This window comes from Homalodisca vitripennis, chromosome 2 (genome assembly GCF_021130785.1).
Source record: "Homalodisca vitripennis isolate AUS2020 chromosome 2, UT_GWSS_2.1, whole genome shotgun sequence".
In the NCBI taxonomy this organism is placed as follows: domain Eukaryota; kingdom Metazoa; phylum Arthropoda; class Insecta; order Hemiptera; family Cicadellidae; genus Homalodisca; species Homalodisca vitripennis.
Window position 1 is genome coordinate 118,439,150 of NC_060208.1, and position 72,089 is coordinate 118,511,238.

General features: G+C 34.6%; 3 protein-coding genes across 3 annotated transcripts; 2 read left to right on the plus strand and 1 right to left on the minus strand.

Annotated features, from left to right (window-relative positions):
* Positions 1-1,393: 1,393 nt before the first annotated feature.
* LOC124354649 (ADP-ribosylation factor 6-like) lies at positions 1,394-29,079 on the minus strand. The gene is made up of 4 exons (XM_046805272.1): positions 28,964-29,079; positions 6,673-6,778; positions 2,803-2,906; positions 1,394-1,636 (listed from the first exon to the last, which is right to left on the minus strand). The coding sequence occupies exons 2-4, from the start codon at positions 6,752-6,754 to the stop codon at positions 1,409-1,411; spliced, it is 414 nt and encodes a 137-aa protein (XP_046661228.1). The 5' UTR covers positions 6,755-6,778; positions 28,964-29,079; the 3' UTR covers positions 1,394-1,408.
* A 10,257-nt stretch (positions 29,080-39,336) lies between these two features.
* On the plus strand, positions 39,337-59,963 carry LOC124355782. The gene is made up of 11 exons (XM_046806936.1): positions 39,337-39,679; positions 40,210-40,411; positions 42,119-42,264; positions 44,800-44,835; positions 46,537-46,692; positions 48,299-48,518; positions 51,343-51,641; positions 53,076-53,330; positions 56,048-56,294; positions 56,552-56,806; positions 59,715-59,963. The coding sequence occupies exons 1-11, from the start codon at positions 39,420-39,422 to the stop codon at positions 59,919-59,921; spliced, it is 2,283 nt and encodes a 760-aa protein (XP_046662892.1). The 5' UTR covers positions 39,337-39,419; the 3' UTR covers positions 59,922-59,963.
* Positions 46,431-51,736, plus strand: LOC124354650. Its single transcript, XM_046805273.1, has 3 exons — positions 46,431-46,692; positions 48,299-48,518; positions 51,343-51,736. Exons 1-3 carry the CDS (start codon positions 46,538-46,540, stop codon positions 51,643-51,645), a joined length of 678 nt encoding a protein of 225 aa, XP_046661229.1. The 5' UTR covers positions 46,431-46,537; the 3' UTR covers positions 51,646-51,736.
* Positions 59,964-72,089: the final 12,126 nt, after the last annotated feature.

A 72,089-nucleotide genomic window follows, 5' to 3' on the forward strand; every position in this document is an offset into this window, starting at 1 on the left:
CAAGCGACAGTTGGTGTTGGGGAGTTACACTATATTTGACACAAAATCCAAAATCTTTTGTTGTTACAATTTATTTTAGACTTCTTTTGTAAATATTTCCAAAACAAAATGTTATGAACGATTTAACTTAATGTCATTGTATTCTTTACAATTTTATGTGTAAGTATACATATGGCTGACTATATTTACACTTTAGGGCTCCACAGGCAAACTGTTCGATATCACTATCTCAGTCTGACATCTGTTGCAGCATGAATATCTAACAAAAAAGTCATTCAGACTCGTATTTGATTGATGTAATGCCTCTGTCGATCTAGTGAAACGGTTTTAAGTAACCAGTCACAAGTTACTTTCCTCTATGGTTTAATTGCATTAGTGCGATGCGTAGTTGAAAACCTACTTAGTGTTTATTTTCAGCTGATCAATGAATTGGAGCGTCTGCTGCTCTTTGCTTAAACATTTGTTTTGAAGTCGTTAGTTTATGAATATATACAGATTTATTATGATTATAAAGTTGTCAACAAATAAACATGCAAAGTGAGTTTTACTTTTCAACTGAAATGGTGTCAATGAGCCGAGGCGGCGGTGATGTAAATGTTTTCATGATGAAGACATTGAGGATGCACATTTGGATTTTGATAGTGACAACGATGGTATTGATCCTGATTTTTTTCACGACTTAGATTACAATGAGACTAAACAACCAGCACCAGGTAGGGTTAAGTCTAACCCTAGACCCACGCAAACCCGGACTCTTTCCAAACCTGTGTTTTGACGAGTATCATAATACAAAAAAACTAAAAGAGTATGCCTAAGCCTAAACATAACTGTGGGATGATGTGTATATTTTGTACATAGGTCCAACAGTAAATTTTCTTTTTGTCCATTTTTAATTTTATATTCAGTTCAATATGCTATTGTTATAGTAACAACTTTTTTGTTTTTAGTTAATGTTCAGTTTTGAAGTGAAAAAAAAACCCAAGTAATTCATGTAGACCTAACTATGTTTAAAGTAGCCTACTGTGTTCAAAATATCACACCAACTAATCCACTTCTACAGTTTACCAATGTAATTAGTATTACATATTTTCATAAGCTAAATGTGGATATGTTACTAAATCAAATACGTTATGTATATATATAAAATATAAATGAATACACTTTCGGTCAGAAGTGCGTTTTGATCAAATATTTTAGTTTTTATTTGAAAATTCTATTATGAAAAACCTATAAATATTTGAAAACTTTGCAATATAAAATAAAGGATGAAAAAATGTTCTTATTGTGTGAAACTCACAAGTCTAGTCAGTACAAAAAGCTGTCTCTCTCTCTAAAAAATCCAAAAATTTCAACGTGAAAGAGTATTCCCATTCTTCCCTCGTGGGTCGTTGTTATTGGATATAATTCCCTAAAGAAAGAAGGTGCTAACCGTCTTACCGTCTGGCAGGTCCTGTTTGTTGGCAAATATCAGGATAATTGCATCCCTCATCTCTCTGTCGTTGATGATGCGATGCAGCTCTTGCCTGGCCTCGTCTATTCTGTCTCTGTCCGCACAATCCACCACAAATATTAGTCCCTGTGTGCCAGTATAGTAATGGCGCCACAGTGGCCTTATTTTATCCTGCCCTCCAACATCCTGTAACAATGTTCAGTCATCAAGCATTCTGTGGATACTCCCATGAGAAATTCTAATTTCACAATGTAATTAATTTCTTATTTTGTGGTGTGGAATGTAGAGGGGCACTCACACTGAATGCCATATTCATGTTTGTGCACAATTTAAAAATTGCATGCCGCTTGGTACAAAGCGGTTTTTTTACTGAATCTTCTCAATTTGGTTTTTCAGCAAATCAAAGGTCTTAGATTGAGATTTTTCATGCAAAAAAACAAGATCTTATATTTGGACATTGCTCTCTATACATAAAATTTCATAATACAATTAATAACCACAGTGCCTTAATACTAACAACAAGATAGTTTTGAAGGGAGAGCATAGAGACTGGCAAACTCAGTTTTTTTCCACTATTTAGAGTTAGCTGTGGGAGAAAACATTTATCTTTTGATAAATCCCTGCTTAAAAATAAAAAGTCATTGTGGAACTTGTTGACTTTGTCTCATACGTCTTCAAGTACTTTGTTAAAAAAAAATTACAAACCAAACAAATTAATTGTACAGTTTATCAATGTAAGTATTACTGACATAGTTTAACATTTTAGTGTTTCATTGGAACAAGTATACTGTATACATATACAATACAACTATTTACTGTGGACTATTAACTATATTACTTGTATTTTAGTTCTCAAGGCCATGAACTTATTTATGTATGTACTCGGAATATGGATATTATGGGCATTTCCTTAATATTTGGACCCAAGAAAAATTAAAAATACAGTAGTTAAAATACTAAACTAAAATAATTGTGAATTTTAATAACAATAGAATAATGTTCTACCATAAAAAGCACATTACAATATATTGGTACATAGAGGCACATTCATAAGAAATATTGAAAATAATGTCATCTATTGTAGAATAATGTCATCATCTAGTGAGTCAACCTGGAGAAAAAAAAACACCAAAATGTTAACTTTATTGTTTCTTTTAGCTAACTTCTTGCTAATATTACTATATCATACGTGTTGTTCATTGTACTTAATTTATTGTCCTCTTTGTTTCTCCTGAATGAATTTTCAAACAGGTTTTTTCAACGAAATGTATCCAATTAAGTGCTAATGTTGATATGTAATGCAATCAAACAATTCCCTAGATGTTATTGTATTGTAATTACATTTCACTTACCCACACATTGAATTTAACATTTTTGTAAGTGACAGTCTCTACGTTGAACCCTACAGTGGGAATTGTAGTAACTGATTGACCTAGTTTCAATTTGTAAAGTATTGCTGTTAATCTGTCAAGGAAAAGGCAATGTAACATACATCTTAGAGCTAATCATTTAAATATCAGTATTATATTACGTACTTCTCACCAAATAAGAAGCCAACCAATGGGAAGACAAATCAAAAACTTTTCCTACTAATTTTTAGTAATATGTGTAGTTATTATATTTATTATGTTGTTAAATTCTTTAATTATTTAAAGAATCTCAATAACCTAATGAGCACTCTGCAGACCTGATGACAACTTAAATTAGAATATGAGTTTGAATTTACCTTTACTACTATTTTTCTATTTGTAAAATTATGGCATTCAGAATATTGTTAAAAAGAAACACTTTTCAACATAATATAAAAGTATTTAATAAAAGTAAGTTGAATTGAAAAAGTTATATTTATATTAAAAAATAAACAAAATGTAAAGTAAGTTTAATTAAGTATTTATATATATATTTATTTGGTAGTTCATAATGGTTTTTACAAGAGAACATTTGTGAAAAGTACTAGCTTGAAAATAAAAAGACACTTTTGCATTTTTTCACTTTTTTGTTTTTGTTTCACAAAAAAAATGAACCACGTATTGTTTACATTTATATTTATAGATTACGTTAAATAAAATATTATTATTAACTTTAAAACCTGTTACTGCGTACAGGTTTAACAATGTATATTTGTTTAAGTAATTCATTAGCCTTCAAGTTGCAGCAGCAAGTGGAACACTCATTAAAGCTTTCATTTATTACAAATGTTTGAATTATATTCACAATCACTATGTAACATCTTATAAAATTCAGAATAACGTAAGTTTTTGTACATATTTCATCATTACATGCAATTGACTAAATCTAAATCTATCTAAATATTTAAAAAAGGAAATTTGGATAACATTTAGTGGAAATTCAGCAAAATTAAACAACATATGATCAAATATGGACCAGATAAATAACATGAGTCTCCCTCAATGGGTTGATGACAGTGCATTTTTTACTCATAACAATTTTATTTTAAATTTTACCGTCATATAACACCATATTACAGAAAAATATTACCTTGTGGTAGATCAGATTTCAATAAGTGGAATACAACTAGTACATAATATTAAAATATAAAACAAGTATATAATACAATTTGTAATGGCTATAATGTATCAAGTATTAAAATTTTGAAACATTAGTACCTAGAGTAAATAATGAGTATAATTATTAATCAGGAAATGATCAACATTATATATTATAAAAATAGTACGTTTCATCTACCATGTAAATAAGAATGCATTGTCTCTACTAAAATAATTATGTATGTTGGAAAAGGAATTGAAATTAACTGTTTTTCTTAATCGTAATTAGTGTCTGACTGGTAAATAAAAATTGTATTGATTGAAGATTGTGAAGTTTCAAAACTATGAAACTGGACATGCTTGATGCATCAAATTTTGTACAATTATTTTTCATAATTCCTTCTTTTTTTTTTAGAGAAAAACAGCTCTTTAACCCTAGAAGTGTGGAACCAGCATATTTTATGTCGGTTGTAATTTATGTGTGTTGTGCGGAACCAGCATATTGTATGTCGGTTCAGTTTTTCATTAAAAAATAATTATTTATCTTTAAACAATCACCATGTTTTTGGTATCATTGAAATTGTGAGATTTCCACTCTACAATTTTCACATTAACGTTTTTTTTTTTTCTAACATCAAATATTACGGTCGTGGTGAAATGTTTTCTGAAGAAGTCATTCATTTGAGTTGAATTTCGCGGGTGGCCGGATCATACGTCATTTTCAACCAATCACAGCAAGTTACTTATTGCCTGCAAACAGTGCTGCCATATGTCAATAGACGCGGAATGAAATATTCTTTCTTTCAGTGCCAACAGAAAGTCATTAGAATGAATAGTTGATTTACTATGAATATTCTAAAAAGGTACAATTCTAAAGTTGTAAACCAGCATATTTTATGCTGGTTAGTATAATAACATTCACACAGTTATTTATTGTCAATAAAGAAAATAAAAAAAACAGTGTAATGTGAAAGAAACGATCTACCGTACAATCTTTCAGCGGTAAATTTAGTTCAGTAGGTTTCCGGCAGTGCGAAACAAAAGAGATGAATCACGGCGTCGCATCAAGACCAACCCAACCCATCCCTGTCGGCCATTGTTGACCATTTTATTTCACCACGAGCTTATTTTTTTACCGATTTTCATAATTTAGGTCTCCTATTTTTTTCAGGTTGAAATACTCTACTGCATAAATGCATATGAAATGACAAAAACATTATAAAAACAATGTTATTTTGAACTATAATATCTATTGTTTTATATATTTTCAAAAATTTTACAATGCAAGGTTTTAGAATATTTGACGCACATTTATTTTTCACTCAATTTCAAAAATTATTGAGTGTATTTCTTTCTAACATAATATAACAAGTAAAAAAATGTTTTCATTTTTTTTTACATTGCAAACCAGATTACTTTTTATGAGTAAATTCTTCAACGTGCGACTGTTAACAAAAAAATGTCATAACTCAGTTCCTTCTCAAAGTATTTGAACATATCTTATATTTTATTTTAGCCAAACAAACATACTTACTAAGGGAATATTCAAAAATTACATAAACATAAAAGTATAAGTGAAAATTTGTAGCTTGTTTCTGAATTTTGTTACAAAATATTTTCATTTTTCAAAAGATTTTTTTTGTTGTAAGCTAATAATAAAATAACAGTTTAATTTTGTTGTTGTTTACTTTTAGTGTTTTCAAATAGCATGTATAATTTACAATATAAAACTGTTTTTTCATATAAATATATAGTCACATTTGGAGGTAATAAAAAATGAAAACTCCAAACCCTTGTACATTTTTTGTACATGTTATTCGCTTTTTGTAAAAAAAAATGGCAAAATTACAATTTTTGTTTAATAGAAATTTTTAATATGTTTTATAATTTGGCATAAAATTCTCTATATTTTATACATTTAACATTTTGACCTTACTGTAATATTTCAATACCTTACAGAGGTCCAAACTTGAAATTTTCATATAAAACTTTTTGCAATTTCTTTTCTCATTATTTTCATGAAAATATATACTAAACCAAAGTATATCAAAACATTTATTTCTATTTCAAAATAGTAAAACTTCTGAGAAAGAAAAACGATATATAACAATATATGTTTTCTTGATACCAAGTATATTTTTACGAATTTTTAAAAAAACCCTTGCAACACGTCAAAAATCGAACTGACGTTTTTATCTTTTGGTAACATGGACACACTTCTAGGGTTAAGTTTACCTAATCATCCTAGAGTGCAATGCCTACTATATAGGGTAGGGTTATATTTATGTAGAATATACTTTTAACAGTGTTTTATATCTACTACCAAATAGGAAAATGTTACGTAACACAACTAAGTTTATTTTATAAAGATTGAACATTTTGTCTGTTTCCAGGTGATACTATTAACTATGTGGACCCAAGATCAAGTATTTGATTGTGCTACGTTAAATTCTGCATTAAGAAATGAGACGCCAGATACAGTTATTACTATAATTAGAGTAGGAGAAGACTACTTTTTCTGGTGTTGAGTCAAAGGAGATTTGTTCTCAGTCATATGTCGATTCATATGTAATAAATCCCAACAATCAAAACCTCAATAATTAAAGTAAAATAAAAAGTCGTATCTGTTCAACATTTATACTCTTATCAACAACCTCAAATATAATTTTACAACCAAGAATGAACGCTATAACTGTACTGTGAGTGAAAGGATACTGGTCTTGCCGGCAGCGTCTAATCCTAACATCAATATCCTCATCTCCTTGTTGCCGAAGATCTTGGAGAGCAGTTTCCCCATCTCGCTCCCAAACCGGAAAGTTATCTGGAACAAATAATATTTTGTTACATATCCATACACTACATTTTCACTTGTAAAAATTAAACAAGGTATGATCAAACCTCATCTGCAAAAGTAGTATAACATGGGTGAAGTACGTCACTTAAGACAAGACTGCAAAAGCTAATCTATATCATGACATGGGAGAGAGAAAAAATACGTAATATGAACTAATATTTCCTACAATCAGCATTCAGAGAGAAAGTTATGCCATTATTTTGACTATCTTTATTTATGCTAAATAAAATTTTGGTAGGAACTAAAATCCACAAATTGCAGTTTTATAACAATTGTTATTTCATAATATGTATATTTTTTTGAGATATGAAGAAGTTAAAAGAAACCTTTTCAAATCAACCCAAGTAGGTAGGCCTGCCCACTGGTCACCAGAAATATAGATAGGAGTTTAGAAATATATATAAATATAGGTTTAAACTCCAACATGTGCCTTTTGGAGTTAAAACCTATCTTGAACCAGCTAGCAAGTTCTTCATAAAGTTCATGATTTATTTTCTATTATTACTGACTTCCTTGTTTTTCATATAGTTTTCATCTCTTGCATTTCATTTTACAAATTATACCTCTTGCAAAAGGTTACGGTGAACAACTGGCTCAAGAAGTCTAAGATAAATATTTTAGCTTCCAAAAATTAAACAGTATTGCAATATATCTGTTTAAATTGCAAATGTTTTATAGAAAAACATGCGCCTGGTATGGTTTAAGCAAAAAATATTTTTTTAGTGTTTGGATAAAAATGAGTATATATAGTATAAATAATTTATATATACATATATATATATATATATATATATATTATTTATATTACATTTATTATATATAAATTATTTGATCTACTCAACAGTAGTACAACATAAAAAATCCCTGGCATACAAAAATAAAAGTTTTGACTTTTTACAGTACAATTCTCAATTTCACTTGGTGGGCTGACATGTTGGGGTTTCTGAAAAAGTCCATGTTTCACAAAAAATACTGAACCTAGCAAGACAGGGTTACCTAGCTAAGCTTTGTTTCCCAATATTATCTTGAGACTGGTGAGATAATATTGGCTTGCATGAGGCTGACAAGGAAGTGATTTCTTACAAAAATTGGCTTACTAGATAATACAAAGTACTAGGAATTTCTACCAGACATATTTTATTTGTGAAGCATAAAGAATGGGAGAAAGTTAGAGTCAGCCACGTAATAACATTTCTTTTCGCTTTATTATCAAAAAGCTATTACTGTAAATCAAACGTAAAATGAAAAGTTTTCAGCCTGTTGAAAAAAGTACAGTATTGGAATTTGAAAGCATTTTCCATAAATAGACGGGCATGAAACAGAATGAAAGTGTGACGATTTTACTCCTTGAAACGTTTTGAGAAAAGCGCTGCGATCGGGAAACTCGGATGAAAAGATGTGGCGAAGTAGGTCGGATGTGGCGCGGAGACGGTAAGAAGAAAGGCGGGAGAAAGTGGTTCGGTTCGGTCACAGTTCGCTAGGCGTCCGCTCGGCTCCGAGGAGCGCGAGCAGTGTCACTGTCACTGGACATGGAAGGTTACGTTACACCACCCTCGCACTTGTCTACAGCCTGTAATAACTCAATATACGTATTATAAGATGTTATACTCTTATAAGGACTATGCCTGATCGTTCGCGCCTACATTCTCTCTAACATGCATTACGTACTAAACGGCGCGGCGGAGGGAGAGGGAGTCTATAGGAACAGCTGTGACTGTATTAAATTACTAACGTGTTTTGAACTTGTATAACGTTTATATAAAATTATTCATCAGACACGTATTGATGCACAAGATATCAATGTCCAATGTTAATGATGCAGTATAAAAAATACCGTTGGTAATATTTAATATCTACCTTTAAATGAGACAGACATTTTCAACAGAAACTTGAAAGCTTTAAGTCGCAACCGATGGTAGGTTTGAAAGGACAACAGGGTTTTGGACATTTTCCATATATATTTTGTAAAATCTATAACACAATGTTTCTGGATTAAAATTGCTTAATAGATTCACTATGAACATAAGTGACCGAAAACTGACAATTTTATTTTTCTAACACAAACTTTGAATAGGTAATCAAAATTTTATTTACTTTTGACGTGACAACGTCTTAAATTAGGTTGCGGCTCGGAGTCACTCATGAAAAAGTGTAACGCCCGGTAACGTTACGATGCCCGTCCAGTGCGTCCGCCGCACGGGATCCGCACGGGATAAAGCAGATAACTGTGGGTCCGCCGCACGGGATAAAGCAGATAACTATGTTTATTCGTGAAAATGTGGAGTGCTTAGATTCGTCATTTACAACAACTACAACAATAAAGGTAAATAATTGTACACTGATATTTCATTATCGTAAACTATGATTGATTGATTAATTGTTAGATTGACACAAAAGTTGAGAAACTGAGTTTATAGGTTACGTCATACTATTGACAAATGTTGATAGTGTTAAGTTAATTATTAGTTTAAATCACTCTGCAATCAATCGTAATTCAGTCGATTGAGAAGAAACAGCGCGTATTGCTAGTCAAACATTTAAAATAACAAATTATAACCTCTAACCTCTAACCTGTCATAACAGTGCGACCAAACAAACGAACTAAACCGACCAATCACCACGCGCGGAGTTAGAATTTAACTGTGTTTAGCAAGAATTTCAAATTCCAATTTTAGTAAATGTTTTATTCAACTTTACCATTTACAATAACAAATTTTAATTAATTTCAAATTATGTACAATGTTTTAGTAAACAAAATATATTTCTATAGTTAAAATTTGTGCAATTCTTATTTTCATTCAATTCCTTGTTCCTATTGTGCAATTTAATAATATTCATATCAATAAATATTCTACCGAGAAAAAGACGTTGTCACGTAAAATCTTCGCCCGTAAAACCGACTTTACAGGCAACCATAATTTTTTTTATTTTGTTCCGTGAAAGTTGTCTTTTGTGAGGATATATTATTTATTGTTGGTTTTCAACACCTGAAATCTACACGTTTCACAAAAGAATAAAATAAAATAATAAAACGATTTTATGACTCTAATACAGTTTAATAAAAACAACTGTAAATTGCAATTTAAACAGTAAATTTTAGGTTTTTCTATCAATGCGACAAGACTGTCTGTAAAAGATGAGATGACGTCAACAAGAAAACTATGAAATAGTTTTATAAAAATAATGTGTTGTTTATAAGTACGGAAATAAACGAGAAAGTAAATAACTTGCTGCGATGCTAGCAGCGAGGACGATACAGGACATGGATAATACAACGCTACACGTTTACCTCGACTGTCTGAAAACTATGAGATGATGTCAACAAGAAAATTAAGAAATATATTTCTATAAACGAGTTAATTTGTTTATAAGTGCATATATAAACGAGAACGTAAACAGCATGCTGGGGTGCTAGCAGCAGCGAGACCGACGTTGGCCAAGGTAACGAACGTAACATTGCCGGACTACCTAGACTGTCGGCGAACGACGAGATGAAGCCACCTATAAAATAATCCCGGACCCTTCCCAAGAAATTGAAACTCTAAATTTTGAATTAGGCTTCGATAGTTTGGAAGCTGTATGAACTGCTTACAAGCTGTGTAGAATGTAAAGTTTCAAGCGAAGGTTTGTGATAATGGTTGAAAAATTAGCTGGATTATAGATCTACATTGAAACTATCTATTCTGGTGAAAGAAATAAGTGTTATTGATTTTATATATATATATAGTCTCTTATAGCAGTTTCAAAAGAAAACTACAATTTTTTCATACAATATTTCGTTGTAATTAACAACTTTTTCAAGTACACTTTTAAAATATACATTTAATATACCTACTTCTTATAGGTATACGTTTTATAACCAACAAAATATCCTATTACTTCTTATACAACTTAACTATTGAAAGAAATTATTATTAAAGATATATTGTATCCATTAAATTGTCTGTATTGTGACATTGCAGTTAAAATGAATATAAAGGCTATTACTAACTATGAGGTAAACATACAAACAGAATAAATAAATATGTAGAGTTTCATACAGGTATTTAGTTTGTTGTGCACGTTACGGACCGCGGGGAAACAAACAAGGAAGTAATTAACAAGCCGGGAGGCTAGCAGCGGGACCGATGTTGGACATGATAACTGTGCGTCTACCTAAACATTACTGTCGGCGAATAGTGAGTTGAGTGTACAAATCCGGGGAAAGGTTAGGTGTTTGTAGTCTAGATAGAGAATAGCTACATTTTGTACTACGATACCACGCTCTAAGTCGGAACGTGACTTTTTTAGGTTATGTTTATTAGAGACAATGTTGGGCGTATTAACGGAAATTTTCTGATCTAACCCAAGGTGATATACAAAGAGAATAAAAACGCAAAACTTTATATAGATATTCTTTTTTTGGAAACGGGAAGGTTATTACGGCGGGAAAACAATCAAGTTAAGTAATCAACACTCTGGGATGCTGACGAGCATTGTCGGCCCGACGAACTCCAAGCGCATAGGGATGCGCCGGGTAAAATAAATATGTAAATTGTAGAGAGCACACTTCGTATATAAAGCAGACAAGTTTAGGGCGGAGAACATTTGATTTTCTTTGAATCACTTGTTCGATTCTAGGTGGCAACGCTATCCGTACCATTTTCCAGTCCGAGTATCTAGCATTGCACCCCATTATACAGTTAGAGTTAAAAGTATGGATACACTCTGTTTAGTTTTTGGTGGATAAAGATGGAGGGATGGAATTCAGAACACCTTTCTAAGAAATAAAAGTGATTTTTTTAGTCACTGTTACAACTTTGCCCATTTCCTCAACATGGGATTGGGGGGCACGCATTTTTTAAATAAAAAGACCAATTAAAAGACACCTCATTTGAAAGGTCTTGATAAAAGAAGAACAGTGGAAACTTAAGCTTTCTATCTCAACCAAATACAAAATGGCAACTCATTGAAATTAATTAAAAATTAATTGAGGCAAAACGTGAACATCTACATTCAGAAGAACTTCAATAGACAACCACTTTCCTTACAAACTCAAACCTATTTTACAGTTATTACCTGCTACAGGGCAGGCCTACCTTATCAAGTTTTGAGGAAGTCTAGTATCATGTTAAGTTTCAGGTTGGAACTAATTAAGTTAAGACGTTTTCGTGATGATTTACGATGAAATGGAGTGTTTATGAGAACAAGAGCGTATTATAATCCTGATGATGTGAGGTTAATGAGACCAGGTGAGATCTTACGATAAAGTAAGGAATTTATTTAATGTCACTTATCCCAATAGAAATTCTGTATCTAAATCAGGAGTTAAAAAAACAATCCAACCGTTTTCCAGGAAACAGGCATCATTAAAGACTGCCCCAAACCTGGTCCAAATCAGCTACAAAAGAAGCATTGTTACTTGACGTTTTACAGTCTGTTGTAGATCCTCATGCCTCAACAAGAAATGTTTCTCAAATATTAGATATATCTCAAACATCAGTTTGTAAAGTTTTACATGACAGTGGTTATAAAGCATACAAAATTAGTTTAGTAAATGAGATAAGTGAGGACAATTTTGATCATTGGATGAGAGAGCAACATACCCAGCACCCTGAAAAATTGAATTTGTTGCTTGGCATTGTGAGGGACCAGTTTGTTGGGCCTTTTTTATTGATGGAAACCTTAATGCTGAGGTATACCAGGAAATGGTACAAAACCAGGTTTAACCAGCTATCTAATTAACAACTAACAACTGTAATGATGTATGGTTCCAGCAGGATGGATTACCTCCACACTATGGCCTGCATGTCCACGAATAATTAAACAATATTTTTCAAATCGCTGGATAGGCAGAACAAAAAGTCTCAAGTGGCCATCAAGATCGCCAGATATATCTCCACTTGACTACTTTGTGTGGGGTCACATTAAAAACAACGTGTATAAAACAAAACCCCAGTGCATTAAAAAAACCTTAGGGACAGAATAGTAGTGGAAATTAAAAAAATCCCGTGTGAATCCATACAGGGTGCCGTTTCAAGTTTCTAAAACACGCTTGGGCATTGTAAACTGTCCTGGAAGAGCAGTTTGAACACCTAATAAGAAAAAAACACAGGTTAGTAAGCTTTAGCAGTTTTTTGCTTAACATAATTGTAATTACTAGTGCTACAGTGCCCATTTTGGGAAAATTATTTGCTTTTGTTACCCGGAGGGTTGTCCTGAGTTTTATTTTTCTATCTTTGTACAATGAAGGTTGAGCAGGATCCCTCCATGCTTTTAACTTAATTAATTTCAATGAGCTGTCATTTTGTACTGTGTTGAGATAGAAAGCTCTTGTTTCCACAGATTTTCTTTTATCAAGACCTTTCAAATGGGTAGCATTTAAAAATTTGAGCTGCTCCCCTAAAATTCCAGTTTGGGGAATTGCGCATAGTTGTACCAATGATTAAAAAGTTCACTTTTATTTCCTAGAAAGGTGTCCCAGAGTTCCATCCCTCCATCTTCATCTATCCAAAACTAAACAGAGTGTATCCATACTTTTAACTCACACTTGTATAAGGAGACAGGGGTGTGCTCATATGCTGGACTAAAACAAGTCGGCTGCGAGCATGTGTTCACTCAGTTAACAACGACACTCCATTTTATTTTTATCACGCAAAAATCTATTTTTATTACACTGAGTTATAATTTTAATACTATGATTTTTATAAAATTAGTCTTAGATGATGAAATTTTTAAGTAAATCAGACACCATATCCATATTAATGTACTTTTCATATTATAGTGAATCTTAATGCTGAAAAATGTAAAATCCCTTTTCTAAGATAAACAAATAATTATTTTTTAAATCTTACTTTGTATTGTTTAGTTATTTATATAATATTTAATCATTAAAAAGCATAGTTATCGCCTTACTAAAAAGTTTACCAGTACATTAAACAAAGCGCTGAAACAGTTGGACCTCAGTAAATAATGTAACAGGATTTAAAATAATGTGTACTATTCTAAATAAAACAGGTTATAACAACCAATATACCAATATATTTTTTCAAAACTATTCCGCTCTGAAAAAAAAACCTTTGTACAAATTTAGTTATTCAATATTGTTGTTTTATATGAATAAGAATTGTTAGTCATTCTGATAACAAGTCTTTAGATTAATATTCTTATCCCAAAACACATCATTGTTAAATTTCTAAATACTATGCATATACCATACATTTACAATTTATATTTTTCTTAAAATAAGTTTAAATTGCATTGAAGTAGTATCATACAAAACAGAATACTTTTATTTTATAATGAATCAAAACTTGTATTGTATTTTTCTTTTAACAAGTTCTATCACTAATCTAATTTACACTCAAAGTACAAAACTTATCATCACAAGGAAATTTAACGTACAATAGATACTTTAATATTTTACTCAAATAGGGACAGGCTTTTACTTTTCTTAATGTTATTATACAACTAATATTTTTAATTCCACTTAGTTTTCTTTTTCGTTCATTCACTCCTTTATATTTTGAGAAGAAATACTTTAGTTTATCTTTAAAACTTTTTAGTTTACAGTACAATCTTTTGCAGTAAAGCTTTTCAACCAAAATTCTTTTATTCATTTTTTAATGTTTGGCAAAATTACTAAACAACCTTTTTCTTTATTTGCTAAAACCCCTCTTTTAACATTAGAAAAAGTAATGAAAACTTGTTTATTTTTCTTTTACACGCTTCAACTGTTCCTAAGCCAAAATACCTTTAACTGAGTAAAATCCTTTAAGAGTTCACATTTATCAAATATTGTTGCAATAACTTTTAATGCAATAGCTGAAAGAATAGTTGTCTAAACCGAACTGAACAAATCCTGATCTTTGATATTTACTTTATATATCCTACGACAAGACTGAATTCATTGCATCGCTTTATTTTCATTTTTCAGGAACCTTTTAAACAATTTCTTTTGTAGACAATATGCAAACTAAACACTAATCCAGAGGTTATAAATTTAAGTAAATATTTATGTGTTCAATTCTAAATAATATATATATATATATATATATATATATTATCACTGAATTGAACGAATTAGGCAGTTAAAAATTTTACTAAATAGCGACCACATGGAACAGTATAGTCCCCTCAGATCTGCTAACTGGCTGAAGTCAACTCCTCGCCAGTGGCTCCGCCCTACATGAGCAAGAACACATCTTTGTCTGCTTACATCATGCATTCCACCTATGTCACTGTGAGTCAGAGGTAGTATTTGAAATTGTGCTCACAGTTCATTTTGATTTCGTTAAGTTTAAGTGAAATATTCAAATCAATTCAAGTGCTAATACTTTAATATTTACATCACACAGTGTTTATTGTTCTTATTCAAAAGTATTAGAAACCAATAGCTTTTACATTTACTTCACCCCTGACAGTACCAACGCTCCTCCTCGAACTGCCATGTCTTATTGCCATTATATCGTTTTTGCTGCCGTTATGGGTTGGCAACTCTAGCGACCTTGGGTGTCTGTCTTCTCCCCCTTTTCTAAAGCTGCCACTCCAGTATGAACACAATGGCGGTACCAGTGTGTTCACTATCAGCTTTTGTTATGAAGTCTGCATCTAGAGTACTATTGTATCTCCACAGGAGTACTTATTGACTAGTTTTATAAATTAAATGAAAGTTTAAATAATTAAATATAAGTTTCCTTATTGCTTTTGGTATATTATTACTATTTTTACATACAATTCAGTGAAATAAATATTAATTACAATAAAAAAAATTATGCCTCTTGTTGAAGAAAAGATGTGTTAAGGGGTTTGAGGTGTAATTAAACATGATAATTTACAAACTTTTTCCAGATACCACTGGTCTAGGAACATGTGACTAAGAGTCAGCTGTATCAACGGCCTTTCTGATCTTGGTCTTCTTGATTAATTTTCTATTAGTATATGAAAATTACGTTTTTGCAATATATAAAAACTTAATACATTTTTAAACAAGTGTATTAAGTTTAAGATTAAGATAGTTAAGGAAGGCACTGCACATCCCTGCGGCCAGTCAACAACTGATCCGGTTTAAGTCACGCAGAGAGACTGAGAATTACCCAGCCACCTATCCTTTATTTGACAAAAACAAAATTCCTGCATAACATATTTTTTAAATGCAACAATTTGCCACGGGTTTGTGTGTGCTCGCATGTTAAACAATCTCATACTCTAAAATATTTGAAATTAGAAGTGTAACTGCATTTACTGCAATACTTTTTAACACAAAATAATCTGCTATTTACAACTTAACAATTAAAAAAAAAACAAAAGTTTTCTAAACTTTATAAATTTGCAGAACATTACAATTGTTGAGCGATTAACATGTGTTTTTATAATAAAAATTCCTATTAAATTTCAATTTATCTAGACGATATTAATAATGGAAAGAAAAGTATATCTTTTAGTTATGAAATAATATTTTAGCACATAGACTTATAACTTTTCAGTATTGGTGATAACAGTGTTATAACATTACTCAATAATTCAAGATTATTAGCCATTAAATAACACTTTGTTACAATAGGCTTCATCAAAGTAATTTACATTACATACAACAAAATTACACTAGATTAAAATAATCCTATATTACAATAATGATACTAAATTAAAATTAAAATGTCTTTGGTCTACGTTAATTCCATAGACAAGTCAAGCATATTACTTTTTATTTACTCATTAATTGAATAAACGGCTTTGAGCTGTAACCAAGCTGAAATAACTAATTTGAACTAGTTTATAGACTAATCCCTTATACAAAATGGTAACTTACTGAATATTATATGCTGAAAAACTGTAGGTATTATATGTCTTATCCAATCTTATAGTGGGTGTTAAAAGATTTTGTCTAAATCTGATGTTATAATCATGCAAAGATTCGTGTGAAGAAAAATCATTAAAGTTTTCTGCAACAAAAACTATATTTTGAAAAATGTATGTATAAGCAATTGTCATAATTTTAAAACTAGAAAAAGTGTATCCACACGATTCTCAAGATGTAAGATCAACTATTACTCTAACTGCCTTTTTTGCCAAAAATGCTTTTTTGTCAGCAGCAGAGTTGCCCCTTAACTGAGTACTATTACAAAGGTGTACATGGTAGCAGAAAAAGGAATCTAGAAAACTTTATACAGATATTTTCAACATGTGCCTTTACAAAAGCTTACTATCTAGAAAAATCCCCACAAGCTTGACAGGTTTAAGAAATGTAACCAGGTCCAAGTTGTTTCTATGTGTAAAAATTATAAATCAGTCTTATCAATTAGCAGAGTACCAGTTTTTAGCTAGTTGAAGCAAATGATCCAAGTTTAATTTGAGTACACAAAGATCAGTATTAGAACAGAGAATGGTTGTGTTGTCTGCATAAAGACAATACCTGCAGACATTGATGTTACCTGCAGACATTGATGTTACACTAAAATTAAAATCATTAATAAAAGTAAAAATTAAAAGGAGCCAAGCTCAGAGCCCTGACGTACAACTGCAACAAATCTTTGACACTCGAATGAAAACATTTTTAACAGTGGCCATTTCCCTTCTATCTAGCAGGTAACTTTTTATTGATGTTAACTCTTTCTTCCTTACATCATAATAATTCAGTTTATTCAAAAGAATACAATGGTTTGAAGAATTCCTTTGGTAGGTCAATAAAGGTGGAACCTATCACTAGCTTATTTTCTAATCCATTGTGGTTGAGTGATTAGGCTTAAACCCAAATTAATTCTATAAATTACGTTGCTTGCAAACTGATAAAATCATATAATTGCTTAAACACACAAGATTCAATTATTTTACTAAGGATCGGTACAATTATAATAGGGTAATAATTATCTGGCAATTCCTTTGACCTTTTTTAAAAATAGGAATAATCTTACCATATATAAGGCAATCTGTATATTCACCTACTGTTAGAATTAAGTTGATAGGGTATGTAAGAGTCTCTAAAATTTCAACTATATTCAGAACAAAAAATTAGACAGGCCATAAATATCCTAACTTTACGAGGAGCTTAGGTCCAACCAAAACTCTTACTGTTGTTGTATCCAACACTTTCCACTTGTAATAATGTTATTGGGCCTAGAAAGTTTAGTTAGCATACTGCTATAAGTCTCCCTATCCGATACGGTATTCATGTAAAGCTGAACGGGTACATTTACAGAATGAAAGCATACAATTATAGGAAAACAATAAATAATTGCCTTTTAATAAACCAAGTAACTGAGAAAACACTTGACAGAGTTACTATATCAACTGAGAGAGCCTTGTAGTATACAAATTAAGAGGTTTGTATGACTCATCCTTACAAAGAGATAAGATAAGATGATAGATTGCAACTAGAGGCTGCAATGAGCTCACATATGACAATAATAAGTGGTGCTACAATAATTCTATTGTTAGTACACAATTTTCTGAGATCAGTGTTTACAAAACTCATATTGCTTTTGACTATTAATAGCTGCTAACATAATAAACAATTTGCTGTATACCAGCAGCTTAGCACTGACCAGCTGAGTCCCCTAGTGGTGGGGAGGAGAATAATTTAAAATACTGTATATACCAAAATAAAATCAATAATGATAATTTTATGTGGATAAAATATTTCAAATTTCAATATAATATTATAATAAAAATATTCATTAACCAGAAATGATTATTTAAAAAATTAAATTTTAGAGAGGCACATACATTTAAAAGCTGATAAATTAAAACTTTTAAATACTTTTTGCCTAAAAAAAAATCAACTTATATTTACATGGGAAAGTTTAAGCTTGAGTAGAGTATAAAATTCATCCTTTACGTTATTTTTGGAGTTGAAATGGTTAAGAGCTGTGAAATAAAGCAATGACCAATCTGGCTATCTTGTGTCATATATTACACTTATACAGTAGACTCACTCATTTCCTTAGTTGTTTTTAAGCCTCATAAATGATTACATTCTGTATTTTAATTATATAATTAAGTGCTCTTACCAATATTAGGTGAATTGTGCTGATTTACTTTAATTTTTTATTTTTGTTTCGTAGTTTAATTTTTTTCTTAAATTTATAATTATATTGTATCAATTTCTATAATCCAAGGTACATGTTAACTCTCCACGGCCTGACTTGTGCTATTGATGATATCAGCGAGCTGCTTAGTAGTGCTAATATCACAGTACGTGAGGTTAAGTTGACATTTATGGAAAACAACTTAGCATCCATAAAAAAGAAATATAATGTTACAATTTACTAATTTTTATGTATTGATTATTTATTTCAATATATGCTTGCAAAACTCCTCAAAAATGTATTGCACTACAAGTGAATGTAATCAGCATTTGGAAATTTGTGTTTGAGGGTGATCAACCACCCGACAGTGAGGGGAGACATGCGGGCCGCACCACCCATTTGCAGTGGAGTCTGGCGCACCGTATTGTGACCTTCAGAAGGATTGAATGGGCTATTAACTTCTTCAGTCCTTACAAAGCTCCTGGGGGTGACGGGGTGAGACCGGTTTGCTTGCAGCGGGGGTTGGATATTCTCCTTCCCCAGCTGTGCAGACTGTTCAGAGCCTCCGTTGCTCTCAGGTACATCCCACTATCCTGGAGAGTGTCCAGAGTGGTGTTCATACCGAAGCAGGGGAGGGCAGGCATGGATCGGCCGAAGTCTTTCAGGCCGATATGCCTGTCCTCCTTCCTTCTCAAAACCATGGAGAAAATGGTTGCCAGGTTTGTTTGGGAGGGAGCTCTTTTGGAGCGACCTCTACATCCTAACCAGCATGCCTACACTCCAGGAAGGTCATGCGACTCGGCCCTGCATCAATTGGTATGCAGGATTGAGAAGACACTGGTGGCAAAAGAGGTAGCCATAGGAGTCTTTTTAGACATTGAAGGAGCCTTTGACAATACAGCCACTCAGGCGATTATCAATGCGGTCTCAAGACGTGGTGTTGATGGTCAGGTGTGTGACTGGATAGGGGCCTTGCTCACGGACAGGGTTGTTGTTACAACCCTCATGGGAGCAAGTGTTAGTGCGAAGACTACGAGGGCCTGTCCGCAAGGTGGCGTCCTCTCTCCTCTTCTGTGGAACCTGGTTGTGGATGACCTGCTAAATTCTTTGAATATCAGCGGTGTCTTTGCACAAGGGTACGCAGATGATATTGTGATTCTTGTGAGTGGCACACAAGTTCAACACAACAATCACGGAACTGACCAATGCTGCTCTGAACATGGTGGGAAATTGGTGTGTGATGAGGTTGGCCTCACTGTCAACACCACCTAGGCTGTTGTGGTTGCCTTTACCAGGAGGCGACAGATGGAGGGCATTGGTCCCTTTCTATTCAAAGGCTCACCCGTTGAGCTTAAGTCTGAGGTCAAGTACCTGGGCGTGATCCTAGATAGAGTTCTAAACTGGGGACCTCATCTAGAAAGGGTCATTGCCAGGGGTAAGTGGTCTCTAATGCAATGGAGACGTGTGATAGGTGGGCCCTGGGGACTGAAGCCGAGGCTCTTGTACTGGCTTTATGTTTCCGTGGTCAGACCTGCACTAATGTACGGAGCTGTCGTATGGTGCCCAAAAACGGAGGCCAAGACGGTGGTAGCTCGTCTGGCGGGTATCCAAAGGATGGCCTGCCTTGCTATCACTGGGGCTTTTTCTAGTGCGCCAGGCGCGGCTCTAGATTGTTGTCTTAACCTCGCCCCCCTGGACATTGTCATTCGGGCTATGGCCAGGAGGAGTGCCTACTGTCTTCAGCAGATGGGACTCTGGTCGGGCTGCAGCGGTGGGCACTGGAGAATTAGCACTCTGATACAGGAGGATGTTCTGCACATGATCTCTGATCAGATGCCACAAATTTTCCTTTGACAAACCCTTTAGGATTATTTTACCCTCAAGGGATGATTGGTCAGAGGGAAAGAAACCTCTTCCACCAGCGGAGCTCGAATGGTTCACAGACGGCTCTAAAACAAAAAGAGGCACAGGCGCTGGAATTCTGGGAGTGAGACCATGTAGGGAGCTGGTGGTCCCTATGGGTCCGTATCCGACAATCTTTCAAGCGGAGGTCGCAGCTATTATGGAATGTGCTCGTGAGAATCTTCGTCTGCGATATAGGAGCAAGACGATTAATATTTTCACGGACAGTCAGGCAGCGCTGATTGCGCTGGATTCTTGCGTGATCAAATCCAAACTGGTTTGAGATTGCTATCAGGCCGTTTTCCTCCCTTGCCAGAATCAACAATATAACCGTTTGTTGGGTTCCTGGTCATGAGGGGATTCTTGGGAATGAAAGAGCTGATGCCCTGACCAACCAGGGCTCAGCGACAATTATGACGGGCCCTCAACCGTTCTGCGGTGTTCCAAGGCGTGAATCCTCTAGGGTTGTCTCGAAATGGATTCACGCGGAGCATGGGAGAAGGTGGAGGTTGCATCCGGGTTTGAGAGCGAGTAGAATGGTATTAGGTAATTCTAAGCAATATATGGGTCAACCTCGATTTTTCTCATATTACAATATAATGTTCCAATAGTCAATTAGAAAAGGAAATGACTAGAATTTCTTGCCGGAAAGCAGTTATAGGGAGCAGGCAACCGCCAGACGGTCATATATTGCTTAGAATTACCTATTAGTGATCAGGGGCATCGACGTGATCTGGGCTTCAAATTTGGAACTACTCGAGTTAATTTTTTTCCTAAGAGAGCAAGCAGCGCGAAGCGCTGTGCAGCGGGCAGGCATCGTGCGTGATCTGGGTATATACTGAATTAATTTCAGTCCGCGTGGCGTTATCTCGGCGTTATCAGTCACTGGCGGCCGGGTCCTAATCAGTTGCTATCGTGATGTTCAGCCGTTCGGATGTTATCCTTTTTTGTGTAATTCGTGTGAGTTTACGCATCATTTATAGTTTGTTCTGAGGATAGTGTAACTTTAAGAAATTTTTTGTACGACCACGGAGTTTTACCACGTAATAAAACATGTCTGAGTTGCGGGGGGTCAAATGACCTTAAATGAAACGGATCACGTGTTTCGATGTTGGAACAGGATAGAAAAGACTGATAGTAACCGGAAGAAAGTGAAAGTCCAGTGCAAAAAGTATGTGTCTCAGTATAAATTAACTTTTTTCAAAAACCATAATCTCACAACGCAACCAGTGTGCCGATTTGTGGCTTATTGGGTGTTATTAAAACCACCACAACATGACCTGCTAAGACATGAACTCGACCTGTCTCATGTTGCTGTAGTAGATTGGAGTAGCTATCTCAGAGAAGTTTGTGTGATTATTCTAGTTGAAAAATCAGAACCTATTGGAAGGGTGGGCAAAACAGTAGAGATTGACGAGGCAAAAATCGGTAAACGTAAATATAATCGCGGCCGTATTATTGAAGGGAATTGGGTTTTCGCTGGTATTGAGCGTTGAAAACAAAATGTTGTTTTTTCGTTCCTGTACGCGGCCAAGAAACGTTGTTACCTATAATACAAAAGTATGTGTTGCCGGGAACAACAGTAATCAGTGATTGTTGGAAAAGCTATAATTGTTTACAATATAACAATTACCAACATCTTACTGTTAACCACAGTTACAATTTCATTGATCCCTATACCGGCGCACACACCCAAACCATAGAACGTTTGTGGCGGGAAGTTAGAGGCAATATCCCAAGGTACGGCAACAGAAAACATCATCTTGTTGGACATTTAGCTGAGTTTATGTTTAAAAGAAAATATTCAGATTATAAAACTAGAGTACACAACATCTTTTGGGCAATTTCACATGTCTACAACGGTGTCACAGCGTACGGTGACCGCTGTGAACAAAAAACCCATTGAGCCAGACTCCAACTCCGACTATTAAGGTTAGTTGTTGGTTTTTGGTTGGTTTTACTTTGCTTTCCGGCATGTAATTATGTGTTTAAAATTGTTTTACATACATTACCTACATTATATTGTAATATGTAATAACAATTTATCAGTAATTTTTAATAAAAAAAAGGATCATGCACGATGCCTGCCCGCTGCGCAGCGCTTTGCGCTGCTTGCTCTTTTAGAAAAAAAATTAACTCGAGTAGTTCCAAATTTGAAGCCCAGATCACGTCAGTGCCCCTGATCACTAATAATAGGTAATTCTAAGCAATATATGATCGTCTGGCGCTTGCCTGTTCCCTATAACTGCTTTCCGGCAAGAAATTCTAGTCATTTCCTTTTCTAATTGACTATTGGAACATTATATTGTAATATGAGAAAAATCGAGGTTGACCCATACATTGCTTAGAATTACCTGGTATTACAGTCACCTTCCTCCAAGGTGGCTTCGGACCTTCTCTCATTAAACAGATCAATGTCTTCTAAGGTCATTGGTCTCATTACGGGGCATGGTCAACTGAGGAAGCATCTTCACAGAGTTGGCATCCTTCAGGAGGATCCGCTTTGTGGAAGGTGTAATGAGCAGGAGGAGACTGCTGAGCACCTGCTCTTTGATTGCCCTGCAATAGCAAGAGAGCGGTATGCCATCTTTGGTAGTTTGGACAGGGGAGGTGAATTTTCCCAGGAGGACTTGATAGATTGTTTTCGGCGGTTTGTTGAACTGCTGAAGTTGTAGACTGGTGGGCCTCATGGTGTGTTTCCGGGGTGCGCAAAAAGCCCTTGAGGCTTAAGTGCATGGCAGTAGGCCGCCCCAAGGAAAATAAAAAGGAACGAGTTAAAAGAAAAGTTAATTTACATGAGCAGCAGTTCTCTTAGGCGTAACAGCAAAGTGGGCTGATTGAAACAGTGCATAATTATGTAGACCATATTATTATTATTAAAAGTGACATTTTTTTTTAAATATTTGATTTCAATATATTTATTGTAACTTATTGACATTACTATATGAGTACAATAAAATAATGAAAAATTATTTTTGAAGCCAAGAGTTTTTCTTCAGCAGTTTCACTCATGGATAGATTTTCTGTTATAAGAGCAAAGTATGCCTACCTACTAAATTATTAATGGTTTCTAGTCTTTGTCCTTATGGTCTTATTTCTAGTTCGTTCCAACTCCCGATTTTTGAGTGTTGACCTTTAACATGTCGACTGCGGCAGATTCATTACGACACAGAATCACAATGAGAATAGTTCGTTTCACTCAGTATACACCAGTAGTGAAGGTATAGCTAGATAACAGATTGACTGCAACAGATGCCTTATAGATTAAACTTATGATGAAGAGCTCAGTTGTGAGAGGAACCTGAGACAGTAAAACTGTCAATATATATATTAATCCAATAGTGGCATACTCACACATTGATTGGTTGACGCTGTCTAAACTGACACCAACAAAAATCTCAAACACGTTTGTTTATTGTGTGACTGATACTATTCTAAATTCATTATAAAAACTATGTAAGATATTATCTGTTTTCCTCTTCATCAACTTAGATGTAACATGAAGACTATGAAATCCAGATTTACGTTAAATTATGATCTCTGTATCGTGCACTGAAGTGAAGTGATCATTTAGCTGAGCTCCAATCAACAATTGATTCTGTTGTAGGGTAGACTAAAGATTTTTTTAAATTTCCAAGCATTTTGAGCGATTTGAGCAGTTGGAGTCACTTTAAAAATGTATAAAAATAGATTACATAGAGCAGATTACTCAAGATGCTTTATTCTGATGGAAATTAAAATAAAATAACTTAGACTTGCACTGCCAAATCCCCTTGTACGGCACTGTAAAGTCCCAAAGAATACCCATACTTTTATGTAACTGAAGTTTTACTGATTATATTGCATAATCCATAAATTTACACAGATTTTGCTTACTCGGTGATATCTATCAGGATGTTACACAATTCAAAACTATAATGTGCACAAATGTATTGTGTTCGAAGAGTACTGACAAAACAGAAGATAGTGGCTTGTTTTAAAAAAATCCCATTATACTCATTCCAACAGTGCAAGGTGTCCTGTACAATCAATGAAAACTAAGTATTGTAGCACATTTGTACATAACCATTAATTGATAGTTGCTATGTTCAAATGAAACATTGTAAAATGATTGTAAATGTGTTTACACTAAGTTGTTATGTTTAAAATAATCTGTTCTCTTTAACATGTTCAGTAACAAAGGTTATTAAGCATTGTACTTTGTGTGTACCAACATTAGACACTGTGTCACTTAAAAGTAAAAGTGTTAAAACATAATGAAATCAGGCATTTAACAATTTTTTTACTTATGTAGCCTATACCAGTTTTGATTTCTAAATTAGTTTAATGGTTTTTTTAATCACTAAAACACCCAGCATGCAATAATGAGGCATGTAATTTGGAGCTAGCATTCTACATTTTAAAAATATAGTTGATCTCAAAACAAATTCAATGCTCATCTGAAATACCTCCTGGTTTCAATGGTATTTTACTCCATTGATGAGTTAATGATGGGTCATTGGGATGAATATTCTTGAAAGTTTATCTAACAATAAAAACCAAAATGTCAAACAGAACTACATTATAGGTATTCCAAATTAATTATAGTATGTTATAGATCAGCTGTTATTTTATATCTAAAAAAGTAATAATTTAATGATGAATTAAAAGCTATCTAGGGCTAGGCTATATGTGTTTTTTACATATAAAAAAGGAATATAAAACTTACCTCTTAAAATACTATTTTGAAGGATAAACAGTATTGAATAAATACAGAAGAACTAGGCAGTATAGAAATCATTGTAAATTAATAACTCCCAATTTGGTTAACTGATTTACTTGTTGTGGTGGTGTCTTAGGTAAATATTTACTTTAACCACTTCAAACTATTTGTCAAAATTTCAACTTATTATACTACAACCATTTTGAAGGTAAAACGTTCTTGAGGGTCTGACAGCTTGTGATAAAAATAAAACATGTACATCAACATTGTATTTGAGATCATGGGTAGGGTACGATAAGTGGACCCGGTTTTTTATATCGAAGAATGTAACCATCAATACCTAATATTTGCATCTCAAATCCTAGACTATCAATCAATATAAAAGTATCTATAGTCCTCAATAACAATCATATGTTTTAAATAAAAATTATTATAACCAAAATTAGGAAAACTGAAGACGACCATATTTGCTCCTCTCACAGAATTTACAGTTGGTTTTCTCCCACAAATTTCACATAATAGGTTTTCGGTACGAGTCCAACATGATGAAGCCACAAAAAACATGTCTTATCATCTTTCAAAGGAATGATGTGCAGTATTCTAAAATTGACTGCCACTTTAATAATCAAGTGTTACTTATGTAAAATTTAAATATTATCTTACATGTATTATTTGAAAGTGTTTACAGCTCTCTGTTAATATAGATTATTTCAGTTGTTCAAAATTATTAATGAATAAGTATTGATTGATTATATTGATGGTTATGATTAAGTAATATTGTTTGCCAATTTCGATATAAAAAACCGGGTCCGCTTATCGTACTCTACCCGAGATCATTACTGAAATACCATACAAATGATTTTACTTTGCTTGAATAAATTTGGAACAATACTGTTAGTCAATAAATTTAAAAGAGCTAGCAATAATTATTTAACATTGACAGTCAATTAACTCAGTACTTAATTGTAAATAACTATAATCAAAATGTTTTAGTAAGTTATTGATAGTTTAGAAATCTATAATTTGGTAAAAGTGATTTGATTGAAGTGGTGATCGCTTACTATACTGTTGACTTTGAAATAGTAACTAAATATTACATTGTTTCATTTGTTATATTTATACATAGCATACACACATACACAGGTTTTTATTTAGAATTATTAAATTATTACTTGTTTAGATATAAACAGTGAATTTATAATGTCATTTGAAAAACTATAACTTAATTCGGTTCAACATTTTTTGTTTCAGTATTCTAGATAATCATGAATATTGACGATTCAATTGTAGTGGTGGCCGCTTGTTATACTACAGCCTTTTCTCTTATCCTATCTTGATGTACTAGAAAGTTAATTGTGTAAACCAAAATGAAGTTGAACTAGAAATAGGCCAAAATTTTGTTCACTTTTAACAGCCTATCGGTATATTATTACAGTATAATAAGCAGCCAACAACACAATGGAATGCATATTCATAATTAATCATTGCCAGCTTTCTTTATTTGGACTATTGGCATAATTACCAGCTATTGCTAGTGACGCCATTACCAGCTGTTGTTATTTCGTTTATGTAGAAGGTTAGTGACAACAAGAACAACATGGCGATGAATATGCAAATATTGGTTTAAAATATTTGTATAAACAAAGAAATCTTCAAAACTGGTCTCAGAAGTGAGTGCATTGCTGATCATCTTGCAAAAGATATGTATAGACGAGAAATTATGATTATGATCCATTTGAGCATTTCTTAAATGTTATCAAACATGTCTACGCTGTAAAGTAATAGATAGTACTATGCGGTTCAAGAGTACTTTAAATACAATTTAGTAATTTTATACAATTTAAAAAACAAATTTATTTCTTTACACATAAAATATAACTTTTCTATATTAACATTTTTAAAACCTAAAACTTAATTCAATTTGACATCATGGTTCAAAATTTATTTAAAGTATAAACGCGTTTGGAAATAAATTCAAAATAAACTCATGTGTTTTGTTATTGACTACAGTAATAATGGCAAAAACAGTGATAAAAGTGTCTTCTTTGTTACACAAGCAAGCCACATTTATCCTTGAAAATAAATAAGGTAAGTAAATGTTATTGTTTTGCTGTAATTAGGCTATACATTATATTTCAATTTGAATTATATTAATATGTAAACATTAGTTTATAAGAATGAAAACTAGCCAAACCAAATTGTTCTTTTAAATATCTATTACGTTATGGTCAGACATTTTGCTTTCAGTCATTTGGATGGTCATTAGATAATCATTTGATTGTGTTGGTGGCCGCTTATTATACTGGGTAGACTTTAATAAATAGCCTACATTCATTATTCGGTTGTTTTTATCGAATGGTTCGATGTTTTCATCCGAAGGAATAGTTCGATATTAAAATTTATTTATTTTAGCATATGATTTCAACTTATTAGTTCTAGTAATTATAATGAAACAGCAAGAAGTAACTGTATTTCGAGACTTTGAAAATGGCGATGAATATGAGGAAAGTATGCGAGATATTTCTCACAAATGACGAAATTTGTTTAAGTGGCTTCAACATGTAGGTTTGGTTTCTGGTTACTCATGTAGAGGATTCTTTCCTCCATTTCACAACATCGGTTATTCGTTTATATCAAGCTGGGCAAGTTATTAATATCGTAAGGTTTGTTTGATATCTAAGTCTAGGCCATAGTTTGTTTTGTTGTTTTGTAATGTTAGTGTTAAATTTATGTTTTTAAAATTGTAATGTATGAGATTCTTCTTGTTACAGTAATTTATTCTAACTCTTATTGTGCACGATTTTTACATATAGGAGGTGGATAATATATAGAATTGTTCGATAAAACAACCGAATAGCCTAACGGGTGTAGGCCGCTTATTACAGTCTCTCATTATACTGCAGTCAGCCTATCTGACTGATACAAATCAAATTCATTGAATTTTCAATATAACCTAGTGTAGGCCTAGATGGTAGCATGGAAAGTTCAATGCCTTAGGAATACATTAGGCAAGGATATCTAAGATGTGAGTTAAGTGTAATATAAGGGTTTTTAAGCTTATATCAATAAATTCAGATCATCTGACTTAATTTTAGCTGTTGTCACTGTCAACACTCCGCATTCTAAAGAGAATTCAGGCAAAGTCTCTGTAATAAGGTTTAAGCGCAAAACCTAAATAAATGTAATGCATAAAAAATTAGCCTGTATTACTTAAATAGGATAGGTCCTAAATTTGAAAAGGTGGAGTCAATATTCAATTCAATGAGTAAGCTTCATTAAACACCACCAAGTTACTTAGTTGAGTTGTGTTCAGAGTGAAAATAATTATATAATATGTGAATAATTAGAGCAAAAATTATAGAACACAGTTCAGTGTATAAAATATAATGACTGGTAACACCTCCACAGGAAGAGGTGGGCCGGAGATAACGGAACATAGCCTAGACTTAGATTATAGAGATCAATGCGCGATTAAATATGTATAACTAATTAAAGAGTCTTTAATTAAAGAGATTAAGCTATTATAATAATTATAATTACATTTACCTTCAAACATTTACAAATTAATATGGTATAAACACTATCACACCTAAACACTCCATACTTTAGACATCAAACATTCACAGTCAGCAACACCACTGCCATCTATTGAGGACATTTAGATTTTGGATTCCATCCCATCTCTTCCATATGTCGACAATACGTCTGGCCTTCCTTAAAAAGCCAGTAAAAATATCTGAATCACTTATATGATACTTTGTATGTTACTTGTTGAATCGTACTATAAAATATTATTATTTAGTAGGTCAACAAATGTAACGTATTAATGTTGTAGTTTAATTTAAACTATGTAATATACAAATATCTTCAAACAAAATACTTTATCTTATTGCTAGATTGTATACGACATGTTTCAATTTAACCATGATCTTTATTAATGAACGAAAGAAACTTCTTCGCCCCTTTTTTAAATGTTGAAAAAGAGACGGTTTCGGCTCGCAACCATTTTCTGATATTATTAGTTGCAGTTGCAAGCTCAATGGCAGTATTGCCGATGTATATAACTGTCGTCGTTGCGCTGCACTTTACACAACTGTTGAAATTGAAACCAGACTCAAGACCGTCATCAGTGATCGTCTAGAGTAAAAACAAATTATTATTAAAGACTGATCTAATCCTTCAAGAGTGACTTGCATTGATAATATGGTGTCTGCATTGCATTCGGAAAGATAAACTGCTTATGTGTTACATACACTGGTTTCCGATCACAAAGCTATCCTTTTTGTGCTAGTTTAGATTCTGAAAACTCAGAGAGAATACAGAATAAACATATAGCATGGCCTATAAACTGTGAACACTCTGCTAGAATGTTGTCCAATATTAGCAAATTATACTGGTTTGTTGTTTATAACAGTAACCTAGATATTAATGATAAGTTTTAATGTGTTCTTTGATCTGATTCTATTGGTTGTAAATAACTTCTGTATCCATAAAAACTAAAAGTATCGAGAACAACAAACCAAATAACAAAATAACAAATGGTATCATGAAGGACTGAATTTAAAAAAAGGAGTTGATAGGCTTTATTTTTTTATTTTGCAGTATTTCAAATAACAGCGTAATTAGGGAAAAGTACAAGCCACAGAATGCAAAATATAAATGAGAAATTAGAAGAGCCAAACTAAAATATAACAATAATTTGATTGCTGGATCACTAAATAAGTCAAAGGCTCCGTGGGCTTCATTAATGAAGGTAGAAATGTAAATAACAAACCCTTGTTGTGATCTGTCTGTGGATACATATCTTTGTTTTTCTTACATTTCTCGACTTTTAAAACTTGTTAGCAATTTATAAACTAAGCATACTAGATGCTAATAAAGTTGATTTTTCAGAAGTATTACAAAGGTTTTTCTGTAGGGATGAGTTTACCGAAGTTTCCGATATTGATGAGCTTTCTGATACTGAAGATCAGGACAAATCATACATTCCACCTCTGATAAAAATAGAAATAGAATATGAGAAGGAAGAAGATTTACCTCCAACTAGACCTTAGGCCTGCAGCTAATCGCCCTGACCAACCAACTGAAGATAGGCCTGGAAGCAACTGGGAGGTAAACGATACGTTTGACCCCACATGCACCACCACTTGACGTCGATCACTGCACATCAGCATGTGTACTACACAAAAGAGCCTTCCAAGGAACGGGCACAATTATAAATTACCGAATTCCTGTTGATGTATCTCTTTACTCCGATGCAGAACTTCGGAGAGGTGGAGTAGGGTGTACCAACCTAGTTGTAGGTGAAAATGGCAAAATTGCAAATCTAAAGTGGTTAGACACAAAGCCTGTGTTTTAGCGTTTAACATTTATGGAAAGGATCCACAAGACAAATGTCTTAGGTGGAATACAAAAGGCTACCACGACTTAGAAAACCCAAATATAATAAAACACTACAATGGGAAAATGGGTGACGTAGATCTCCTTGATCGGATGATTTTATCTACAAGAGCTTGGAAATGGACAGTCAAGTTGTCATGTCAGATGATCGATTCTGTGATAGCTGTTGGGTGGATATGCAACACACACGCTGAAAAAGATTATGGCACCCTCCACAAGGATAGAAATGACACGCTGCAAAATAAATCTTGCTGACGCACTTAATGTGTGGGCATTATAGTCTAGTCTCCAATCCCACGTGATGAGAAGAGGACGCACGGAGTACTTCAAATACCTGAGATTTCGGACATCAAGGTGCACAGGTACAGACTTCCTGCATACTATTCAAAGAAAGCCTGAATTTTATGTACAACACGCACGCTCCACCTCTGTCTAAAAAAAAGACAGAAACTGTTTCCAAACTCTTCCACGAGCTTTAGTAAGCATACAAGTGAGGGTTTGTCATACTTGTTCAACTTATGCATCTCATAGTCTTTTATCCTGACAAACGTAAATAAGCAAAAGTCATAACATACAGAGGAAAAGTCCGAAAGACTAATGTTCAAATTATAGAACAATATCCAATGTTCTTGCAGTGTCGAGGGTGGGTGTTGGAACATCTCATACATAGTTGGCTGATAATCTTCCTTAAAGGAAATATTCATTTATTAGAAAGTCAGCATGGTTTTAGACCTACGCGTAGCATTGTTGCAGCCTTATTAATTACTGTATTGACATACAAATAAACAACCTATTATTTCAATTGAGTATTTAAATAGCCCACGAGGGATCGTGGACCGCTCTGGAAATAGAAACTTTTGTTGAACTGAATTGTATTCAGTATTTCTCTGATTTAAATCTTCAAACAAACATAGCAAAAATGAACTATATAAGTTTTTGTCTCCATCAAAAAATTAAAGAGATTTGACCCATTGCTATGATAGAGGTCACCCTTCTACATGAAGTGGCATTGTCATAGCAGAGGACACCCTTTTACAGGAAGTGGAATGAACTCATTTTTAGGAATTTACCTTGATAGTATCAACTTGGACCGATCATGTTGAGCATGTATGAGCTAGGATTGCTTCAGGCGCTTTTGCCGCGAGGAATTTAGCTCATGTTTACTCTTATGACATTCTAAGGATGGCCTATTTTGGCCTTTTATACCCCTATTTGACCTACTGCATAGCCTTTGGAGTGGATGTGCCATGATCAGATTCAACATGGTTTTCATGCTTCACAAGGACAATATCTTTACTAACATTGATCCTAGCTTGATAAATAGCAATGTGGTGATAACTGCGTTATCAGATCATCATGGTCAGGAAGCTGTTATCGTCCTCCCAGCTAAGACCATACCTTTGCCTAAGTTTAGAATGTCGCGAAGGATAACGTCCCGCAATATCCAAACATTCAGGCATTTTCTAAAAAATGAAACATGGAGTAGTGTGTTTAAATCAGGGGACTTCAATGATAGATTTAATGAAATTTTACAAATCTAATTTCTTATTACTTTGAAGCAACTTTTCCTCTGACAAAGACAAGAATACACCCTCTTAATTCTTCTAACAGGATCGTCACGGAGAAGTCCCGAAATTCTAAGACTCAAGGATCAGCTACAGTTTTGCTATTCCTTTACGAAGGACCTAGAATCCTCACATCCATCCATCAGATTGGCATACAGAAAAATTAAGGCGTTTCCTATAAAAAGTGCAATAAGGCGAAGTCCTAATGTCGGATCAACTCCTGAGTAGGATCTCTGAATCAGCAAATAAGACAAAAAACCATTTGGACTCTCATTAATGACAGCAAGCCTTCCAGAAAAAATAATACTGTTTTCCCCCACTTTGCTTGATTCTGATGACAATGAAGTTAGGGATCCTGTCAGGGTTGCCAATATGTTTAACAACTTCTTCTCGACTATTGGTCAATACCATGGACACCAGTTGGAAATATTTCTCATGGCCTAAGCGAGTCAACACAAACTACTACACCACAATCTGTAACCAAGTCGTTGTTCTTGTCCCCCACCACAGAGCAAGAAGTATCGCGTGTGATACTTGCTTTAAAACCTAAAGCCATCTTGTGGAAATGATGAAATGATGGACTATCGTCTAAGCTTTTTCAGGCAGATCCATGATTTAATTTCTTCCCCACTTGCTTATTTAATTAATTTATCTTTTTCAGTGGGTGAATTTCCTAATTCACAAAAACACGCTATAGTCCACCCTCTCTACAAGAGAGGAGCTAGGAACGTTTGTAGTAACTTTCAGGAACCTATTTCGCTGGTTTACAACCTTTTCTAAGATATTTGAAAGAATATTTTTTGGATAGATTGTTGTCTTTTCTGGCGAGAAACGGAGTTCTCTCTGCAAGTCAGTTTGGTTTCATTAAAGGAAAATCAACCACTGACGCAGTTGACTCTGTTATTTCATTTTTGACACAGGCTCTGGACTCGGGCAATTCAGCTATGGGATTGTTTTTCGACTTGACCAAGGCCTTTGATATGGTTAATCATAAAATTTTGCTAAAAAAACTTCACTTACTTGGCATTAGAGGTGTACCGTACTGTTGGATTTCAATCTTACCTGCGTGGGAAGGACGCAATCAGTTCAGCTTCCCTTTTAGGACAGCTATAGCTGTCAAAGAACAGCCTCGTCAAAACCATCGTGAGGTAATAAGAGGAGTTCCCGCAGGGTTCAGTATTGGGACCAATCCTGTTCCTCTTGTTTGTGAATGACCTCCCAAATTGCATTTCTGGTCCCAATGCCAAAATTTGTCTTTTTGCAGACGATACATCCCTCACAGTGAAAGCCCCAAAACCACTTGGGAACCTCATGAACTCAGGCTTCTGAAGAAGCACCAAAAATATCCCAGTGGTTTCAGCATAACCAGCTCGTAGTAAATAACGAGAAAACTCAAATGATCCATTTTTCTATCAGAAGTTCTCAGGATTTGGAGCAAATTCCATTCCATTTGGGGGATGAAGAGATTTCATCTGGTAAGTCGCTAAAGTTTCTAGGCGTTCAGATTGACAATAAATTAAGCTTCCACGATCATATTGAGCTCGTTTGTAGGAAACTAAGCTCGGGGATTTTTGTTATTAGAAACCTGTCAAAGTTTGCTGATACCAGAGTGACCTTGGCTGCTTACTATGGGCTTATCTACCCCTTTCTCACATATGCTGTAGTCATTTGGGGATGTGAAAGTGTACGTACAAAATTCGTTTTTAAACTCCAGAAAAGGGCGTTGAGAGCGGTTTTTGGGAAACCGTGTAGAACTTCTTGTAGGTCGCTTTTTAGGGAGGCAAAGGTTCTAACATACCCATCGATTTATATCTTGTACTGCGTGACATTTGTTCACAAAAACCTCCACCTTTTCAAATCTCAAAATCCCCTACATCGTCACAATCTACGTCACTCCAATATGATTACCATTCCTGCCCATAGAACAAGTTTTTTTGAAAGACATTTATTAACCAGCGGCATTAAACTATATAATGCACTCACAGACTCTATGAAAACAAAAACAAGTCCTTCTTTTGAGAGGGAGGTCAAGCGGCATTTGGTACAGCGGGCTTACTACAGTGTCAGGGACTTTGTCGAGTGCTCTGGTCAGACTAGCTTATATTAAGCTTTATGTTAAGACTAGCCACCTATGTAAGCTTTAGTTTGATTTATTTTAGCATTGACAAAAACTTTAGTGCTGTTTAAATTAATCTGACGTTTTTATATTTAATTTTATTGGGCTATTCTGAAAATAACTTAATGTAATTATCTATTACATAATATTGTTGACGCTATTTTGCAGTGTTCTACTGTCTGACAATAAAGAATTTCTGATTTCAAGAAAGTAATTAGAATCATGCAAATTGAAACCAAGAGAGTCGTGCCGTTATGCTTTCAGGGAGCACGGTTTTCTGACTTTACCTTGCCTCTATGGATAAAAATATTAGAACGTAATGTAACTACTGCAGTGTTGAATTAAACTAAATTAATCTGCCATGAGCGGTCTATATGAGTATACAATCTCAGGAAATATCTGCCACAGCAAATAGTTATTTGGCGTTGTAAAGTTTATCACCGTATTCCACAGCAGCTTGTGAGGTACTGTATTGTCAGTTAATCCATTATTTGCTGTGGACGGTCATCATATACATTCAGGAAATATCTCCAGCCATAAATCATAGGTATTTAGCGTTGTAAGGGTAAAAACGTGGACCTTATTATTCATGTACATTACATTTATTATCCAATTATATGCAAAACTTGAACATCACATGACACAAACAGTTGAACTTTAAGTGAACTATGGCAGTGCTATTTCTATATGTCGACTGACATGAAGAAACAAGTTAATATATGTTGATTGTTTATATTTTCGTTTATGATACTCATCTGAAATGTATACAACTATATCAGTTCGTATCCACCTCAAAAAGGCCACTATCTATATAGAAGAGATTCTCTTTATTTGCTTGAGAATCGCTTCTATAAATAGGTAGTGGCCTTTTTGAGGTGGATACGAACTGATATAGTTGTATAGCCTACATTTCAAGCTAGTAGCATAAACGAGAATATAAACCACGTCTCTTTTAACGATCACATATATTCACGTGTTTCTTCATGTCAGTCAACATATAGAAATAACTCTGCTATAGTTATTTCTATATCATCCACCACCACAATGATGAGTTATATGGAATATAATTATCTGAATTAAAATGAGGGCCTCGATCGGTCAGTGGAAACAGACGGGGATCTCACGGATGGGTGAGTTTTACATACGCAATTAAATTTATATTGCAACTACAAACGAACTGCATGTATCTCTGTTATTCAAGCCTACTAGATAAAAAAAAAAAATGCTAGTATCGCCCAGAAATGGATACTCCAGATAAATCTCTAAATACTCTTTAATAACTCTCTAGAGTCCTAGTTAAAAAATCGATTATACTGTCTATAAACGTTGGATAGAAAAGGCACTCATCTAATTGGTCCTTGTAAATCTCCAGAATTACGTAATTTAGCCTAGCAGGGGCTGTAAGAACGCACGGATCTTATGTTGTATAGTTTGTGTAGAACCAATAATTTAAATCTAGATGTTAACTACGATTTAGATATCGGTGAGCCAACTATATTGATACATTTACAACATTTCATGTGATATATAATGCAATATATATAAGAAAAGTCCTTTCACAATATCCATCAAAGATACTCTCACTGAAGACATGCCATTTTCAAATTTGGACATTACATTGACAAAGAGACGTGGGTGGAAAGTATGTCCCTCCCACATTCCCTACGGACACAAGTCTACAATGGATTACATTCTGTCACAAAATAAAAAAGGAAACCACAATGGGTCTGCTACCATTCTTACATCTCTCCTGTCAATTAGGAATTCTGAAATCAATAATTTATATCAATAATGAAGTGAAGATCTAACGATGAAGATATTTGGACTAACCTGGAGTTTTAAAATGTTATGTCGTATCACGTATCAATATACATACAAATCAGAATATATTAATGTAAAAATGAAGTATTACTGTTTTCTTTTAATAAATTAAATGATTTTTAGAATGTATTGCTACAAGCTCAACACCTTTATTGTATATCGGTTTACTACAAAAAAAAAAAAAAAAAAAAATTGGAATAAATTATTAATTAACAATCTTTGTGATTTATAAAAATTCTCTCGACATTATGATCAATTTAATGTTTACGGACAATAAGTTATGCTAAATTCTAAATTTCTAAATAAAATATTCCAAAATTCTAAATAATTGTTTACGCAAACATCAGTATAGGAATTAGTCAGAAGTTAATGTGCAAGGATGATCAGAAGCTCTAAACCGGAGCTGTTTATTACATTAGTTTAAGATAGGCTCAGGTAGTTATTAATTGAACCCGAATTTCTTGATTAAGAAGCTAAGAGTCTATTCTCGGATCAAACATTTTACATACCCGAATGTTAAAGTTAACCAGAAACTAACCAGAAGAAGTATAAAATGGGAGGTACATGAATTGCGTTTTGATATATAAAGCAAATTAGTCAAACTAGCAACAGTAACTTCAAGTTTTACATTAGTAGTAACGAAAATGTTACAAGTTTTTGGCACAACTGTTACTCGGAAACTTATGATCCGATTAAGACCAAATCTTTATACACGATAACTACAGATTTGCTGTTTTGGAGTGTGAAATTTACTTGTAGCAAGATTTGCCTCAAGCAGTGTTTCCTCACAGTCTGGCGATTTGTGCGTTGAGACAAACAGGACGCCGACCACTGTAGATTATCAAAACCTGATCAATTCAATCTGTGGTAAAAACTAAACGTTTAAAAAATAGTTTAAATAGTGTTTTACACAGTTACAAGCTTGAAATAATGGCTTAAAACTCCATACTAAGACCAATGCCGATTTTTTGAACTCCTCAGTCAAGAACACAAGTTAAGATGGTAATTTAATTACAACGTATTTTAATATAATTCTAAAATTTTAAAGTGAAAAAATGGAACACTTCTAACTATAAAAAGTTGGTTTTAGTCGGATCCTATTTTTCCAAGTTAAGAATTTCCATATCAGCCGTTCGGTCGTAAAGCACCAAAACCGGAGTCCTTTTCATCGTTATCAGCATGAAAGCTGGAAGTTATTGTTTATAAATACTTTTATTTAAATTCTTAAACGCAGAAATAAATAAGCTGCATTTTAATATAACTTCTATGAGTGTAGCTTTACTGGTTATTTTGTGGTTAACTTTTGAACTCGGGTATCTAAACTTGTTTCATCCGAGGGTAAACACTCGGTTACTAGGGACGGTATTCAGAGGCTAATTGTAAAGTTTCACTTTTATATAAGTTTTTAATACTACTTAATGAGAAGAAGTTTGTCTCGTTATATAGCTACGTTGAGTAGTTAGTGTGTAATCTTCTCATTTAGGATTCAATTTATGTATGAGCGCATTTTCAAACGCTGAAAAATAATTTTGTATGAGGCTAGATTATGTCATGAAAAATTTAACAAAAATTCACATGTCGTTAAAAATGCCAAGATATATAAACTTTTCTAAAGAGGTATACAATTTTTTTTTATTAGTAATAGATCTGAAATGAAAAAAAACGCGTTCTGGTAAAAGTTTTAAGATATTGAAATTTGAAATCTGAGTTAGGTTATAAATGTAGAATTAAATTAATATTTCAATGAATATGTGCTAGCTAGTAGGTAGAACAGCAAAATTTTCACTCAAGAGGTGGTTGAGCGTGCTATTTTTTTGGATATTGTAATACATGCATTTCATAAAATGGCAGTATGTTCAGAATTTTGTTAAATTAGCAAATCGATTAATAAAAATTATACCTCTTCAAAAGTCGAATTTGGGCAGAACACTACTAATGTGTTAAAAAATGTAGAATTCAAAAAGTTGCAAGTCTTTAGGTTTGAGGTTATGATGGAGTAAAGATTGGGTCTCACATAAAATGTATACTCTTCACCACAGAGATTGTATTAAAAGGGCTTAAAATGGAAATACTGACCCTCTGGCTCTTGAAGTATTGGAACAGTTAGACTGTTGGTTTCCAAGCACACGTTTTAAGGGGAATAAAACTTTGGGGAACAGATTTTGGGTAAGTGCCCAAATTAAAGTCTATTTATTCACTAGGCCAGTCAAATCGAGAAGAAAGATGAGGTGGCAGGCGAGACAAGTGGTAGTTCTTAACAGTGTTGTTCACAGCCTTTTTATTGTAGTCCTCTTGCCCTCTTCACATTCTTCGCCATACTGGTTGAAGAGAATTTGATAGTATAACGTTGAAAAGGAATTATTAATTTTGTTTATATTAACTTTTAAAATTGTAAGGCGGGAAATAAATTTAAGCGTAAATAATAATTTAATTTTAAATTAAAACTAAGAACGTGATGATGAGGTGGATGAATACAAAATGTATTTAACATGAACAATATTGATCAAAAATATAATTATATTGACATTAACAACACATTATGAAAAGAACAGACCTTTCCGGACATATTGCATAGTTCAGTGATACAAAAATCACTAACACTACGTTTCGAGATCTGCATCTGATCTCTTCGTCAGGTGAAGAACCTAACACATAACTACAATCTATGGCAAATGTTTGGAAACATCGTGTTTCCTGCACAATCCTTCCATCATAAAAAACAAACTTCACACAAACAAGAAATTATGGTAACATAGTTATTACTATATTACTATTATGATTTATATCATATTAGTGATAAAAGACATGAATGATTTGTAAAATGTCACAGTATATATGAGTTTACTTTCCAGTACGCCATCACAGTTTCCCCTGAAAAATATTGTATAGAACTTTCCACTGTAAATATAAGAAATAGTGTATAATATATTTTCAAACGTTTACATTTAAAATATGCCCAGCAAATTAAATAAGATATGTTGAAAATTAATAATTAACATCCGTTGCTAGGTAATCAATCATGCACGTAAAATAAGTAGTACAGGTTAAAGTTGACACAATCAAGTTCTACACTCACACATTCTTACACACAAACAGCACAATGGCCCTGGAGTGCGAGTGTTTCCCGCTCGATGACCCTCGCGTGATCGACATCCACATCGCCAAACAGAAGAACACAGGACCCAGGTACTGTACGGACACAAAAAAACCTGGTCTGGCGGACATAGATCTGTGCGAGATACAGCGCCGGTCACAAGACAAGCGCAACAAACACAACGACTACAGTTGTCATCTGAAGGGGGAGAAGAGGCAGAATCTGATAAACAAGATGAAGATGTTCCTAGATGACTACGATGACAGGTAATATATATTTGTGGTGTTGCTGTAGACTAGAGCAATGTCTTTGCTGTAGACTAGGGCAATGTCTCTACTCGGGCCACCAAACTCACAAAATAATAACGCTGTTAGCTGGTAAAAGGTAGTTCAAAAATTCGGCGCTAGTGCTCAAACATTCGATACCAATTTAGTTAGATTTTGAGTGTACGCAGATTTTAAACTCTTTGCTTAAAGTCAGTACCATTTCATTAAAACGAGCCCAGAAAAATATATCGACAAGAGTTATTCATAGAAGTGGAACTGGAATGGTGGGTTCGCTGTGCTCAAGAAATATAGGACGTTTATGCTTTGGTATTAGTTAAACACAAAAATGTCATACTATCCGTTGCAGGGCCTCTGACTCACATTGTATTTATAACTTTCTTGAATGCTGACATTGTCTTATATCCTAAACTGTTTACAGAAAATATGTAATATGATTGAGCACTATTCAATCTGTTTAGTTGACTGCTTGGATAAATGTACAGTTGACATTGAAGCGCATATGTTTTAAGGCCGGTGATGAACCGAGGCTCGAAGTCTGGAAAAGGAGGTGGGCGAGCTCTGGGCCAGACAGGATTCGGCCCCCTGATCAAATATCCCGGCTACGTGGATTATGACCACCCGTACTTCAGTGAGCCGTACAACAGTCTGCCCACACTGGCCTTGACGGTGAACCAGCAGCCGGGTGGTAACCCTTGTCCACCCATTTCCGTGGTGAGTTTAAAAATAGCTTTTTAGATTATCCGTTGATATAGATTAAGCACAATGCCACTGACTGAATGATCACGAAATCGTTTGAACCTCTAAAAAGATTCACGTGATATTTTGTACACACAGATTTATTATGTATTAAGACATCCGCAAATATTGGAGTCATACATGCTTGGTTTAGAAAGTCCAGCATTTAACTGTAAAAAGCCGAAAATTGAGTCTATGGAAATTACCTAGTAGCTTCTTCTAAGAAGCATATACCCTAACTGACAGCGATGTAAGAAACTAGTGAGCTAAATCATACGGAATTCAAACAGACTTCCACGTTTCACCTAATAGATGCTCAATAAGACATCGAAGTTGCTCTCCACTTACCATTGAATTAAAACACAAATGATATCTCAACAACTTTCAAAACCTACTGAACCAGTTTGCCATGATTAGAAAGTGGCGTTAGCTTGTAAGTGCTCATTAAAATATGCTTTTCTGTGGTGTAATACTTCCATTGACCCTTATAAAATTATGTAAGTCATGAAATATCTCTAAATTTTTCATCACATAGGATTTTTATAAGAAAGGGGGTTACTACCCAATTTTATGACTTCATCTCACTGGTACAAAATTAAACACGAGTACAACGAAACTTGAAACTGTGCTGAACGAGATACTGTGTTTTGTTACCTTATTCATGAAGGAATGCTATGTGCTTACTTAGGAATTGACTTTCTCTTCGTTATTCAATACACTGGCTTTGAAATTGGAGTATGTATCCTGTGGCAGTAGCAATGCTATAGCTTCTCTGCTTAACATGTCCTTAAGTGCTTATGAGGTAAATCGTTATTACTGATGTTTTCCAATAAATTGGTGTCCATGATAAAACCCGTATATTGCAGTGAGATGGGATAGGATATGAAGAGGAACACTTCCTCCAGTAACCATCACTATAACGAATGTGCTTTGAGATAATGGTGACGGTGAGGTGGTTTAGGGAGATTAAAAATGTCACAGAATGACTAATAACCTACTTCAGGAGTTACATAAAATCTCAGTAACCAAATAGGAATAGGTCCAGTTTGTTCATGTATGACCCAATTTGCAGTTGATGTAAAATTTGTAAATATTTTGAATTATTTATGATATTTATTGCACATTAAATGTTCAATAGCCTGTATTTAATATTTTGATCAAGCATATTTCGTAGCATATCAAGTTAAAAATATAAAGGGTATATTTTTACATTTAATGGCACCGCCCAATTAAAAGTTTTACTTTATGAAAAAACACGTTATTTCAAAACATAGTAACAAATAACATTACATTTGATGCTCCATTCAAGATTTATGTTTTATATATAGAAAAAATAACTTAAACGTTTAATCCATTTAAGTTATTTCCAAAGAATTAGGTATATTTAGATTGTTGGTTTTAGTGATGATGAATTTATATTTTAGAAAAACTAAAGTTACTCTCAAAAAAATATTTAAAACTTTATTTAATGTGTTAGTTTAAAATTGGCAATACCCGAATCATTTTTGTTTTTAAAATGTCTGTACGTAAGCCTTGATTAAAATTAAGTTTTTCGAACAGTCTTATTTTACAGTATTAGCTTTAAACTCACAATGACCAGTAAAATGCCAGTGTTTCAGTCTTGTTTGAGTAGTTAAGGGCAATTCTTTACTAAGGCCGAACATAATGTTGTGACCGTTGCAGAGGAACTGGGAAGAGACGCGGAAGCAGAGCCAAAATCAGACTCAAAGCCACCACACCCAGAGCCAAGGGGGCGCAGCCAGGGCCAAGGGTTGTCACTGTGCCCAGTGGCGGGGAGAGGCCGCAAGGTGTCCGGCGGCCAACTCTTAGTGACGTCTACATACACACACACACATCCTTGTTAAATACACAAAACACATTACAAATTTTGACTTTTCATATTACCGATATACGTCGGTTAAGCGGATAGGCCAGATAAGATAATTGAAGTTTCCAACAATGGCAACAAAAGTGCCAAGTTCTCAAGTAGCTGCTTTAGTCAAAAGCCCCTCCCCCGTAAGTGGCAGAAAATCTGATACATTACATCGCTCCTTGATTAAAACGATGTAATATATCCATTGCATAATAAATACCCTCGGCATACAGCAGTAAGCAGTACATTGACAATCCCAAATTATACAATTTCAATTGTAATGAATAATTGGAAACAGTAATCGGTGGTGCCTTCGACGCACCCCGCACTTCTAGTGAGAAAATACCCCTCGAGATAGTACCCATATTCAAATTCAGATCAAGTGAGCGCTTATAACGGTTATCTTTAACATTGGTATTGCTAGTAACATTTATGTAGTAACATAGGTAGTAACCTAATTTAAACCTACTTACAAATCCTAATATCACATAGTAGATAGGGACAAAGTGGCTTCCTTCTCACCGAAATCGCTTCATTTTGGGAGACAGAAAACAAGAACCGACCGTCATAGTAATAGAATGTAATTCCCACAGTAGGTTAAATAAAGTCTCTATATAATTATTTAGATTTTTGGGTTCTCGGTAAGAAAGTCTTCCAAAATTAGTGGTCTTCGGATAGTACCAAAGTACCAAATTCTGTATAGACATAACTAAATTGTCTTGTTTTGTTGCGCTTCCAGAACTCAGGATAACAGAATAAAAGACGAGTGATATTCGTCAATGATTCCTTTTATAAAGGAGGAGAATATCTTTACAACAATATTCTCTAGGGATGAACTCCCCCGGTAAAAACAATGTAGCATTTTAAATTAAATATTATTATTTTGATTAGAAAAGGACCAATTTTTATTAGTATAACCTGAGTATAAGTAAAATATTTTATTATATAAGGCACCACAGAAAACCGCACTGATAACCAGGTGCATTTCCGATCGGTACTTTCCTGACCTCAGATCAAGTATCAGATGGTCCAACTTCTCCGACGTCAGATCACATTGGACGATCTGGCACGTGATCTGAGGTCGGGAAAGTATCAGTCGGAAATGCCCCTGACCAGTGCGGTTTTAGTGACGCCTCAGTGCCACCCCGCACTTCTGGAGGAAAAGAAAAATATACAAGGTTTGAAAATAAATAACGTGTCTACAATAAAATAAAATTACGCTAAACATTTTTAACAAACTGACCATAACTACACAAACATTGAAAAGGACTTGGGAATTCTAGATATCGAGAGGAAAGGAGAAAAAACACAACAGAAGAATTAAACACACACACACACACACACACACACACACACACACACACACACACACACACACACACACACACACGCACATGTTTGCATATGCAGACGACACAGCGTTGGTCTGTTCAGCATATAACAAGGATATTCTGAAGATAAGAGTAGACAAAGATTTGCAAAATATCTCAGTGTGGCTAGTTAAAAATAAAATGCTCATTAATGTTTCTAAGGCTAAATGCATATCATTTTTTGATCAGGACAAAGAAAATACTGAGATATAAAATTTCTTTGGCTTTCGCTGTCACAGGTACTTGTGTATTTATAATTGTAGCTGTCCAATTATAGAGTTTGTAAATTATGTTAAGTATCTAGGTCTCCATATAGATAAATACTTAAAATGGGATTCTCACATAAATATTTTAGGAAAAAAATTAAATAAAGTAAATTATTCTCTTTACCATATGCGAAATCATCTGAAAGTTGATCAATTAAGAAACCTGTATTGCTCATGGCTAGAGAGTACCATGAGATATGGAATAATACACTATGGTGGAACTTTTCATACGCTGTTAAACCCTGTTATTGCATCACAAATAAATGCCATTAGAACACTATATGGAATAAAACGAATGGACAGAGTGAGTTACTTGTTTTCTGAACAACGTATATTAACTTTTAACCAGATTTATATTAGATGTAAATATACATTATATTAGATGTAATGTAGATACATTACATTGTAATGTATATACATAAACACCTAGATCATTTTAAAATAAAATAAAATGTTAGAAGTACCAGATCTGCAAACAGAATAATGTTAGAAGTTCCAAATATGAAAAAAGAAAGGAGCAGGCACCAATTTTACTACATTGGGCCAAAAATATTCAATAGTTTTTTTAGAATCTTTTGGAAATGAAGTTTATTTTGAATCTAAACCGAAGGTAAAGATGAAAGCCCGTCAATTTATTACAGATGGCTCTTGATGAATCTCATTGTTGTTACTCGCTATTGGATATTCATAGATTAATTATTGTTATAGGTGTTCTTCTTTATTGTTCCGTAATGGATGATTTATTGATTGTTATTAAGTATAGAATTTATAATTTATTGTTATTGAGTATTATATATAGTTTATTTATTGTTGCTTGCTGTTTTTTAATTGCTGGTTGTTATGCATTATTTATAGTTTATTTGATGTTAAACTGATGAAAGAGTTTATGGGGTAAGGTATTGGGTGATACATGTCAGCTTTGGAATGAGAATTTATTATTTATTGTTATTGAGTATTATATATACGTAGTTTATTTATTGTTGCTTGCTGTTGTTTAATTGCTGGTTGTTATGTATTATTTATAGATAAATAATGTTAAATTGATGAAAGAGTTTATGGGGTAAGGTATTGGGTGATACATGTCAGCTTTGGAATGTTGGAAAACTTTAGTGGTTAGTTTTTGCAACCTTGGCACTCTTAGACTTGTTATAGTGGTGTAGTGGAGTTAGAATGTATATATATATATATATATATATATTATATATATATATATATATATATATATATATATATATATATATATATGTGTATTAGTGTAGTAAAGCTTAGTGGGTATATTGTGTGTGTTAATTGTAATATGTGTATGTATAAAATCTGCAAGTACAACCAAAATGGACTGGCCGAATGTGAGATTTAATTAGCATTAAATAAAAATATATTGTATCCCGCACGCGCTATTGCGCATGGGACATGTGTAATATTGTAAACAATGTATTTTTTTGAATAAAGCATTTTTGAACTTGAACTTGAACACACACACACACACACACACACACACACACACACATATATATATATATATAATATAAATTACAGTAAAGATCCTCAAACCATTTAAAATAAAAACATGAATAATAAGACAAACTCACTTTTTGAAAAATATATTACATACAGAATACTAATAAAAATTACAACTGTCATAAATTTAAAATCTGTTTAAATGGTCCACATATTTAGTTGTTTATTATTTACTAGAAGTTAATGTATACTGTTGATGGTTGAATCCGAAACAAGTGTATGGTATTAAAATACTTTTTAAAAGGGTTTTAGTTGACTATTCATCATACTTATGTATTAAATATTCGTTAATTTATTTCAAAACGGATTTGAAGTATTTCTAAAATTTTGGGATAAAATTTAGAAATAGTTATATGTATAAATTATATTTATCTCAAACATCAATTCCAGTATAAAAAAACAGTTTTCTAATTCCTGTAAAATTTAGTTTTTGACACTTAGCTCCTTTCATTCTGACACTCTTCAAACATTAATGAGTATTACAGTATCCGATACAAAAGCAAAATAAGTGAAAAAATTGTGTTTTTATCCCATAGCAAAATACGGGTATTCAGCTAATTTTAGTATAACATTTAAAATAATTTGCATGAATTGTGTTTCTGAAATAAGATGGCTCTAATATGTTTTAGTTAGTTAATAATACTTGAAGATGAATTAAAATGTATTGTTTTTCGTGTATTTTGACTTTTAGTTTATTTATATAGTTTATATTTAAAACACGTTTAGTGCGTAATCTGGTATGTTATTGCAGATCAATTACAGGTTCTATTCTTTGTGTTGTTTTGCATACTGAAAGGAAATATGACTAATATGGTTCTGTAAAATAGAACTTAATTCAGTGTTTAATATTTAAAGGTACGCATTTATATAGCACTTTGTACAGTTTCACTCACACTGGCTCCAGCCAGGAAACCAAATGCAACGTTGGTTTATCTACGAATACCATGTGGTAAACAAAATAGCAACAATACTGTAATAACTTCACACAACATTCCGAAAACATTGTGCACCACAACACACACAGACTCACACACATCTACGTTTACTTCAAAATTACCAGTTCACACTCAACAGAATGGGGAAGGGTTGTTGCGGCCAGGAACGGGGGACGTCTGCCGCCGGGTCCCCCAGGAGAGCCGGGCACGACGAGGAGGTCTGCCATGGTACCAACGAGCGTCGACGAGACCTCCTCGAACAGTTGAAGATTTTCCTGGATGAGTTTGATGAGAGGTACCGTTCTGCAGTGTACCTGTTCTAATTTGATAAGTGACATTGGCTTAAGTTTAGGGATAGGAAGGTGTTGAAATGTAAATATAGGGCATAAGCATATACCGACCAACCACAAATTCAATGTAACCTACACATAGAGTAGAAGCAAAGTTCCAACCAAATATGTAAGGATACGTAAGGGTACTTTGGGATTATACCGACCACACCAGTATGAAGAACACAAAAATATAAATTTATAGAAACAAACATGATAGAACGAAAAAACAACTCTTTAATTACAAAATTACAAAATTACAAGCACTTCCAGGTATTGTGATCGGTATTGTTGTCGCTGTTATCTTATCTTTCTCGAGAATCCCGATTACGGCAGGCCGCGCCGCACGGCATCACATGATTATTTAAGCTTTTTGCACGGTACATAATTGCCTTTCCATTACAATTTAATTTATATTTCTGATCAGCCCTTCTAGAATTTGATATTTTACTGATAGGTACTATCTCGAGGGATGTTTTTCTTTCGTTCTGATGGCCGGAGGCACTCGCATTTTGGGTGGCAGAGTGTGATCAAGAATAAAAACAAGTTTGAGTGTTTTTTTTCAATAAAGAGTTTAGTTTTTGTTTGGTAATGTTTGTTTTTGTTGAATTTTTGTGTTTGGAGAAATGTAGGGGTAAAACACGGAAGTACAACAAAGCGACGCACCAGCTGAACGGGCGGCGAGACTCTGCAATCACATTATCTACTAGACCGCTCGACTTTGACCTCTGTCTGAGGATGGGGAGGGGTTTGCGATAAGACAATTCCTGTTTTATATTGACGAAATATTGTTCTACGCTAATCTAGTAATCAGTAGAAGCAAAATGTCAAATAACGATTCATGTCTGGGTGTGGTCGGTATAATCCCAAAGTACCTACGTAAGTTACAGAAAGTAAAATCCAACTCAGTTTGTATAAAACCTTTACAAAATGAATATCTATATACATATAACGATAAACCGCACATCGCTTCTGTATCATTAATTGTTACATTCAACAAAAACAAGAACAATAGCTTAAAACATATTAAGGAAATTTAAGTTTGTTTATAGATATCTTTTACTGGTCCTATCCCATTTTCTAAATTAGGACAGGAATACAAATGTCAAGATAGTAAACCTCACTTTGAGACTCATAGATCATCATTAAAAGCGGAATAAAACCCTTATACGCAAATGTTTGATCTTGTCCCTATAAAACATAGTTGGCGAAACGTTTACCATTTTGGAAAGACGACACTTTTTCTGGGAAGAGAGTACCAATTTTGTGAAGAAGGCGGATATTTTTATTGATGTTTTAACTTTAATGTTAGTTGTATATTGATCAGTTCCAGAATTATTTATTAAAATTCTATAGCTTTTGGCCATATTATCATATGTAAACATAAAATATGATTCGGGATGTGTATCGTTGAAGAAAAAAAAACCTAAATAATATATGGATTACAACTTGTTTTAAAATGTTATATTAGTGACAATCAAGAGTACGAATAGTAAGTAGCTGTGTATAAACAGGGGGTTAATACACAAGCGTCGGTTTGACAGTTTTTTGTTGTTTCTTACCTTCTTCCAGGCCGTGCAAAGTAGAGCCGCCCAGCAAGATGTCCGCCACGAGGCCCCTGGGCGAGTACCCCGAGTACATCAAGAACCACTGCCAGTCCTGGATGCCGCCCATGCCACGACCGCCCCTCATCTCCAGTGTGCAGACCCACGAGCTTCGCCCCACCGAGGACTACGACCGCATGAGTCAGAACGACTCGGAGTACATCACCTATGTCGACGTACGCTCCAAGGTAACTTGGCCTCAACAACGTTGAGGAGAATATTCTGAGTTTGTTCAAAAATTGATCTGTTGAACGATTCCAACAACATTACGTTGTATTTATTAGTGTGAAAGTAGCAACACGTTCCTCAACCAGTTCTAGATAATATAGGCTAAGTATAAGTTGAGCTTCCTATCTACAGGATTCATTGCTTTACGTACAAAGGGGAAGAAATTAAATGAAGCCTAATTTAAGCAGACAAAGGTAGGCTCTTATGACCTTTTCGTATACACTAATGTTGTATACCCTATTAAATATTAATTATATTTTACGTGAGTGTTAATTATTCGTTAAAAAGAATAAATTCTCAATAATACGAAAAAAATTCCAGTGTCATTGATCTGAAAACTGAATTAAACCTCTTATCTAATAGTTACAACCTTGCATTCACTATTTCTCACAAAACTTAAATCCTATTTGTCAGGGCTACCGTCGCAGTACCTCAGGACGGACCTGGCCAAGCGTACCTTTGCAAATACATCTTTAAGTGACGCTTCAAATGGGATCGCTGTTTGTGAAAGTTGTAATATGTGGTGGTTATGGTGGTGGAGGGTGGGGGGTAGTTCTTTAATCTGAAACCCACTCCTTTATAACAGTTTATCCAACACCGTAGTCCCGTGTTGAAGCATTCGCCCTAGAGAATACAAAAAACGAGTACTCCTTGCTCTCTTATAGGATAAAAGTTTTATATAGTTTGGGAGATAATATAGGAACCAGGCATAGTTAGAATTGATTGGGCCAAAAAATTAGACTCGTATTTTACATTCCTAAATATTTCACCGAACGTGGCTATGTGTTTAGCCCTTCTTACACTTTAAACATAACTTGTCTTTAGCTTTACAGGAAATACATGGGACTACTTTATCAGAACTATAAATGTATTTATGTCACAGATATGCTGAAGAATGACATACTATCGTCACATGTCACCCATGTCTCGTTATATTTGCTGAAGCCATCTCAGCACTTCAACCTTTTGTCAAGTGTCACGTTATTTGCTTGTTTTTCTGACTTATTTTTCAATCCGTTATTTGTAGATATACTTTTAAAAATATGCTTATTGCTTTCGTTCTATTGAAGCTGAAGGGAATTTTTAAATATTATGGATTCTTTGCATTTCCTGAACCCAAAACCACTCTTCGTTTGTAAGTACACAGATTTCCATTCCAAATATATACTTTTGCAAATGTATTTGTACGTTACGCTACCTATTGGGAATCGCTTTTGATGGAAGTAGTAGGTGGGGGAAGAGCAGCCTGTAATCAAAAATCCATTATTTGAAAAAAATTACTAAAGAACATTTTAAAATTAAATTAAACTTTGCATTAAAAAATTGGGAAAACTTTTGTTACACTTTTAAAGCAAAGGAAACTCAATGCATCTTAGAAAGGCTAGATAAAATAATTAATTTGATTTGTTCATTTTTTGATATAAATACTTTCATGTGGCATCCATTCACAGATTAAGAATAGGTTATATAATACATATTAACTATTGGGATCGCAGAACAAAGTGTTTCATAATACGAGAGCTATGTCCAACGACCTCAAAATGGTTGCTGTTTATAGTATATAAAAATATAATATAAAGTAGTGTTAAAAAATAAATCAATATAACCGAGTATCGAAAGAAACCTTCAAAACTCTATGAAGGAGTTATTAAATATACGAAAGGATTGACTTAATAAACCCGAAATTAACAGGCTTCTTCATGGGAACAAGAGGAACTAGGCCTATACACCATGTTCAAATCTCCAGGACATGTCAATCACGAATTACTGCATAGAAGGACGTGCAGACAGACAGACAGACTGTCCTTTGGCGTTCTTTCTTGGACCGAGAGGAATCTATACACAAGGTTTTACACTCTTGGGCCTTTCTATCAAGACTTATCACTCAGACGGACTGATAAGGAAACGCTATATCGCTCAAGAAGGCTATATTCGGTTTATAATAATGTGTGAACACCAAATCAGTGTTGCAAAATTCTTAATTGGTTCCAACCAAGTGTGGTATTATGGTACTTAAAAACATTTCTTGCACTAGTTCGTTTCCCAGTACGATTCGATAAACAGTTTTAAGATTGCGACTATTTAGACCTACCAACCGATTAATCTGTATCTGTGCAGTGAATATTATGTATGAAGAACGTAATTATAACTGGGTATTAATATAACGTAAGTAAAAACATCTACCCCTAAGGAACCCGGGCCCCGGTAAAATTTTCCGAAAAGACCGGTACGAGTAAGGGCCTGAGAGTGCGATATTTAAGCCCAAAAACTTCTAGTTGTGAAACTTTTGCCTTTTTACCTGTATTCAATTAAAACCCATTTATACAAGCTTTTCGCTCTCCAAAAGCTATATAAATTATACATTATTTTCTAATCTACACTTTACTGTTATTATTACGGTACGGACTCCGTATTCTTAAAAAGTCTTCAAATGGATTCTGTGGCAACGTACATAATAGGCTAAGCATTTGCTATTTAAGTATCGTCTTCATGTTGTACTTGTTCTTTTTTGGAGACGGATAATCCGAACACAAGGAACTGAACGTGCTGACCGTTCCCAAAGTTGTGTATACAGACTGAGGTAATTAGAAGTGTAGTACGATATGAAGACAAAATTATGAAGCTTTATAGTTATTATCGATACACATAGCTACCCAAATAGAAATCTAATAACAATAAAATAAGATTTCATAAATATTTTGTTGTGTTTTGGTAGTAAAGTTGTAGATAGCAGTATGTGTTGCCAGAATACCACGACTATTAACCACGAACTGTTTGTTGCAGCCAAAACCTACGTTGCACCCACGCTGTGACTGTGCTAAAAGGAACGGTCTGCAAGATCACTGCGAAAGGCCTGAGTGCAAGCCGCCCACGCCACAATGTTTGGCCTCCAACCCCGGTCCCTGCTGCCCGCCCTCCATGGGACTCACGGGTCGCGAGGCTGCCATGGGTCAGTCCCCCGGTTCCTCCGCTCAGTCCTCCGCTGTTCCTAAAAGGCCAGAACTCAAGATGGCGTGTTTCTGCAAGGCCTCTCCCTCAGAGATGCCATCGGGCCAGAAATACATCTGCTGTCCCATGTCTCAGTAGGAGGTCCTAGAATTCTACAAATAAATGTTATTGTTGGTAATTTTACAATTGTATTACAGACTGCCAATATACTCTCGTACATAGCCAAAAAGGTGTTTCATTTTAATGCACCAAACAAAATAAAAATATTAATTAGGTAAAAAAAAAAATGTGTGAAACACTGTTCTATAAATAATGAAGCTACGAACTCACAGATAAGCACAAATGGTTAGGACCATACAGTATAAAAGAAAACTAGGTTAGGATGAGCATTAGTATTATTCAGTTATCACACTAACATCAACAGCTTGCATGTACATTCAAGATTACTGGTTCGGGATAAAATTTTAACAGACGGCTTCTATATTACACATTCCGTACTCCATCGTTCACTTACGACTAGAAGAAAAATCGCGACAAGAGTCAAGACGTTGGATGGGTAAGATCCGTGCAGTTAAACCGAATACCTGCGGGAGAATTACTCTTATCTATGTGACACTTCAATTCTACATTTACCCATAGACCAAGGCAATTTCCAGGTTACATGTTATATAAGAACTATAATAACTCTACTTATTAATACATTACTAAACACTTATAAAAACTTATTATACCATTACTAACTATAATAACATTACTTATCTCTTACTTTAGAAGAACCATCGTGCCTCACCATGTTAAACTAACCATCTAGGTAGGTCAGTTATCCGGTTATTCAGCTATCAACAATATGACTTTGGGTAGTAGCTATCAAACTAACAATATTTGTGAAGAGAACAGAGACAACATAGCCTGTTGCGAACTATTGGATTGAAACTTTTGGAAGACGTGGACCTTACCTGAAGTAACTTATTTATAACAGCAAGGGACACTATATGAACGCTACCTAGCTCATTTCTTGTAGTAATAAATTTGCTACATAAGCAACATACGTACTCAAAATGTCCAAATAATAAAAAAATTAATTTACTACCAAAAATACAGTGTTTGCTCTTACCTTCGCAGGAAACGTCAGCCCAAGAGCCGCTCTTTCTCGGGATAGATTTCCGCCTCAATTTCAAGAAGGTTCCTTGGTAAATGCTCAGGAACTCAAACAATCAGGAGGTTTAGGCTAATCTGTAAATTCAGGAGCCTATAGTTGTGTTAACAAAGCAATTATGTTCTTAATCAGACTTGTTTTAAGATTCGACCTTGCTGGAGAACGAACAATGGTAGAGTGTAAGTCTACTACAACATAGGTATTTACATAGTAGAGCTGAAGCCCAATATTGGTTCGAAACAAAGTATAATCGAGCACAATTACGCAATCAACAATCCTCTTAGACTGAAATCCATATTTTAGAGATAATTAGTAATATAGAATACTACAATTTGCATTAAGATACAATTGTGTTCTGAGATTTGTTTGAGGGAAATCTCTTTGTACTGAGTAAGTTGGTATACCTGACAAGATTTAAAAATATAAATAAGCCCGACAATAAGATACCACATGTTCAGTTAGACACATTCATACATTTCACACCACACCACAACAAGAACACTCCAGTTTACATTCACACGAAAATTATCAGTAACATTCACAAACACAACATGGCAGGCAAGTGTTGCGGCCAGGAGAGCTACGGTCGGGGTCAGAGGCCAGCGGCAGACCGGCGACAACAGCTCATAGCCCAGATAAAACAATTAGTAGGCGACATAGAGGCCAGGTAAGTCACTGCGTTAGCTGTAACAGTTCTAGGATCAATTCATAATTCTATACTTAGTTCGGCATTTAATATACCGTTAACATTACACGTTAATATACCGTAAAAGTTACACATCCTCTTTTCTTAAAATCTGTCTTCCAAAGATTATCGCTAATTTTAAAACGTTTTGAAGTAGCTTAATTTTTGGGTTGACGTAATATAGTTCCTCATTTATTAAAATAAAAACCGCGTTGAATATTATGGAGATTTCTGTAACGTATAAATTCTTTATAAAACTTCAAAATTAAAATTTTTACATTTGCAAGTTTTGTTATAAAGATTTAATTTTGTTCCGAACGGCAAACAAAATATTATACTGTAAAGAAAAATGTAAAAAAATATAGTTTAACTTTCATTTTAAATTTTGGTAAAACGCAGATGAATGTACACTGTTTTATAATACAGGGTTATGAGTACAAAATAATATTTTATATAAACAGTAATACATATCTTAATGTTAACTTACATTTAATAAACATCTAAAGTATGGTTATTGATGTACAGAAGATATCTTAATATTAAAGCTTTGCTTCTACTACCCTGTTGCATTTCTTAGTGATGTCTAGTTGATTAGCATTTGTTTTAGATTAGGTAAAATTCATCAAACATCGTCTCGAGATTAGTGTTGTCATATATACAGGGTGTTTTACGAGAGGTTGACACAACGTCAGGATATGGTAGTAGACACAAAAAAGTTCATATGAACATATGTGTTATATAGGTTCATTTAGTGTATGTCTGTCCGTATGCGTTTTTATTAAAAAACCGTATCTCAGAATGCGTAGGATCAAATAACATGAAACTTGGCTGTTATGTTAAACTCATTTCCATATTATCAATTTCCATTTCAAAATAGTGGCATTTAAAACTTTTCAAACTTTAATATATAAAAAAAAACTGTTAATTCTACTTAAAAATTGCAAGAACAACAATTTATTTAAATTTTAATAACATCACTGACAATAGCAAATTTAATAAAATCGGCTGAGAAATAAAATAATTAAATCAATTTTATTTGGTGAGTGTTGATGCTCTCTTACATTTGGAACGTATAATTTTAAGTACAGCTCCTAATCAATTGCATGTTATTTATAGGTCTTTGCATTACAATAGTTGTTTTTAAATAAAATAAAACATGTTTATGGATAAGAAGTTTTATTTTTACATACAATTTACATTAGGATTTAAAGTTACAAATGCTACTCAATGTGATGCCCTCTCTCAGCAATGCATGCTTCATTTGGCGGTTTAAGGAATTTTTGTGGTCTTTCATGGATCCCAGGAGTAGCACTGATGCTGTTACATCCTCCTGGCACATGGAGCAATTCTTGCACATCAGGAATCTGTTTCATATACCTCTGTTTGTAATTGAAGTGTATCTATGATTAACTCAGGCAGCCTTAATTTTTAAAGTAATATTTTATAAATTACTTTTGCGATACAATGTTTTTAACTGTCTATAGCAAATAAAGAACTATTATTATTATTACTGTAGATTTCAGGTCATTAAAGGCGAGATACCCATGAATTCTTAGTGACAGTACTAATGAGAGGAGGGAAGGTATTGTCATTTCTTCATTACAATAACAAGATTCGTAGATTCGTTGCAGCGGATTGTAAAGCACTTTATACCCAACAAGAGGTAACTCGAAGACTGTTACGATGAGGTGTTCCTAAGCACCATTGATCTAAACAGTAAATTGTAGAGTTGCAATACATCAAGGCTTGAATCTCTGTAGCCTCCGATAATCGGGAACCCTTTATCGAATAAACATCCCCTCACTGTTTTGTTACTCAAGACATGGAATTTCGCAGCCTGCTAGAGATGTTTTCGGAAACACTTAATATCGGTAATTACCAAAAGCATCGTTAAGTCAGTAATTGTCAATGTGGCGAAGGCAGTGATGACCTGTAACAAAAAAGGTGTGGCCAAGAAAAGGTTGTATTACAAAATTATGTAATATCATACCAGATAGAAATAATGACCTTGTTAGAAAATCCTTTCACAATAAACTATTCCATTTAAATGTATTAAACTCTTAAGAGCGAGGTCTCAATCAGGAATGGAACTGGAAACTCCTAATAGAGCTGACAAAGAAACAAAATTTGATTGAGGTAATTTCTAATGTCAGTAATGGTGATTTGAGCACAATCCTTGTATCGTATTCTTTAGATCTGCTTGCCTTTCAAGCCAAAATTCGTGTAACTCTCAAATTGGCTTGACTGGGGAAAAAGTTCTGTACTTGGACGAACATATCTGAGAGCAGTAGTCATTACTGAGAAAATGTATAGTGCCGCCCTCTTATAATATTTGGGCCAAAGATGTTACTTAGTCTCCGATATTAGTGTTAAATATCCCATGCAGTACAACAACGTCCATAGCTGACATTACACTAGCAACTGCTTAAGACTAAGGTACAGACACAACACTTCAGTACATGGCTAGCATACCCAGTGTGATTTATTCAATATACGTCTCTGTACTGGCGTTATGTCTTCTTCTTTCCCATAAGTCAACCAGCTGAACATCTGCGCCGTAGCAAGTTTCACTATAATTGTTCATACACTGGGTATTATACTTAAAGTAATAAATCTCTATGATCATGAGTAGATTCACTTATAGCACTTTTCAGTTGAACGGTAACTAGTGCTAGTAAGATGTATGTTATGTATGGCAGCGAGAACCGGCAGGGGAAGGGCGGGAGTCGGCGTGGACACGCGGCAGCAGCGGTACCGATGGGGATGCGAGACATGGAGGATGAGTGCAGAAAGTACCGCAAGAGGAAAGGGTGTACACCGCCAACCATCACTGGCATATCGGTGCACGAGACCAGACCTACCAGCGAGTACAGTCGCATGCAGTACGAGAACAGGAGCCAAGTCACGTACAAGGATGCCGCAATACCAGACAAGTCAGACCCTAGGGTAAGGATACTGCATATATATTGACCTACTACAACTTTGTTCTGACCATGATAACAATAAGTAGACTGCACTGTAGCTACTAATTGTATATAAAGAGTGTGTTTTAGCCGTCGGCACCCTGGGACCTGCCACGTACACCTAGCCAAGAGCTGAGGGCCGGTAATCCCTACAGAGACTGCGAGTGTAAGAAGAGGAACGGGCTACAGAAGGACTGTCTACTGTGTAGCTACAGGGAGTATAGAAAGTGTGTGTTTTAGCCGTCGGCACCCTGGGACCTGCCACGTACACCTAGCCAAGAGCTGAGGGCCGGTAATCTCTACAGAGACTGCGAGTGTAAGAAGAGGAACGGGCTACAGCAGGACTGTCCACGTTGGGATTGCAATGGGAGGCCACAGTGTGTGGCCACTAATCCTGGACCCTGCTGTCCGCCCTCCGCTGCCCGGAAACCTATAAGAGGTGACCGGCAAAGCCAGACCGCAGACTCGCGCAAGCAAGGTGGAACTCCTAATCCGGTGAGTATCTGAAAACTTTCGTTGAACTGCCGGAACAGAGACTAGAGATTAATATGTATCGCACTTTGGTTCTCTGAGCTCCAACTAAAATTATAGACTTTTTTTAGATTTCTAAGAAATTTAATCAGATTGCATGTGAATAACGTTCTATTATGGGTACTAATAAGAGAGCTGTGAAGATCTAAAACATGAGACAAAAAAACCAGTTTCCTGAGCGCAGTGATTAAACGGCACAACCAAATTAGTAACTAGGTAGATTTGTTGGTCTTGTTATTATGCACAACAGTGTCAATTTAATCTTTGTTGTCTCTCTTATAGTTTCCTTTAGTGTGCGTAAAGTTTGGATCACATCGTACTGTTGTATATCGAAGAGGACTTACGTATTGTTTTAGTATCTATTCAATTTTATATGCCAGAAATCGTAATGATAAGTAAAATCAAATATTCAAAGGAAACGATACTTTATATGCAGTGTTATAAGTTGGAGAAGGGCGAGGAAGAGCGGAAGCGGAGGAATATCGTACAATGTTCTATTTTGAAATTTTATTCTAAATGCATGAACAAATTATAAGGACGTGCTATTTCTTATTAGGAACTTTATGAAATAAATTTAACAAGATAAACCAGGTGTTGCCAAGATAGTGGTACCAACGAGATTTGTCCGTTGTCATTTTAAATGCTTGGCCGTTATTGATATACTCAATGACATAGTTTGGTAGGAAAACATTAGTGGCTGTTACATATTATTCTTTTAAAGTTTTATGATGACAAATCAAAAGAAAAACTTACAAATAGTTATGTGAGACTCAAGGACCAACAAGACCTTCCTATTCTAGTTCTATTTTTTAAAATTAAAATTGGTTTGCTGGTGGGTGCTTCCTCACGTAATTTCCTAACAAGGGATATCTATTACCGAACTAACGAAATTAATCAGGTCTAAGAGAACTGTAGAGCACAATCCCGTATCGAATTGCGTGTAAGATATACGTAAAACACTCAATTCCTTGAAATTTGATCATACATCGTAACTACTTTCCGAAAAGGTGTTTTTATTTGGAGAAATACAAATTTTAAAAGGTGAATTCTAGGGTACACAAATGTAGAATAAAAATATAGTCTACTTAGATATCCAGGCTATGTCTCTGTTTGCAGTCCATTATTGGCATTGGACAATTTGAAGTTATAACAGGATTATGTACATTGGCCTTCGTTAATTGTTACAGTAAAAGGAACACAGCATATCGAAGACTAGTATCTGCCCTCTTTTTCAGGTGTTAAATTATAAAACACAAGTTTAAGCTAGCGAAACAATTCAGCAATTTAACCACACAATGATGGACACATAAAAGTGAAAGTTACCAAAGACATTACGGGCGATCTCTTTATTCTGATCGTTCTCATGGGCTTGTTGTGAGGACCTTATAAAACATAATAAGAGGAAGAGTCGATACAGTACAAGGTTGATGGTACTGATAGAATGTACGACGGTCACGAACATGATTTGAATGTGCGTTGTCTCTAACTCAGATCCAAACGGTCTTAGACTCGGCCATCTGATATCCTATTGCTAATATTCTTGTTTACTTAACGATGGCAAATGTTCGTAATATTGTTAAGTAGACCATATTTTAAAATGTATCCGGTGAGTTTATATACAATTTGTACGATTGTAACAAGTTATCAACTCGTAACAGCAATCGGTTGAAAATTACATTATCGAAGGGTGAACCATCTTAGGATGTTTGTGTCTTATGTTTCTGGCTGGATACTCATATGGATCTCATAAACGATAGTTCCTTAGATTTAATTATTGGGTTGCTGTATTTAATACACATTAATTACGAGCACATGTACAGTACGGAGTAATATATTAAAATATTATTTTCCTTTATGGCTGATTGAACAATTGAGGAATTGTATACTACATACATATGTTGATTTCTTGTCCTCAGTTTAGTGTCTAACACATCTATTTATCTTTTATCCAAGCTGTCGCTTGTATTTAGCAATGGATGCCTATTGAGAATATTTCGCTTAAAATGTTGTGTATATTGCCACTCAGGTAGTAAAATATCACAATAATGTCAGAATGACACGTAGTTGTGGCTGACCCATCCAGACGTATAGTGTTTAAATCCCCTTTTCGTCTTGCACATTCATTTGGTAAGGAATTTTATCGAACAAAGCGTACTGTTCTTTCGAATGAGCTTTCTTGAGAGTTTTTCAATGGTAGACGTATTTGTTTGTGGTAAGGTCAATGTTGGCAACATTGGGGTTACATAACACCTGATACCACAGAACCAACAATTTGATTTTGTTTCATTGCACTGACAATCCAACTTGAGTCGACTGAGAGTGTCACATCACCTAATACCATAAATCACACATCCGTCAGGTTCAACATATCAGGATGGCATGAGAGTACCCTATCACCGAAATCCAACTTGAGACGGCTGGTATCAGGATGGCTTGAAAGTACCATATCACCGACAATCCAACTTGAGACGGCTGTTAGTGTCACATCACCTAATACCATATCTCACACATCCGTCAGGTTCAACATATCAGGATGGCATGAGAGTACCATATCACCGACAATCCAACTTGAGACGGCTGTTAGTGTCACATCACCTAATTACATATCTCACACATCCTTCAGGTTCAAGGTATCAGGATGGCTTGAAAGTACCATAGCACCGACAGAATCACTGCCGTGCCTCAATTTATAGCATTGGATGCGTTATCTGTACTTTAATTAATACAATCAAGGATAATGTGGACTGTTTTGCCACGAATACTGAGTACTTTATCACAACATAATTAATTTTAACATTTTTAACACTAGCTACCTGTACACATTGTTACCAATTGTAGTTACTACCGAGTATGTTACTCGTCCTGTTCATAGATGGTGTGTGTGATCCCGGCCGTAGCTCAGACACCCCAGAGACCGCCACAGCAGCCCCAAGTAGTCAGCGAGGAGGTCATTGGCATTTTTCTGGTCCCACCCACTCAACTGGCCCCTCCTACACCTCCTCAAAGCCCCGCAACACGTCCTGCTCAAACTTCCACCTGCTGCAACAGTGGCACCAAATACCTGTGTTGTCCTGTGTAATATATTATAATATTAGTTCAGTAAACATTCATGCACAGTGTACATATACTTTATTCATAAATACATTAGTTTTAAATGCTCTTGTATATTCAATTGCAAGGAACGAAGAAATGTTAGATTATGACAATAATCTAACCTCGGTATCTCAAAACTGCAACATATATACAGACTGAAAATAAAACTTCACAGGAAACCCTTCACTTATTTAAGAGGGAGTTTATGGAAAAAGTTAAGTAGTTTTTAACGATTTGTGATCTGTAAATGACTTTCTAAAATGAAATATAATTTACTAACATTAAATGTTTCTTAATAAAGTATTACTTAAGGAAATTCAATTTTCATCAATAAAAAGTGTAATTATTTTTAGTTTTCTTTATTGCACATATAGTAAACATTTCGTATTTTACATTCAACCGTTTTTCACAATACAAAGGGCCTGATTAGGCCTACAAGATGTCCCCAAATATTATTTTATATGTAAATGACTTAAAACTTAAAAGTTATCTTAATTCTTTTCTACATATTTTCCCTGTATTTAAGAAAGATATTTTAAATTAATAACACTAAATATGTTTTTTAACAATGCAAATTTTTTACATTTAACCTAACGGAACGCCTACTATATGGATTCTCACTCTGCTACTGATGATACCGATACACATTAGTTTGAGCTATTCTGGTTTTTTATTCTGATTTCTTAAAGTTAATTCGGTATTAACCTATCCGAACGCCTACTGTAGGATTCTCACTCTGCTACTGATGATACCGATACACAGTAGTTGGAGCTATTCTGGTTTTTTTATTCTGATTTCTTAAAGTTAATTCGGTATTAACCTATCCGAACGCCTACTGTAGGATTCTCACTCTGCTACTGATGATACCGATACACAGTAGTTTGAGCTAATGTGGTTTTTTATTCTGATTTCTTAAAGTTAATTCGGTACTAACCTAACCGAACGCCTACTATCTGATGCTCACTCTGCTACTGATGATACCGATACACAGTAGTTGGAGCTATTCTGGTTTTTTATTCTAATTTCTTAAAGTTAATTCGGTATTAACCTATCCGAACGCCTACTATAGGATTCTCACTCTGCTACTGATGATACCGATACACAGTAGTTTGAGCTATTGTGGTTTTTTATTCTGATTTCTTAAAGTTAATTCGGTATTAACCTAACCGAACGCCTACTATATGATTCTCACTCTGCTACTGATGATACCGATACACAGTAGTTGGAGCTATTCTGGTTTTTTATTCTGATTTCTTAAAGTTAATTCGGTATTAACCCAACCGAACGCCTACTGTAGGATTCTCACTCTGTTACTGATGATACCAATACACATTAGTTTGAGCTATTCTGGTTTTTTATTCTGATTTCTTAAAGTTAATTCGGTATTAACCTAACCGTACGCCTACTATATGATTCTCACTCTGCTACTGATGATACCGATACACAGTAGTTGCAGCTATTCTGGTTTTTTATTCTGATTTCTTAAAGTTAATTCGGTATTAACCTAACCGAACGCCTACTGTAGGATTCTCACTCTGCTACTGATGATACCGAAACACAGTAGTTGGAGCTATTCTGGTTTCTTGTTCTGATTTCTTAAAGTTCATTCGGTATTAACCTAACCGAACGCCTACTGTAGGATTCTCACTCTGCTACTGATGATACCGATACACAGTAGTTGGAGCTATTCTGGTTTTTTATTCTGATTTCTTAAAGTTAATTCGGTATTAACCTAACCGAACGCCTACTGTAGGATTCTCACTCTGCTACTGATGATACCGATACACAGTAGTTTGAGCTATTCTGGTTTTTTATTCTGATTTCTTAAAGTTAATTCGGTATTAACCTAACCGAACGCCTACTGTAGGATTCTCACTCTGCTACTGATGATACCGATACACAGTAGTTGGAGCTATTCTGGTTTTTTATTCTGATTTCTTAAAGTTAATTCGGTATTAACCTAACCGAACGCCTACTATAGGATTCTCACTCTGCTACTGATGATACCGATACACAGTAGTTTGAGCTATTGTGGTTTTTTATTCTGATTTCTTAAAGTTAATTCGGTATTAACCTAACCGAACGCCTACTATATGATTCTCACTCTGCTACTGATGATACCGATACACAGTAGTTGGAGCTATTCTGGTTTTTTATTCTGATTTCTTAAAGTTAATTCGGTATTAACCTAACCGAACGCCTACTGTAGGATTCTCACTCTGTTACTGATGATACCAATACACATTAGTTTGAGCTATTCTGGTTTTTTATTCTGATTTCTTAAAGTTAATTCGGTATTAACCTAACCGTACGCCTACTATATGATTCTCACTCTGCTACTGATGATACCGATACACAGTAGTTGCAGCTATTCTGGTTTTTTATTCTGATTTCTTAAAGTTAATTCGGTATTAACCTAACCGAACGCCTACTGTAGGATTCTCACTCTGCTACTGATGATACCGATACACAGTAGTTGGAGCTATTCTGGTTTCTTATTCTGATTTCTTAAAGTTAATTCGGTATTAACCTAACCGAACGCCTACTGTAGGATTCTCACTCTGCTACTGATGATACCGATACACAGTAGTTGGAGCTATTCTGGTTTTTTATTCTGATTTCTTAAAGTTAATTCGGTATTAACCTAACCGAACGCCTACTGTAGGATTCTCACTCTGCTACTGATGATACCGATACACATTAGTTTGAGCTATTCTGGTTTTTTATTCTGATTTCTTAAAGTTAATTCGGTATTAACCTAACCGAACGCCTACTGTAGGATTCTCACTCTGCTACTGATGATACCGATACACAGTAGTTGGAGCTATTCTGGTTTTTTATTCTGATTTCTTAAAGTTAATTCGGTATTAACCTAACCGAACGCCTACTGTAGGATTCTCACTCTGCTACTGATGATACCGATACACAGTAGTTTGAGCTATTCTGGTTTTTTATTCTGATTTCTTAAAGTTAATTCGGTATTAACCTAACCGAACGCCTACTATAGGATTCTCACTCTGCTACTGATGATACCGATACACAGTAGTTGGAGCTATTCTGGTTTTTTATTCTGATTTCTTAAAGTTAATTCGGTATTAACCTAACCGAACGCCTACTGTAGGATTCTCACTCTGCTACTGATGATACCGATACACAGTAGTTGGAGCTATTCTGGTTTCTTATTCTGATTTCTTAAAGTTAATTCGGTATTAACCTAACCGAACGCCTACTGTAGGATTCTCACTCTGCTACTGATGATACCGATACACAGTAGTTGGAGCTATTCTGGTTTTTTATTCTGATTTCTTAAAGTTAATTCGGTATTAACCTAACCGAACGCCTACTATAGGATTCTCACTCTGCTACTGATGATACCGATACACAGTAGTTTGAGCTATTCTGGTTTTTTATTCTGATTTCTTAAAGTTAATTCGGTATTAACCTAACCGAACGCCTACTATATGATTCTCACTCTGCTACTGATGATACCGATACACAGTAGTTGGAGCTATTCTGGTTTTTTATTCTGATTTCTTAAAGTTAATTCGGTATTAACCTAACCGAACGCCTACTGTAGGATTCTCACTCTGTTACTGATGATACCGATACACATTAGTTTGAGCTATTCTGGTTTTTTATTCTGATTTCTTAAAGTTAATTCGGTATTAACCTAACCGAACGCCTACTATATGATTCTCACTCTGCTACTGATGATACCGATACACAGTAGTTGGAGCTATTCTGGTTTTTTATTCTGATTTCTTAAAGTTAATTCGGTATTAACCTAACCGAACGCCTACTGTAGGATTCTCACTCTGCTACTGATGATACCGAAACACAGTAGTTGGAGCTATTCTGGTTTCTTATTCTGATTTCTTAAAGTTAATTCGGTATTAACCTAACCGAACGCCTACTGTAGGATTCTCACTCTGCTACTGATGATACCGATACACAGTAGTTGGAGCTATTCTGGTTTTTTATTCTGATTTCTTAAAGTTAATTCGGTATTAACCTAACCGAACGCCTACTGTAGGATTCTCACTCTGCTACTGATGATACCGATACACATTAGTTTGAGCTATTCTGGTTTTTTATTCTGATTTCTTAAAGTTAATTCGGTATTAACCTAACCGAACGCCTACTGTAGGATTCTCACTCTGCTACTGATGATACCGATACACAGTAGTTGGAGCTATTCTGGTTTTTTATTCTGATTTCTTAAAGTTAATTCGGTATTAACCTAACCGAACGCCTACTGTAGGATTCTCACTCTGCTACTGATGATACCGATACACAGTAGTTGGAGCTATTCTGGTTTTTTATTCTGATTTCTTAAAGTTAATTCGGTATTAACCTATCCGAACGCCTACTATAGGATTCTCACTCTGCTACTGATGATACCGATACACAGTAGTTTGAGCTATTCTGGTTTTTTATTCTGATTTCTTAAAGTTAATTCGGTATTAACCTAACCGAACGCCTACTATATGATTCTCACTCTGCTACTGATGATACCGATACACAGTAGTTGGAGCTATTCTGGTTTTTTATTCTGATTTCTTAAAGTTAATTCGGTATTAACCTAACCGAACGCCTACTGTAGGATTCTCACTCTGTTACTGATGATACCGATACACATTAGTTTGAGCTATTCTGGTTTTTTATTCTGATTTCTTAAAGTTAATTCGGTATTAACCTAACCGAACGCCTACTATAGGATTCTCACTCTGCTACTGATGATACCGATACACAGTAGTTGGAGCTATTCTGGTTTTTTATTCTGATTTCTTAAAGTTAATTCGGTATTAACCTAACCGAACGCCTACTATAGGATTCTCACTCTGCTACTGATGATACCGATACACAGTAGTTGGAGCTATTCTGGTTTTTTATTCTGATTTCTTAAAGTTAATTCGGTATTAACCCAACCGAACGCCTACTGTAGGATTCTCACTCTGTTACTGATGATACCGATACACATTAGTTTGAGCTATTCTGGTTTTTTATTCTGATTTCTTAAAGTTAATTCGGTATTAACCTAACCGTACGCCTACTATATGATTCTCACTCTGCTACTGATGATACTGATACACAGTAGATGGAGCTATTCTGGTTTTTTATTCTGATTTCTTAAAGTTAATTCGGTATTAACCTACGCCTACTGTAGGATTCTCACTCTGCTACTGATGATACCGAAACACAGTAGTTGGAGCTATTCTGGTTTCTTGTTCTGATTTCTTAAAGTTAATTCGGTATTAACCTAACCGAACGCCTACTGTAGGATTCTCACTCTGCTACGATACCGATACACAGTAGTTGGAGCTATTCTACTGATTTCCTGCTAGATATACACGCTGAGTATTACTGATGATTTCGTTTGAGCTATTCTGGTTTCTTATTCTGATTTCTTAAAGTTAATTCGGTATTAACCTAACCGAACGCCTACTGTAGGATTCTCACTCTGCTACTGATGATACCGATACACAGTAGTTGGAGCTATTCTGGTTTCTTATTCTGATTTCTTAAAGTTAATTCGGTATTAACCTAACCGAACGCCTACTGTAGGATTCTCACTCTGCTACTGATGATACCGATACACAGTAGTTTGAGCTATTCTGGTTTTTTATTCTGATTTCTTAAAGTTAATTCGGTATTAACCTAACCGAACGCCTACTGTAGGATTCTCACTCTGCTACTGATGATACCGATACACATTAGTTTGAGCTATTCTGGTTTCTTATTCTGATTTCTTAAAGTTAATTCGGTATTAACCTAACCGAACGCCTACTGTAGGATTCTCACTCTGCTACTGATGATACCGATACACATTAGTTTGAGCTATTCTGGTTTCTTATTCTGATTTCTTAAAGTTAATTCGGTATTAACCTAACCGAACGCCTACTGTAGGATTCTCACTCTGCTACTGATGATACCGATACACAGTAGTTGGAGCTATTCTGGTTTTTTATTCTGATTTCTTAAAGTTAATTCGGTATTAACCTAACCGAACGCCTACTATAGGATTCTCACTCTGCTACTGATGATACCGATACACAGTAGTTTGAGCTATTGTGGTTTTTTATTCTGATTTCTTAAAGTTAATTCGGTATTAACCTAACCGAACGCCTACTATATGATTCTCACTCTGCCACTGATGATACCGATACACAGTAGTTGGAGCTATTCTGGTTTTTTTATTCTGATTTCTTAAAGTTTAATTCGGTAATAACCCAACCGAACGCCTACTGTAGGATTCTCACTCTGTTAACTGATGATACCCAATACACATTAGTTTGAGCTATTGTGGTTTTTTTATTCTGATTTCTTAAAGTTAATTCGGTATTAAACCTAACCGTACGCCTACTATATGATTCTCACTCTGCTACTGATGATACCGATACACAGTAGATGGAGCTATTCTGGTTTTTTATTCTGATTTCTTAAAGTTAATTCGGTATTAACTTTAAGAACTTACCGATACACAGTAGTTGAAGCTATTATGGTTTTTTTAGTCTGATTTCTTAAAGTTAATTCGGTATTAACCTATCCGAACGCCTACTGTAGGATTCTCACTCTGCTACTGATGATACCGATACACAGTAGTTTGAGCTATTCTGGTTTCTTATTCTGATATCTTAAAGTTAATTCGGTATTAACCTAACCGAACGCCTACTGTAGGATTCTCACTCTGCTACTGATGATACCGATACACATTAGTTTGAGCTATTCTAGTTTTCTTATTCTGATTTCTTAAAGTTAATTCGGTATTAACCTAACCGAACGCCTACTGTAGGATTCTCACTCTGCTACTGATTGGATAACCGATACACAGTAGTTTGAGCTATTGTGGTTTTTTATTCTGATTTCTAAAAGTTAATTCGGTACTAACCTAACCGAACGCCTACTATCTGATGCTCACTCTGCTACTGATGATACCGATACACAGTAGTTGGAGCTTATTCTGGTTTTTTATTCTAATTTCTTAAAGTTAATTCGGTATTAATCTATCCGAACGCCTACTATAGGATTCTCACTCTGCTACTGATGATACCGATACACAGTAGTTTGAGCTATTGTGGTTTTTTATTCTGATTTCTTAAAGTTAATTCGGTATTAACCTAAACGAACGCCTACTATATGATTCTCACTCTGCTACTGATGATACCGATACACAGTAGTTGGAGCTATTCTGGTTTTTTATTCTGATTTCTTAAAGTTAATTCGGTATTAACCCAACCGAACGCCTACTGTAGGATTCTCACTCTGTTACTGATGATACCAATACACATTTAGTTTGAGCTATTCTGGTTTTTTATTCTGATTTCTTAAAGTTAATTCGGTATTAACCTAACCGTACGCCTACTATATGATTCTCACTCTGCTACTGATGATACCGATACACAGTAGTTGCAGCTATTCTGGTTTTTTATTTTGATTTCTTAAAGTTAATTCGGTATTATTAACCTATCCGAACGCCTACTATAGCATTCTCATTCTGCTTACTGATGATACCGATACACAGTAGTTGGAGCTATTCTGGTTTTTTATTCTGATTTCTTAAAATTAATTCGGTATTAACCTATCCGAACGCCTACTATAGCATTCTCACTCGTCTACTGATGATACCGATACACAGTAGTTGGAGCTATTCTGGTTTCTTATTCTGATTTCTTAAAGTTAATTCGGTATTAACCTAACCGAACGCCTACTGTAGGATTCTCACTCTGTTACTGATGATACCGATACACATTAGGTTGAGCTATTTCTGGTTTCTTATTCTGATATCTTAAAGTTAATTCGGTATTTAAACCTAACCGAACGCCTACTGTAGGATTCTCACTCTGCTACTGATGATACCGATACACATTAGTTTGAGCTATTCTAGTTTCTTATTCTGATTTTCTTAAAGTTAATACGGTTATTAACCTAACCGAACGCCTACTGTAGGATTCTCACTCTGTTACTGATGATACCAATACACATTAGTTTGAGCTATTCTGGTTTTTTATTCTGATTTCTTAAAGTTTCATTAGGTATATTAACCTAACCGAATGCCTACTGTAGGATTCTCCACTCTGCTACTGATGATCCTGATACACATTAGTTTGAGCTATTCTGGTTTTTTATTCTGATTTCTTAAAGTTAATTCGGTATTAACCTAACCGAACGCCTACTATATGATTCTCACTCTGCTACTGATGATACCGATACACAGTAGTTGGAGCTATTCTGGTTTTTTATTCTGATTTCTTAAAGTTAATTCGGTATTAACCTAACCGAACGCCTACTGTAGGATTCTCACTCTGCTACTGATGATACCGATACACAGTAGTTGGAGCTATTCTGGTTTTTTATTCTGATTTCTTAAAGTTAATTCGGTATTAACCTAACCGAACGCCTACTATATGATTCTCACTCTGCTACTGATGATACCGATACACAGTAGTTGGAGCTATTCTGGTTTTTTATTCTGATTTCTTAAAGTTAATTCGGTATTAACCTAACCGAACGCCTACTGTAGGATTCTCACTCTGCTACTGATGATACCGATACACAGTAGTTGGAGCTATTCTGGTTTCTTATTCTGATTTCTTAAAGTTAATTCGGTATTAACCTAACCGAACGCCTACTGTAGGATTCTCACTCTGCTACTGATGATACCGATACACAGTAGTTGGAGCTATTCTGGTTTCTTATTCTGATTTCTTAAAGTTAATTCGGTATTAACCTAACCGAACGCCTACTGTAGGATTCTCACTCTGCTACTGATGATACCGATACACAGTAGTTTGAGCTATTCTGGTTTCTTATTCTGATTTCTTAAAGTTAATTCGGTATTAACCTAACCGAACGCCTACTGTACGGATTCTCACTCCTGCTACTGATGATACCGATTACACAGTAGTTGGAGCTAATACCTGGTATTTTTATTCTGATCTTCTTAAGTTAATATTCGGTATGTTAAAAAACCTATCTTGAACGCCTACTATTAGGATTCCTCCACCTCTGCTACAGATAATACCGATACACAGTAGTTTGAGCTATTGTGGTTTTTATTCCTGATTTCTTTAAAGAAAATTCGGTATTGAACGCTAACCGAACGCCTAACTATATGAATCCTCACTCTGCCACTGATGATACTGCGATACACACAGTAGTTGAGCTATTCTGGTTTTTTTATTCTGATATTCTTAAAGTTAATTCGTAATAACCCAACCCGAACGAGCCTACTGATAGGATTCTCACTACTGTTACTGATGATACCAAGACCCATTAGTTTTGAGCTATTGTGGTTTTTTATTCCTGATTTCTTAAAGTAGATTCGGTATATAACCTAACCGTACGCCTCTATATGATTCTCACTCTGAGCGACTGATATACCGATACACAGTAGATGGAGCTATTCTGGTTGTTATTCTGATTTCTTAAAGGTTAATTAGTTATTAACTTTAAGAACTTACCGATAGTCACAACACAGTAGTTGAAGCTATTATGGATTTTTTATAGGTCTGATTTCTTAAATTAATTCGGTATTAACCTATACCGAACGCCTACTGTAGGATTCTCACTCGTGCTACTGATGAATACCAGATACACAGTAATTTGAGCTATTCCTGGTTTCTCTTATATCAGATTATCTTAAGTTAATATCGGTATTGAACGGCTAACCGAACGCCTACTGTTAGGATTCTCCACTCTGCTACTGAAAATACCGATACACATTATTTTGAGCTATTCTAGTTTTCTTATTCTGATTTCTTAAGTATAAATTCCGGTATTTAACCTAACCTGAGAAAATAGACGCCTACTGTAGAGATTCTCACTCTGCTACTGGATGATACCGATACACAATAGGTTCGAGCTAATTCTGGTTTCTATTCTTGATTTCCTATAAAGTTAATTCGGTATTAACCTAACCGAACGCCTACTGTAGTATTCTCACTCTGCTACTGATGATACCGATACACAGTAGGTTTGGAGCTAATCGGGTTTTTTTATTCTGTAATTCTTAAAGTTAAATCGGTATTAACCTAACCGAACGCCCTACTGTAGGATTCTCAACCCCTGTTACTGATGATACCATACACAGTGGTTGGAGCTATTCTGGTTTCTTATTCTGATTTCTTAAAGTAAATTCGGTATTAACCTAACCGAACGCCTACTGAAGGGATTCTCTACTCTTGTTACTGATGATACCGATACACATTAGGTTGAGCCTAGTTCTGGTTTCTTATTGGCCTTGATATCTTAAAGATAATTCGGTATTAACCTAACCGAACGCCTACTGTAGGATCTCACTCTGCTACTGAATGATACCGAGACACATTAGTTTGAGCTATTCTAGTTTCTTATTCTGATTTCTTCAAGTTAATACCGGTAATTAACCTAACCGAACGCCTACTGTAAAGGATTCTAGACTCTGCTCTAATCTTTACCGAGAAACACAGTAGTTGTGAGCATTCTGGTTTCCTTGTTCTATTTCTTACAGTTCATAGGTATTAACCTAACCGAATGGCTACTGTAGGATTCTCACTCTGGCTTACTGATGATCCTTGATAACACATTATGTTTGAGCTATTCTGGTTTTTTATTCTGATCTTCTTAAAGTTAATTCGAGTATAACCTAACCGAACGCCTACTATATGATTCCACTCTGCTACTGATGATACCGATACACAGTAGTTGGAGAGCTATACTGGTTTTTTATTCTGATTTCTTAAAGTTAATTCCGGTATTAACCCAACCGAACGCCTACTGTAGGATACTCACTCGTTACTGATGATACCAATACACATAAGATTGAGACTATTTCTGGTTTTTTTATGTCTGATTTCTTAAGTTAGATTCGGTATTAACCTACAACTGGTACGCTACTAAATGATTCTCACTCTGCTACTGATGATACCGAGATACACAGTAAGATGACTATTCAGGTTTCTTTATTCTGATTTCTTAAAGTTAATTCGGTATTAAAACCTAACCCGAGATCGCCCTACAGTAGGATTCTCACTCTGCTACTGATGATACCCGATGACACAGTAGTTGAGAGCTATTCTCGGGTTTTCATATTCTGATTTCTTATAGATAATTCGGTATTAACCTTAACCGAACGCCCTACTGTAGATTCTCACTCAGCTACTCCATGATGATACCGATACACATTAGTTTTGAGGCTATTCTGGTTTCTTATTCTGATATCTTAAAGTTAATTCGTATTACCTAACCGAACGCCTACTGTAGGATTCTCGACTCCTGCTACTGATGATACCCGATAACACATTAGTTTGAGTGTCTATTCCTTGTTTCTTTATTCGATTTCTAAAAGTTAATTTTCGGTATTACCTACAACCCGATACTCCTACTGAAGGATATCACTCTGCTACTGATGATACCGATACACATTAAGTATCGAGCTATTCTAGGTTTCTTATTCTGATATTTTCTTAAAGTTAATTCGGTATTAACCTAACCGAACGCCTACTGTAGGAACTCACTCTGCTACTGATGATACCAGATACACAGTAGTTGGAGCTATTCTTGTTTATTTATTCTGATTTCTTAAAGTTAATTCGGTATTAACCTAAACCGAACGCCTACTGTAGGATTCTCACCTCTGTACTAGATGATACCTATTACACAGTGGTTTGGAGCAATTCTGTTTTTTATTCTGAATATCCTTAAAGTTAAATTTCGTAAATTAACCTATCCGAACGCCTACTATAGCATTCTCCACTCTGCTGAACTGGATGATACCGATACACAGTAGTTGGAGCTATTCCTGGTTTTTATTCTGATTTCTTAAAGTTAATTCGGTATTAACCTAACCGAACTCCTACTGTTAGGATTCTCACTCAGCTACTGATGATACCGATACACAGTATTGGAGCTATTCTTGTTTCTTATTCTAATTCTTAAAGGTAATTCGGTATTAACCTAAACCGAACGCCCTACTGAGTAGGATTCTCACTCTGTTACTAGATGATAACCGATACATCATTAGTTTGAGCTAATCTGGTTTCTTATTCCTGATATCGTTAAAGTTAATTCGGTATTAACCTAACCGAACGCCTACTGTAGGATTCTCATCTATCTGCTACTAGATGATAACGTGACGCGATACATCATTAGTTATGGATCTATATTCATAGTTGCT

Excerpts from the sequence above, each read along its gene's own strand:
- LOC124355782 (XM_046806936.1), top strand. The coding sequence starts at position 39,420 with ATGGCCCTGGAGTGCGAGTGTTTCCCGCTCGATGACCCTCGCGTGATC. Across the intron at positions 40,412-42,118 it reads CTTGTCCACCCATTTCCGTG|AGGAACTGGGAAGAGACGCG; the intron begins GTGAGTTTAAAA and ends TGACCGTTGCAG. Across the intron at positions 48,519-51,342 it reads ATGTCGACGTACGCTCCAAG|CCAAAACCTACGTTGCACCC; the intron begins GTAACTTGGCCT and ends TGTTTGTTGCAG.
- LOC124354649 (XM_046805272.1), bottom strand. The coding sequence starts at position 6,754 with ATGGGGAAACTGCTCTCCAAGATCTTCGGCAACAAGGAGATGAGGATA. Across the intron at positions 2,907-6,672 it reads AGACGCTGCCGGCAAGACCA|CAATACTTTACAAATTGAAA; the intron begins GTATCCTTTCAC and ends ACAGATTAACAG. Across the intron at positions 1,637-2,802 it reads ATGTTAAATTCAATGTGTGG|GATGTTGGAGGGCAGGATAA; the intron begins GTAAGTGAAATG and ends ACATTGTTACAG.
- LOC124354650 (XM_046805273.1), top strand. The coding sequence starts at position 46,538 with ATGGGGAAGGGTTGTTGCGGCCAGGAACGGGGGACGTCTGCCGCCGGG. Across the intron at positions 46,693-48,298 it reads CTGGATGAGTTTGATGAGAG|GCCGTGCAAAGTAGAGCCGC; the intron begins GTACCGTTCTGC and ends ACCTTCTTCCAG. Across the intron at positions 48,519-51,342 it reads ATGTCGACGTACGCTCCAAG|CCAAAACCTACGTTGCACCC; the intron begins GTAACTTGGCCT and ends TGTTTGTTGCAG.